At 42.0% G+C, this 72,089-nt stretch overlaps 1 protein-coding gene across 1 annotated transcript; it reads right to left on the bottom strand.

Moving 5' to 3' along the window:
• Positions 1-53,496: 53,496 nt before the first annotated feature.
• Positions 53,497-70,963, bottom strand: PERP (p53 apoptosis effector related to PMP22). The gene is made up of 3 exons (XM_082856104.1): positions 70,653-70,963; positions 59,199-59,339; positions 53,497-54,987 (listed from the first exon to the last, which is right to left on the bottom strand). The coding sequence occupies exons 1-3, from the start codon at positions 70,840-70,842 to the stop codon at positions 54,761-54,763; spliced, it is 558 nt and encodes a 185-aa protein (XP_082712230.1). The 5' UTR covers positions 70,843-70,963; the 3' UTR covers positions 53,497-54,760.
• Positions 70,964-72,089: the final 1,126 nt, after the last annotated feature.

Genomic DNA, 72,089 nt, shown 5'->3' with positions numbered 1-72,089 from the left:
CAAATTCAGGTCGAATCATATAAAAGGATCTAGAAAATATATTCTCTAACGAACCTTTGTGTAATTTGATATTTTAATATTACTTACAGTCTTTTATTACTGCTATATAAAAATATATACATATAAATGTAGAGATCCACAGTCTTGCTTTTGAAAAAATATCCTGTTACTAAGTCCTGCTCAAAACAAAGACAGCCTCACAGGATTTTTCAAAAGACATATCTCCCACAAATTGTCTTGCTCCTCCCCAAGCAAGGATTACTACAAACCAGAAAAAAGAATAAACAGTCTTGAAAATGATGGGGAAAGACCGACACCCATTGGTGGAGGGGATTTCATTTCTTACTTTGTAGTGATGGGTGAGATCATTGTGTACATTGTGGATATTTCCTCTAGAAGAGCCGTCCCCAACCTTTTTGGCACCAGAGACCGGTTTCATGGAGGACAGTCTTTCCACGGACCCAGGATGGGGTGGGGGTGGGGCGGGGGGCTGGCTTCGGGATGATTCAAGCGCTTTACATTTATTGTGCACTTTATTTCTATTATTACTACATCAGCCCCACCTCAGATCATCAGGATTAGACCCCGGGGGTTGGGGACCCCTGCTCTAGAAAATATGGTTTTTATTTAAGGCTCAGGGCCACTGAAAGTCTGATTAGTCACAAAAAAAAGTACATTCTTCACCTGAAAGATGTTTTTAATTGATCATTAGAATTCAAGTGTAAATACAGAAGTTCCCAGAGAACATGAGAAACTGCAGTTTTCTTCCTTCTCTAGACTCTTGTGCTGCTTTTTGACACACACCCCAGCTCCCACTGCAGCCTTGTTCTCAACCTTGCCCTTTTCTCAGTAGGTACAGACAGTGGATCTCCAACTAGAAGGTGTCCAGCCATTTTCAGGGTACCTGTTATAGAGGTAGAAGACTGACCCTGCCCTAGACCTATAGAGAGGGAAGTTCTGGGAGTGGGGCTGGAATCTTCATTTTAAATAAGCCACAGGCTCACCTCTGACCTGTGACTATACCAGCTAGAGCCCCGTTTTCCCTTGTACTCTCCAGTCCTCTGTCAACTCCCCTTGACACAGGAAGGAGTGATTTACAGGGGCACTGCTCAAATTTTATTGCAAATTGACTCACCTGGGAATCTTGTTCAAAATACAGATTTTGGTTCAGTTGGTCTACTTTGCATTTCAAATGAGTTCCCAGCTGATACTGATGCTGCTGGTCTAAGGACCACATTTTGAGTAGCAAGGATTTAACGCAGGAAATCTGTGACCTTTACAGAATGCTCCTCCCCTCCCCCCACTTCATTCCCACTGGGGAAAATGCCCCTACTTGGGCCTCTTTAAATTGTGGGTTTGCTTCTTCAGCAATAAACCCTGAAGGCTGAACAGGCATTTACAGTCCACTACTCTAATCAAATAAAATCCACAGCAAAATTAGCAATCATTTCACAATGTACCGTCAATAATGTCCTGCATGGTAACTAGGCATAACTTCCAACAGGCCACATAATTGCCATAATTAATATTGCCTTAACACAAATGTCATCTTTAGAATTTCTCTTCTCATTTGATCACGTTCCTCCCAATACATAATCACGTTCTCACTCACCCAGTGATGTGAATAAAGCTTAAACTGTAGTATAGATGATTTTACGATGCCATTTTGTGTTGCCGTGGAAAATAGTTTAGGAAAATAGGAAGGCTTCTGAAAGGTAAATCTTTAAAGAAAAGAAAGTAGAGTCAGAAAAAGTTTAAAATCAAGACTTCCCAGATTTATAATCTTTTTTTTTTTTTTTTTTGGCTGCTTTGGGTGTTCATTGCTGCGTGCGGGTTTTCTCTAGCTGTGGCGAGTGGGGGTTACTCTTCATTGAGGTGCGCGGGTTCTAGGCGCACAGGCTTCAGTAGTTGTGGCACACGAACTCAGTAGTTGTGGCTCGTGGGCTTTAGAGCACAGGCTCAGTAATTGTGGCACACGGGCTTAGTTGCTCCACAGCCTGTGGAATCTTCCTGGACCAGGGATCAAACCCATGTGCCCTGCATTGACAGGTGGATTCTTAACCACTATTCCACGAGGAAAGTCCCAGATTTATAATCTTGTCTAGGCTGACTTTCTCTTCATGAGCCCATTGAACGACAAAGCTACATGCATGATAAATGGCTACTTGGAACATCTTCAGAAAGACGGGGAGTAAACAGATTTTGACACCTGCTGCTGACAGAGAGTAGGGAAGAGGACGAGGGTTGGTAAAAAAAAAAAAGTATTGATGGTGAAACACCTATATGAAAAGAAACTTTGTTCAAATATAATTTAGTTTTACATGGATGTTTAAGGTTGGGAGGTGAGAAGGGAGAAAAGTGGTCTCAGAAACAAAGCTTCTAGGTTCTGCCTAGACCTACAGTGGATCAGGGGATGAAAGGATTCAGACACATCACTGCTGGGGAAGGAGACGTTTAAGTAACCAAAAAAAGAAATAAAATAGTAATCTTTATTTGTACTATTTTATTCTCACGATTCTATTTCAGCTACTCTAGCCAGCAGATTAGAGCAAGAAGAAATGAATGATTTATCCATTTAAGGGTAGGAGAATATGCCACTTTAGCATATTGATTATTTTGAGCTAAAGGCAATTGAGAAGAAGTAGGTACAGGGAAGCTCTCTGCCCTCCCCCATTTGCCTAAAAGCAGGACATAAATCTGTGTCCCCGATTGCCCCCAGCCCCTCTTTACCAGGAAGGACAAGTTAATCACCAGAGACAACCCTAGACCCTTATCAGCTCAGACACAATACCTCAGGACCTGCGTAACAAACTTTAACAACACTTACCTTCCATTAGTTCCCCCATAGCTTACCTTCCCCAGATTTGCTGCTCTAGAAGCTCAGAGTCCTTTTCCTTTGTCTTGACCCTTCTCTACAAATTTATTTTTCTTTTGTTTAGCTGCTATATAAGCCCCAAGTTCTAACCACCTCTTTGAATTACTCATCTCTGAGTGCCCCACGTGGATGCACACTGCGCAGGTTCATAAACTCGGATTTGTGGATTTGTTCTTCCCTCGTTAATCTGTCTTTTGTTGTCTGATTTGCAAGGCCCCAACTGGAGAACCTAACATGGGTAGATTTTTTTTCTCCCTTATATAACTGACTGTAGAGAAACTAGGCCCGTGATATTTAACCAATGTAAGATATACTCTTAGAGAGATTCAACGAAGACCATCACACTACAAAATGACGTGCTAAAATACACCAAGAGATAATAGCTCTCACGATGTTTACATTGTGTATGGAGAACAGAAAGGTTGGAGAAAAGAAAATAGGAACAAAAGCCCAGAAACAATAGAGAAATACAATCCTAAATTACTGGTCTTTTGATGGCAGGTGAACAGAATAGAAAGGCCATGTTTGCCCTTCTTGCAGCAGGCTGACTTATTCGGGTGGTTCTTGGACCTCTCTCTGGGTGCAGGTGAGACGGATATGATGAGGTTTATAAGGCACTAGAAACCATTCATTAGAGTTAAGACCTCATATTAGAAATTTCCCTCACTTCTTTAATTTAGTGTCTAGATCTATTCCATTTATTGTCACGGAAACATTCTTTAGAAGTCTCTACTTAATTTTTTTTCCTGAACAGTATATTTTAATTCTTAAATTTATAATTTTCCATTCTCCCTAATCACAAGAAAGTTTTCAGATAAGAAAAACATGTTAAGAGGAATTTCTTGTTAAGTTATTCAGGGTGGCGTTTGAGCAACAACGTTTTGAGAGAAATCAAGTTAGAGCATTTGAAAGTGTTCCTCGCAGCCCATCTCCCCAGAGAGCCCCAAGGTGTGTACGCTTAGCAGGACTGTTCAGCTGCCCCGGTCCCAGGAAGAAATCCTGATAGGACTCCCACCTCGGTCGCGGTTGAGAGCAGCCCTCCAGCATCTTTATGCTTCCTTGGGCCAAGACCAATGATGCCTACTAGCTCTGAGTTTCTCTACAGCCCCTGCACCACTTTTTGAAGCAAGTGGCTCCCAGCTCTGCAAGGGTCCTCTCTGTCACTGGGATCTCCAGGTACCCATGACACCTTGCAAGTTTGCTGAATCAGTGTCTTTCCAGCCAGACATGTACATCACAGAGTGGTGGTAGTTTCATTCGAGTTAATGCTGCAAAAGATGACTAAGGGGTCCTATGGGAGAGGAATGGATTGGGTATTTTGTGGTGTGTCTTTATGGTGCAGGAAAGTCAGTCTGTGTTGCGTTAATACTTCTACTGGGATAGGATGGTAGTGTGCTTAGAAGCACAGATCCTGGAGATGGACCACTGGGGTTTCAATCCAGTTCAGCCATTTACTTACTGTATAATATTAGGAAAGCTACAAACCTCTCCCTATGGCTAGTGTCCTATCTATATCTGAGGTATGTACATACCATACATACTATATATATATATATATATATATATATAAAATTTTAAAAGTCAGTGTGTGGGATAGGGAGGGTGGTAGGGAGATGCAAGAGGGAGGAGATAAGGGGATATATGTATCCTGATGTATGGCTGATTCACTTTGTTATAAAGCAGAAACTAACACACCATTGTAAAGCAATTAAAGTCCAATAAAGATGTTAAAAAATAAAAAAATTAAAATTAAGAAAAGTCATTGTGATGTGTGGCAGCTATAGTGAGACTACCCTAGGATTGGGTGGGACTCGCTTTACTCAAATCAGATTCCGCCAGGGTAGTCAGATCTAGCAAATCACACAGCAGTTATGCCTCCAAAAGAGGACTTAACAACCTCAGGAGGCGGTAATTAAAGTCCCTGATTGCACAACATTATTCAGAGGTTCCCCACCTCCTTTAAGGAATCAGCATGCCTCTGTAGACCCAGCCCTAGAGGCAGCCTGAAAGAGATTTGGCTAGATTTAAAAGAAATCAAGCAGTATGCAAAGAAACTCAGTAACAACTAAAACCGAAACCACGATTCTCCTCTCTCTTCTGTACTTCACTCGGGTCCCCCCGGAGGCAAGCCAAGCTGCACCATGTAAGGAGTCTAACCAAAGGCAGGACTAGAGCCAAAGGAGGACCCCAAGATACCATTTGGTAGGAAGCTACAGGCCACAGGAAGAGCTTGCTTTTGACCGGTCGGTCTTAAGCGCGGCTGCGCATTGGAAACACCTGGGAAGTTTTTTAAAAATACTAACGTGGTGCTGGTGAACCAGCTCTTAAGGGGAGGACGAGGAGGGCAGATCTGTGATTTGTAGTATTTGCCAATTGCTATGGTAGAAATACCACATGGTGGCCGATTTTAAGCCACCAAGCTGATGTCCCTGAACAGAGCTGGGGAGAGAGAAGCACAGGCAGGATGAGCCAGCCCCAGCGCCCCAGTGAGGTGACAGGGCCTCACTGGAGATTCTGTTTTTCAGTGGTCAGGGGTGAAGCCTGGGCGGGAGGGACGTTGCAAATCAACTCCAGGTGATTGTGATGTGCGGCCATGTTTGAGCGCCAGCGACCCCCATCCAGGTAGCTATCTCTCAGGCACTCCTGCCCTCGCAGTTCCATCATCTGCTCTACGACTGTCAGGTCAGTACATTCCTTTTAGAATGATGTTGCCATTTTCGGATAGTGTGTTTTGGGGAAGCTTTTCCTTCCGCTCTCCCGTTCCAAGTTCCTCCCTGGCGGGTGTCGGGGGTGGGCATTGTCTCTAAAAGTAGTTCATTTATTCAAAAACATGTACTAAGTAATGTGTTCAAGGCACATGCTTGGCCCTCAAGAAACAAGGTTGAAAAACACGCTTAACTTCAAGAGGCTTAGAGTCTGGAGGGGGAGGGAAAGGAGTCAGACAGCGGCATCAGGAAGGAGCGCAGAGAAGGGGGATGGGTGCAGACACTGATTATGGACGAATCCAGCAAGCTTTCCCAAACCCCTTGCCGCACCAGTATAGTGACCAGAAAACTAGACGCTCTTTTCCCCGGCCTCCCTGAAGCTATGAGTGGTAATGAGACAGTTCTACCCGTGAGGGATATAAGCCAAAATCAGCTGGGAGCTTCCAAAAAGGCTTTTGCTTTTTCTGTTAAAAAAAAAAAAATATATATATATATATATATATATATATATATATATATATATATATATATGTATGTATGTATGTATATGACTGGTACAGCCTGTCTTATTTCTATCTGGAGCCCAAGGCAGCTGCCAGAAGCTGCTACAATCATTTTGTAACCATGAAGTAAAAGCCAATCATAGATAGAATCATAGACAGACTAGCTCTAACATCTACTGTTAAAGAAATAACAGAAGCTTCCTTTATCTGTATGTATGCTCGTAAGTCAGGTTTTCTCTGACTAGCAGCTGACTGCAGTCTGAACTGCAAATTTGTACAGGTTCACACCCGCTCTGGAAGTTGGGGATGCTTCCTAGAATCCGTAACAATGGAGCTCAGTCTTAGAGGATGGGACAGCTTATTAACGCAGGAAGAATGAGGAGAAAGGGGTCCTAAGCAGAGCCGTGTGAGCTGATACCTCCAGGCACATAAGAGCCTATGGCACATTTTGGCAAACCACAAGTAGCAGAGGATGACAGGACGGCAAGGGCACATCTGAGGACTTGGAGGAGGTGAAGCTGGAGAGGCAAGAAAACGCCAGACCATGCGGCATCTCTCGTAGTAACTGCTGGAATGAAAAACTTATCCTAAAGACAAAGGTTGACTTTTGAAGAATGTTAGGCTGAGAAGGTACATGATCAAATTTGTGTTTTTATAAGATAATACTGCCCTTCAATGCAGGATATTACTTCTAGGAATTTTTTATTCAACTCCTTAATTTATAACGGGGAAAAATCAGAAAAAATCTAAACGTCACCAATAGGACATGGTAGAATAAATTATACCACCCTGGGCTTCCCTGGTGGCGCAGTGGTTAAGAGTCCGCCTGCCGATGCAGGGGACGTGCATTCGTGCCCCGGTCCGGGAAGATCCCACATGCCGCGGAGCAGCTGGGTCCATGAGCCATGGCCGCTGAGCCTGCGCGTCCGGAGCCTGTGCTCCGCAAGGGGAGAGGCCACAACAGTGAGAGGCCCGCGTACAGCAAAAAAAAAAAAAAAAAAAAAAAATTATACCACCCTATGACAGTATCTTTGCAACCATATTTTTAGGGAATGTATTATTTACTAGTGACATTATAACTAAAGGAAAATGCATAATATATAATTATGTACCATGAAAATCTCAATTTTTCAGGAAAAAACATGGAGAAAAAGACTAGAAAAAGAAATAAAATAGTAATTACAGTTCTTGCCAGGTAGTAAAAATATCACAGACTTTTATTTTCTTCTTTTATAATTTTTCCAAATTTTCTAAATAAACATTTTTATAATCGGGGGGAAATACATTATCTAGAACATAAAAATGTCAGCTGGAGGAACCAGACTAGAAGCAGAAAAATCAGTTTGTTGGTATTTACAGTTCATTCAGTTTCTGAGTCTTTGTACATAGCAAGCCAGAGGTGGAAAACAGTATCCTTAGAAATTCTCTGGACCTTGATTCCCTCCCAATCGCCTCCTATGGTCCCCTTCAAGATTTCTTGAATCTCCAGAACCTCTTCCTGTCATCTGCACTCTCAATACTCCTCAGTGATTTTGGACTTTGCTATCTTCTGGAGTTCCAGTTTTTCCACAATACTGGGTGAGCCTCCATTTTCTTTGGGGATAAGAATTCTTATAGTTTTTTAATATCCCCAGGAAGAACAATGTGATCACATGTCTGTGTGGATGCCTTAGAGTTTTTGCTCTGACCACGGCTTTTGCCTAATGCAACCCAGGACAGCCACGATTCATACCATGAGACTCTTAACCTACCAATGGATGGTAGTAATTGGACTATGGTGGACTAGCTTGGGCACCTACTCAAGGGCAGTTCATCAGTGGGCTGGCATTTTGAAACTAAGCCAATCAGGCTCTTCCCTTGGGGACTTGAATTGGGAAGGACAGAGAGTAGCAGGCAGTTGGCAGCAGGAGCTAAAGTTGATGGGACACATAGAGGAAGCCAGGAGGGAAGGCTGCAGTCATGTTAAGTCATGGCCAACCAGTCATGAGATAGCAGAAACTATGAGCTGGCAGAGTCAATGATGTAGGGAAAAGGTATGCAGAGTAGAGAGGAAAGGTGAGTTGCAGTGAGAATTGAACAGAGCTAAACCCTCAGAAAATAGCGTGGAAGAGAGTCAGAGCGAAGGTTCAGACACTCCAGCTGTTGAGGCTCTTAAACGTTGCTGCCTTACCAGATGCTGGCTGATCTGGTGTTTCTTATTTTTTTTACTTTGGTTCATCTCCCTAGGTTCCATGTGTTTCCTTATAATAGTAAACCCACCCTACTGCCCCATCTTCCTTTATACTTAGACTTATGTTATGGAAGTCTCCATTTCTTAAAATCAGAAGGGCTAAATTTGAATTGTGATTGATCCATTTACTTATTTATTGAATTGTGTATCCACTTGTTAAATCTTTCATATATTCTACACAATATTTTAAAATTGTGCCAGTATTCTATGCGCTAGGGACAAGAAGATATGTGATTCGATACTTGTCCTTAATGCTTATTCTGTATATGGCCCTCATGGTGGTGATAGATCATAAATTTGAGAGGTATAGAGGATAGACGGATATGATTGAATATAGGGTGTGGATGAAGGAAAGTATAAGGAAAAGGCAGAAGAGATATTTTAAATTATGTTTCAGGTCTCTGCCTCGGTCATTGAGAGAATGACAGTGCTGTTCTCCAAAATAAGGAATTCTAGAATAATGAACATTGAGTTTAAGGACATCCAGGTCTGGTTATCTAATATGCAGCAGTGGAAAGAGATCACAACTTAAGCATAGAGTTGGATCTATGGCTTTTACAATGAAGAGAAGGCTGAGAACAGAACTCTGGGCAATACTTAAGGGGAGGCAGAGAATGAGGTTTCCAGGAAGGGGGCCACATATGAGTGATCCATTAGTAGAACCAGGAGATGAATATGTCATGGATGCTAAAGAGTGGTAGATCATTTCAAGCAGGAGGACATAATCAACAGTGCAAATGCCACAGACACGTTGAGAAAGATATGGACTGAAAGATGCCCATTATGTTCGTAATATAGAAGTTCCTGGTGACCTAGATGAGAGGGCTTAGTGAGAAAACCGCTAAGAAACTAATGAGCTGAGGGTCAAACAGTAAGCATGAATTATGCATTCGGTTAGCTAGACTCTAACAGGGAAGAGAGAGGCAGAGGAACACCCCAAGAAGAAGATGTGAGGGGATGTAGAGTCAGGAATTAATGGAGCCCATTATGGAGCCCACCCATTGGTCTTTACCCTTTTTAACGTAAGGTGGGAAAGTTTAACTCTCTTGGGTTCCAGCTGAGTATCCACACAGATCTGCTCCTCTGTGTTCTGGGCGCCTCCCAATTCTTCCAAGTCCATTGAGAACGACCGCATGAGGCTGGATGCAGCCTCTTCTGCCCAGGCTCCTCTTCCTTCAAGACTAGAAGAGAACCACCCCCTCTTTCAACTTATACCCTACCTCTTAGGTCTTCCCAGCTGTTCCACGTCTGACTATAGGGGTGTATATGCCATTCTCTTCTAAAGGACTGGAGAAATGAAGTGGGGATTATATAGCGTAGGAGGAAACTGAAAGCTGTGCTCAAAAATGTGGTTTAGGAAGAAGGAAAGCAGGTGTGGCCAGGATTGGGTGTGGGCCTTCCAAGTCAGATCCCCTCTGGGGTTCCCCACGCCTGTTGGCACCTATTCACATGTCTCCCAAAACAAACATTAACTCTCAAAGGATAGACTTACAAAGGGGAATAAAATACATTGTTAACGCTTTCATAAGTTTCCAGAATCCTCTCTGCTTGGATTCAATAAGACACAATGTTATAATCCCTTAGTTACACTAGAGAAATTTTGAGATGAGATACTTAAAAAGAACTCAGACTTGGGTGGGATTCTCCTTAGTTTCTATATGGGGGAAGGGAAGGGAATGCTTAATGCCAAGCTTGGCTCCCCTGCTAGGAGGGACAGGAATGGATGATAAATGGAGTCTAGTTCCTGAGTAAGGAGAAGGGGTGGGACTCTGGGGGCATAGGAGGGCATAGTTCACCTTCTGGAAGAGAAAGTTGAAAGGATTGGGGGCAGGTGCAGATACATTTGTAGATGTGGAACAGGACAAGACAGAGTTCTCATTCATGGTTCTGTTTTCATAGTAAATTATAAGCAAAATCTGCTGGCACTAAGAGTTGAGGAGATGGGAACTACTGCTACTACTAATAGCAAATCCGTATATTGGGAACTGAAGCGGGGCCAGCTCCTTTAATTCACTTTCTTATTGAGCCCTCATCACAGCCTTCTGAAGTATGATTAACCCTTAAATATAAGTTTGCTAATAGAGGGCTTGTTTTGTGTCTTAGCTATTTCCCAGCATTGCTGAAAACTTGGGAAATGCAATATTCCACTGAATACCAATGAAAGTTACATGAAAAGGTGTACAAATAGACGTGCTATTCTACATCTGAAGTAATCTATCGATAGGCAAATTTTGCTTCCCTGGTCATTTCCTAGCATTCCATAGAGACCCTGGCTTCTAGGATTACAATTATATTAATGTCCAAGAAGCCTTCATAAAAATGATTTTTAAGTTGTAAGGATCTTTATAATTTAATCTTCTGGTTCCTGATCATGAGACCAGCTGGGGAGGAACTTGTCAAAGGCCTTCAGGAGTACTAAATTATTGAAATTTATCAGATATCAGGTGTTAGAGAAAGGGAAAAATGTAAAGTCACACCTTTTAGTGTCCTGTCTTTAGACTACCACATCAGAAGACTTGGAATTCTGTTCAACTGAACAGCAACGTATGAGCATTAGGCTTATCTTCAGGGCTTTCATATCAAGATGACTCAGATGAACTCAATGGCCATAAGGAGTTTACAATCAGTCAGAGGAAGAAAAACACCACACAGATAATGGTTTCATAGACTTTGTGGCGGATGCAGCCTAGGGATAGGCCTAAAAGAATGAGTAGGATTTCACAAGGTAAAGATAAGAAGGAAAGAACATCAGACCAAGTGACCAACAAGATACAGATGTCAAAGATTCAGGGTATCTGAGGAAAGACTTAGTAGTCCAGTTTGTACAGAGCAGTGGTTTTTGGAATGTGGTTCCTGGACCATCAACTTCAGCATCACCTGGGAACTTGTTAGAAAGACAGATTCTCAGGTCTCAATATAGAGTCACCATATGACCCGGCAATTCTTCACCTAGATCTATATTCCAAGATCATTGAAAACACAAAAATGTATACAGGAATGTTTATAGCAGCATTATTCATAATAGGCAAAACGTGGAAACAACCTAAATTTCTATCAGTTGACTAATGGATAAATAAAATGTGCTATATCCATACAGTGAAATGTTATTCAGCCATAAAAAGAACTGAAATACTGGTCCATGTTACAACATGGATGAACCTTGAAAACATTGTGTTAAGTGAAAGAAGCCAGTCACAAAGGAGCACATATTATATGATTCCATTTATATGAAATGTCCAGAATAGGCAAATTTACAGAGACAGAAGGTAGGTTGGTGGTTTCCAGAGACTGGGGAAAAGGGGGGAATAATGAGTGGCTGCTAATGGGTTTCTTTTAGGGTAATGAAAATTTTCTAGAATTAGATAGTGTTAAAGGTTGCACAACCTTGTGAATATACTAAAAACCGCTGAATTGTGTACTTTTAAAGGGTGACTATTATAATATGTGCATTATATCTCAAAGAAAAAACATGATCAGGTCTCACTCCAGTCCTATCGAATCATAAACCCTGGGATGGGACTCAGCACCCTGTGTTCTATCCGATGCACATGAGTGTGATTCTGATGCACACTCATGTTTGAGAACCACCTGGCTAGACCAGGGCAGCTCAGTCTGAGCTGGATATTATTCTCACCTGTGGAAATTCAAAAGGTATCCATTTCCTACACCCCAGGCTTAGAGATTCTGATTAACTGGCCAGGGAATCAGTGTTTTTTGAAAGCTACTCATGTGACTCTCCTGTGCATCACAGTTGAGAACCCCTGACCTGGGACCTAACTACTGCTAGGCTTAGGTGGACTAATGAGTGGTGGTGTAGATGATACTAGAGAGAGGGGCTGGGGCCTCCCTGTAGATGGCCTTGGAAAACAACCTTGAGGGAAGCCGATTTTTAGATCTTCATGGGAAGGTTATCCTGGCAAAAGTGGGGGAGGAAGATTGGTATGTGTAGGCACTGAGGGTCATGAAGTCAGTTAGAAAACTTGGAAAGGCAAGAGGGATCAAGGGTCGAGTGCAGAACTGGGCTAGTAGAATTAAAGGAAGGAGTAAGTGAGAAAAACAAGACGACAGATAGACAGGATGTGAAATCTAATGAGATAGAGGGTGGGGAAGGAGGGGCAGGAGGTGAAGTCGTCCTCAGAACTTTAAGTGTGGGTGACTGGATAAAGGTAATGTGTTGAAATACATAAGGAAATCAGATGCTTCTGCTGCTGATCTTGATGTGGAGGAATGAAAAGTAGAGGACTGGGGGAAAGGTCAGAGAGCAAAGTTGTAGATAAAGATAAAGAGCAGATAGTCCATGATGCTCCTACTTCAAAAATAAAACAAGAGGGCTTCCCTGGTGGCGCAGTGGTTGAGAGTCTGCCTGCCGATGCAGGGGACATGGGTTCGTGCCCCGGTCCGGGAAGATACCACATGCTGTGGAGCAGCTGGTCCTGTGAGCCATGGCCGCTGAGCCTGCGCATCCGGAGCCTGTGCTCCGCAGCGGGAGAGGCCACAACAGTGAGAGGCCCGCATACCGCAAAAAAAAAAAACAAACAAGAGCTGCCACTATTCTAGGAACAAATCGTTTTCAGCAACATCTTTCTAAAATTAGCATTGCAAGTATATTTAGTCAGTTATTGGACCTTTTATTAGTCTCCCATTGCTGCCATAACAAATTACCTCCAACTTAGTAGCTTAAAAGCAATGCAACTGTATTATCCTGCAGTTTTGTAGGTTAGATGTCTGACATGGGTCTCACTGGGCTAAAATTAAGGTGCTGGCAGGGCTACACTCCTATCTGTAAGGTCTGAGGGAGAATCCATTTCCTTGTCTTTTCTAGCTTCTAGAGGCCGCCTGTATACCTGGGCTCGTGGGCCCCCTCCCTCCATTTTCAAGGCCAGCAATGGTGAGTCCAGTTTTTTCATATTGTGTCACTCTGACTTCCTCTTCTGCCTCCCTTTTCCACTTTTAAGGACCTTTGTGATTACGTTGGACCCACCCAGATAATCCACAATAATCTCTCCCATTATAAGGTCACTCAATTAGCAACCAAAATTCCAACTACAACCTTCATTCTCATTTGCCATGTAATATAATATATCGTCACAGGTTCTGGCAAGTAGGACATGGTCATCTTTGGGAACCATTATTCCATTTACCACAGAGCCATTTCATATTTTTAGACTCATCATGTTACAAATTCAACTTCTGACTTCCAAGTCTGTTCTAGAATTTTATAATGTACATAAAAACCTTGTTCCTTTTTGCAGAGACTTTACTCTATGGTATTGGGACTAACTACCACAAGCCAGATAACAGTGGGCTATCCATATCTTATAGTTCAACCTAGAGGGATAATGTTACCTTGAGTGTGAATATTTAAAAAAATCGCAAAGGATTCCTTTCTATTATTATAGAAGTCAAGAAGTTTCTTAATCACTTCCACCATTTTACTTCTATTTTGTCCTTTTTTATGAGACGTGTATTCATTTGCTAGGGCTTCAGTAACAAAGTACCACAGACTAGGTGGCTTAAACAACAGAAATTTATTTTCTCACAGCTCTGGAGGCCAGATGTCTGAGATCAAGGTGTGGACAATAGTTGGTCTCTTCTGAGGCCATAGGGAAAGCTGTGCCCAAGTCTCTCTGCTTGGCTGGTAGATGTCTGTCTTATCTCTGTGGCTTCCCATCATCTTCCCTCTGTACATGTCTGTGTCTAAATTCCCTCTTATAAGGACACCAATCATTGGATTAGGGCCTCCCCAATGAACTCATTTTAGCTTAATTGCCTCATTAAAGACCCCCTCTTCAAATACAGTTACATTCTGAGGGACTGGTGGTTAGGTCTTCAACATATGAATTTTTCAGGGAGACAATTCAGCCCATAACATAATAGGATAAACCTATTACAAAGTGAATCTCGTGAGCCAGCTCTGCTGGTTGGTGACTGTGTCAGAGCATCTTTTGGGAAGGATTCTGAAGACATATCTGGGCTCAGTTGCAAAGACCACTAGGATCAACTAGCAATGACTGTGGGGGACGCCAGCTGGTGGAGTGGCAAGTAGCATGCCGTGGATTTGCAAACCCTCTCATTGACTCAGTTACCACACAAGGGATGAGAGATTCTTTTGCTAAGTACAGAGTAGACTATGATCCAGGAAGAATAATGTTGCATGCTGATGTACTGAGCCGTTGGTTACATTGTAAGCAAGAATTCATTGCCCCGCCTCCGCTAGAAGTTTTAAATATTATTATTTGTATACGGTCCCAGACTGACCAGTGCCTAAGTGCTTAAATAATAATTAGAGAAACTGCCTGAGGACTCCAAATCATTAACCAGCCATTAAATATGTATAATAACTGAGTTACTTTGCTGCACACCTGAAAGTAACTATAAATCAACTCTACTCCAATAAAATTTTTTAAGAAACAAGCCATTAATATGAATTATCCATTTGTAAAGGATACCTTTTATTAAAAAACAGAATCATTAGAGAAGGTAGCCATTATATTATTTTGACAACTACATACAGATGAGTTCATTTAACAATAATACACTTGGACATCATCCACAAAAAGGATTGTTTAGAAAACTTTTGGGACCTGATATTGTTTTCCTTGAAAGTGACAAAACATCATTATTCAAGGATTAATATGGTTTTTATAAGATTAACTCCGTGAAAAGAATTGATGGGGCTATAGTCCCTAGAATGGTTCGACATGTTTCTGTATTATCAAAACTCTGCCATTAAAAACCACAGCTTTGGGCTTCCCTGGTGGCGCAGTGGTTGAGAGTCTGCCTGCCGATACAGGGGACGCGGGTTTGTGCCCCGGTCCGGGAAGATCCCACATGCCGCGGAGCGGCTGGGCCCATGAGCCATGGCCGCTGAGCCTGCGCATCCAGAGCCTGTGCTCCGCAACGGGAGAGGCCACAACAGTGAGAGGCCCGCGTACCGAAAAAAAAAAAAACAGCTTTGAACTGGCCATTTACAAGGCAGCCCTGTTTCTATCATTTCTGAGGGTGAGTCTGTAGTTGAATTTAAGAAAATTTGGATTAGAGCCTTGCCCCAATTATCCCAGTCACGCATCTCTATTCTCATGCAGCCAATGGGGCTGAAGATGTGGTGGACAAACAGGTAACGCTGATCCAAATGAGAGTGCTGAGGGAGAGTGGCTGAGACCCGGCGTTATTCAGTAACAGGAGTCAATTCTGTTGGGAGGACTGACGTTTCCAGACTTGCATGAACGGACGCCCAGAGATTTTACAGGATAAACCAGAATGTGTGCTGGATGTACTCTGCACCTTGTTTATTTTTACCACAAAAGTTAGTCTTTCCTGAGAAGTATGGAGTGGGGCCAAGCTGGCTTCCTGCCACTCAGCTTAAGCTTGTGGGGACAGTGTCATGTGGGGCTGGCACTCAAGAAAACCAGTGTGACGTGCCCAGGTCAACCAAGGTGACCTGACAACAGTAGAACCAGGACGTACTAGGGTTAGTAAGGGACAGACAGCACGAGTAGTCACTCCTCTCCGTTCTGAAACAAATGAGGAGAAACCACCTGGTAGTTCTCATTATCATTTTAAGCTCACAAGTATTATATGAGTGTGAATCATGATAAAGAGTCTGAATATATCAATCATTTTTACAATAGCAATACAAAATTATAAACAATATTTAAGCTCACAAGGGTTATATAAGTATGAATCCTTATAAAAGGTGTGACTGTATCAATCATTTTAAAAATATCAGTGCAAAATTATAAAAAATATATAAATATAAAAAATATTCTCTTAATGGGAACCCTCCTACACTGTTTGTGGGAATGTAAATTGGTGCAGCCACTATGGAAAACAGTATGGAAAAACTTAAAACTTAAAAAACTAAAACTAGAGTTGCCATATGATCCAGCAATCCCACTCCTGGGCATATATCAGGAGAAAACTATAATTTGAAGAGATACCTGCACCCAGTGTTCATAGCAGCTCTATTTACAATAGCCAAGACATGGAAGCAACCTAAATGTCCATCAATAGATGAATGGATGAAAAAGATGTGGTATATATACACAATGGAATATGACTCAGCCATAAAAAAAGAATGAAATAATGCCATTTTCAACAACATGGATGGACCTAGAGATTATCATACTGAGTGAATTAAGTCAGAAAGAGAAAGATAAATACCGTATGATATCACTTATATGTGGAATCTAAAATATGACACAAATGAACTTATTTATGAGACTCACAGACATAGAAAACAAACTTATGGTTACCAAAGGGGGAAGGGGGGAGGGGTAAACTAGGAGTTTGGGATTAGCAGATACTAACTACTATACATAAAACAGATAACTAACAAGGTCCTACTGTATAGCACAGGAAAACTAAATTCAATATCCTGTAATAAACCATAATGGAAAAGGATATGAAAAAGAAAAAAAAATATTCTCTTAATGAACTTTCCTAATTCCATTCTCCTTTATAGATTTAACCATTGTTTTCAGTAGTGTGAATATTCTTCCAAATCTATATTTCTGTACAGTTACAGCCAATCTATGTACATAGATACATATGGACAGGAAGATGTAGATATATCTATATTTATATCTATATCTATCTATGTAACATTTTATCTATTATTCAGCAACTTACCTATTTTTCACCTAGCATTTTGACTTGGGGATTTGCCATACATGTACCTCTTCTTTTAAACTGCTACGTAGTATAATAATATAAGATTTTACTTAATCATTTTGCCATTGCCTGCCATATAGACAGTTCCCAATTCTCCGAAACAGAAAGTGCTGCTGTGAATAAACTTGCCTTCCTATGTCTTATTATGGCAAGCGAGAGTTTTCTCTGTGGTAGAATCAAGAAAGAGCAAATGTTGGGAAAAGTATATTCGCTTTTGATTTTAATGAATACTGACAAATTGGCCCCTAAAATACCTTTTCTATTACATTCCCACTAGCAGTATATGAGAGAGCCTTTTGCCCACACACGTTCCCAACATTTCGTATTGCCAGTCTGTTTAATATTTTTTATTTATGGCCCAAAATGTTATATCACTGTTGTTTCATTTGTATTTCTCTCCCCTAGTGTTTATGTACATGCTAATATAAAACAGAAACATACCGTGTGTGTGTGTGTGTGTGTGTGTGTGTGTGAGAGAGAGAGAGAGAGAGAGAGAGAGAGAGCGAAATACAGAGAGAGAGCACAGAACACATGAGGTTTGGAGGCCAGGTCTGGAAGTGGTACCTCACCTTTTTCATCTACATCTCCTTGGCCAGAATTCTGTTGCAAAGCCCCATTACCTATAAGGGGCTGGGAAAGATAGTCTTTCAGTGTGTTTAGAAACACAAATATTGGTGAGCAACAACTTTCTATGCCACAAGGTCACAGTCAAGACACATAAAAAACTCCTCAACCTTTCCCAGACTGCTGCGCAGAACTAAAACCACAGAAAAAAGAGATGCATAGAGGTTCGGTTTAGTTGACTACCAGCACCCTGCAATTTTAGATGTCAGAAAAAAAAAGAAATACAGGGATATTGAGGATAAAAAGCTAGTTCATAGCAGAGTTGCAACAGTAACCCAAGTCTCTTGATTCCTAGTTCAGTGTTCTTTCCAAAACTATGTCTACACAAAAATTACAGTACTGGGCACATGGTATAGAGATTTGATTTAACATGGTGTAGCTCTGGAAGGCAAAATGAGAGTCAAGTGGTTAAAGTGAAAGAGAAGTGGTTTGTGCTCCATCAATAATACGTAGTTGGTACAAGAGGGAATGGGCTGCCTAGTAAACTAATGAATTTCCCATTAATGGAGTATTAAGTGAAAGCTCCACGGCTAGTCCCTGGGATGCTGCTGCAGTAAAGATTTATATCAGGTAAACTCAGGGGTTCTTTTCAACTGTAAAAACTATAATGAAAATATTGTCTATTTTCATTTTTCTTTTGAAGTCTGAATGTAAATATTTTATGGTTATCTTTATAGGAAAATGTTCAACCTAACATATTAAAAAAAAAACACTTTCAGAAACCAAAAAAAGTCTTGAAATGTTTAAATGCCGTAAAAGAACATTAAGTAAGGAGCAAGAAGTATCTCAACTTTTTAACACAGGTTTTGTCAATAAAATGGGGGAAGCAATATTGTCTTCTTCACACGGTTGATATGACAGAGAGGGAAAAGCATTTATACAAGTGTTTTATAAATTAAAAAACATACAAATATTACTTATCTATTGTATTATTGTAACTTCTGAATTATTACAATTTTATACAGTTTTTACTGAAATGGCATGAAACAATTTTTTTGATAGACAACTATAATCTGTTTATTGCCTTTCTATTTATTGTTATGGAAACAAATAGTCCTTGAACAGGAGAGAGACACACAATCTTAATCTAATATGCTGGCCCAGCTTGTGTGTGGGTGTAACAATCCCATTCCTGCTCCCTCATATGCTCTCCCTGTATCCCAGGATCTGGAACCCTGAAAACTACATCTGTAGTTTCTCTTGTCAGCAAGGTTCCATTTTGGTTCTGAGAGGCACCACGTGAGATCTGGGAGGCATGAGAGAAAGAGAGGCCATTATTGCTCCAGCAGCAGTGGTCAGGCATGTCTTGGACAGAGGACAGATATAAAGTTTTGCAGCTTCTCCAAAAGTCTTCCTGCAAATCACCCACTTTGGTGTTGCAGGTACCTGAGATAATCTGTGGGGATTGCCCACAGTTACTGGAATTCCCAATCTCCTGAAAGCTAGCAGTGGCTAAGCTCTTCCAACCCATCACATTGTTTTCTTGGAAGTGAATTTCCTGTATTGTATCCCCTCCTACCTGAAATACCTTGAGTGGTTTTCGTTTTCTTGACTGATCTATGTTGTAGATGATAACCTATAGAAGTATATAAAGGTGCTAAGGGATTATAGCTTTTGGTTGGCAAAAATGGCTTAAGGTAAGGATACACATGAATGCCTGGATAATGGAAAAATTGCTTGACTTGAAGGTGTCAGGAGCTCAGCTGAGCTGGGAGAGAGAGCTGGGCTACCAGGTATGGGAGTAGCCAGCTGAAGGAAGAAGGCACAAAGAATGAAGAGAGGCATGAAAGGGTTAAACCTTTAATCACTTACTGTGACAGTGTTAAGAAAAGGCTAAAACTGGAGCAAGTGCTGACTCCGCCTGTCCTCATTTTTTCCCATGGAATAGTGTGCTGGTTAAGGATGAGGGGGTTAAGCACAGACGTGGGGGGCCTCTCTCTGTTGAAGGACCTCAGAGAAAAAGGCTCTAGCAGTTTAATGGGCTCTGGGGTCAGGGGAAGGTCAAGGGGATAGGTAGAGGGCTAGGAGCAGAAAAGTAATAGGTACTGAGAGTCGGAAAAAAAGCACCTTCAGGGTTTCCCCTTTCTTCCCCCGTAAGGACATTTCAGCAGAGGCATCTGAAAAGGACCAAGGTCTCAGATAGAGAGCCCAGCACCTGGGCTAAGAATGCAAATATATAAAGAGCATGACAGCCAGAGCCTCTGTCCTTGACTGCAACTTCTTTCAAAATCTGCTGTGCACCAAGTCTGGTGTAGGGAGGGCGGTTTTCCTGGTGAGACCTGCTGGGAGAAACCTTTTGTAACTACATTTGTAGTTGGTCAGGCCTGAAAAATTACACATAGTTTTTTGTGGTTTTTTTTAATGTCATTAACTTTTTTTTTTTTAAGATGTTGGAGGTAGGAGTTTATTTATTTATTTATTTTTGCTGTGTTGGGTCTTCGTTTCTGTGCGAGGGCTTTCTGTAGTTGTGGCAAGTGGGGGCCACTCTTCATCGAATTGTGTGCGGGCCTCTCACTATCGCGGCCTCTCCTGTTGCGGAGCACAGGCTCCAGACACGCAGGCTCAGTAGTTGTGGCTCATGGGCCTAGTTGCTCCACGGCATGTGGGATGCTCCCAGACCAGGGCACGAACCCGTGTCCCCTGCATTAGCAGGCAGATTCTCAACCACTGCGCCACCAGGGAAGCCCGTTACACATAGTTTTTAATCAGCAACTGGACTCCTCTGAAGGGCCTCAGAAGGTGCAAGATTGGAAGTTTAGCAAAAAGGTATACAGGTGGACTGATGTGAACGGACACAGACCACAAGGTTTTCTACATCTCATGTAAATGCCCAATAGAGAGCATCCACTGCGGAGCGGCACTTAACCACCAAGGGGAGGAGAGGACTTGTTCTGTGGATGTCATCCAGCCTGTCTCCTAGGCCACCTTTGTTTTTGCAGAATGGGCCCGTGAATGGCGCCTCTGCATTGGCCCAACACTTGTGCTTCTTCACACAAAGCTTGACCCAGCTGCTGCTACTGGTGAATCCCTAACCTTCTGGCAGCAGTAATGGACACTGAACCCTCAATAGAGAGCCATTCCTCAAGGAAGCCATAAAGCCACTTGCTGGCAAGTTGATAACACTGGTCCCTCTACCAGAGAGGAGACAAGGAGTTGTCCTTGTTCAGAGAGGGAATCTGCCGTAGGCCCGTAAGCATCCATGCCCATTCTTTCTGAGTCTGCTAAGAATACAAAGCCCTCATAGCTCTTACCCAGGCCATGTCTCAGGGTTTTGTTTGCAGCAATCTATCATGAGGGATGAGGTAAGGTCTCCCCTCAGGACAAAGAGAAGGCTGGTTTATTGCTTGCTATAGAACAACAGATTCCCTAAGCTGAGTATTCCTCATTTGTGATGCAAATCTACCTGGGCCTTCTGTCACTCTTCTGTGAGACTTGGACACGGGAGGAAATGCTGTACATCATGCTGCTTACTAAGAGTAAAAAGTCTTTGTCTCTGATCTAAGAGTCTTGTGTCTTCTGCCAACATCCATAAAATAGTAGCAGATTAACTTAAAAGTAAGGTAAAATAAATCCCATACCTCACAGTTCCTAGCAGAATTGATACCAAGTCCAGATAAGCGTTTGCCTTCTCTGCTTTCAGTATGTCCACAGTACCATGAACCAAGAGTTGATAGAATACTTGAATTATCAACTTGGTATCCTATAGAACATTGCCTTAGATCGAGGAACTTTTTTTTTCTTTCTTTCTGCTGTATGCGGGCCTCTCACTGTTGTGGCCTCTCCCGTTGCGGAGCACAGGCTCTGGACGCACAGGCTCAGCGGCCATGGCTCATGGCCCAGCCGCTCCGCAGCATGTGGGATCTTCCCGGACCGGGGCACGAACCCGTGTCCCCTGCATCGGCAGGCGGACTCTCAACCACTGCGCCACCAGGGAAACCCCTCCGAGGAACTTTTTTAACAGTGAGGGAGGTACAAAATATGGTACATGAACACAGTACCCACTGTTCTGATCATGTGCCCCATCATTCAGAGGCATTTGTATTTTAAAAAATGGCAGTCTGTTAAAGATTCAGATAAGAAGTCAGCTGAGGGGCAAAACCCTGTGGTTTAGCGGTAATTTCTGCTAGCATGTGATAGCCACATTCAACCAAAGATTGATACAGAGTGCATCCCCAATAGCTATAAGACATTGGTCCTGAAACCCAGTAGCACAAATAAAATTGGGCCTTCTTGCCACCTCTCCCAGTATCCCACTTATAGAATCTATGCTTCCCTTCCTTGAAGCCTTTGACTCTGCTAGGTTAAAAATCTTAGTTCTTTGGGAGAAACCATCAGCCAAAGGATACAGTAAAGGTTCCATTGAACTTGGAATTGTAACTACCACCAGATCACCATCTAGCAGTGGACCAGCAACCATATAAAGGAATTATACTACCACGGAAGTAGCTGATAAGGATTAACGTGAAGTTCTAGGATCTTTTCTACACAATGGGTCAGAGAAGAGTATGTTTAGAATCTAAGAGATATACTGGGGCTCTCTTGGTGACTCCATGCCCAGTGAGAATGATAAATGGGCAATTGCAGGTATTATACCCCCAAATAAAAGCAAGGTAACATCACTTGACAATAAGAACCTGGGTCAACCATCAGTCAAATCACTGAGGCCAATTCAGTGACGGTTGAGTAAAAGGGAATTCTAGAAGGGATGGTGAAGCAACAAGATAATGAAAATCAGTTATGCCCATTGGATTAGCTACAGCTTTAGGAACTATAATGTTTCACTAATCTCTTGCTTTCAATCTTTTCAGACATATAACTGGCTACTACCTTGAAACAGACTCTGTGACCAATTGAACTTACACTTTCTCTCCTGAGGAATAAGTGAGAAAATCTTGTTCTCACAAAAATGGAGTCTCCACATTTTAGTTATGGGTGCTAGACACTTAGAGAGCACAACTGAATTTGAGTGGTGCAACGTGTAAAACGCTCAGGTGCCACATCAGCCTCCCCTGTCTCTGAGGTCTTTGGGCAGAGTTTCCACATCTCCACATACGCCCTGAATTTCAAGCAGCCATTACCCAATAGCAATTGTCTCACGCCAGTGCCACATACTCTTTACCTCCTCCCCTGGCTTTCCTAGTAATGCTAAGGAATCAGGCCCCAAGAGAACTTGTGAGGGTTCATGCAATCACCACCCAGAAATTCAGAATTCATGTCCCATGGGACCAATATGTAGCCAATGGGAAAGGGAGCTGAGCGAATAAATGTTTCTCAATCCATCTCCCACTACGCCCAACCCAACAGTCCATACTGACAATGCCACTCACTCAAGGGGAAATCCCAGATCACCTCCCCCCAAACTCTTCACCACCCAACACAGCCTCAGTAGTTTATCTCTGTCTTTGAGCCCCAAGTAATTATGGAAATTACATCAGAACACAAAGGTACTTAACAGACTCCAGTATTCCCCACACACTAAAGCCCCCCAGGCAAAGCAGGCTCAAGCAAAAGACCTTAGTGTTCAAGTCCTTTCCAGTCGCAGGGAGTGTCCAATAGGCTCTCCCCAAGAAGGGCAATGTGAATCTTCTGTGAGTCTCCCGCAGGATGGGTAGCAAAGTTTATTCGGATTCTTCCTCCTCTGGCTTTGCTTGATCTTATTTTGGGTTTTCTCATGGTACACTGGGTGCTGATGGTTAGAGAGGGATCCTCAGCCAGTGCCCCGGGCTCCCTGAGCCACCAGACAGGTAAAGCCTGTACCCTGGTGAGAGGTGCTTCACAGCATTGGTGCAAGTGACCCAATCCCATCCAGCGGGTCCCGCCCATCAAATGATGCCACAGGTCCCACTCCCTAGGGGCCGTTCCTTGTTTCACCTGGAATGAGTGCCAGGCACTTCTCCTCGTGATTTATCTCACATGGACCAGCCAATGCAGTTCTGGACTCCACTTTTCTCATCAGCCTTCCTCCCTACATGAGCCCTAGAGGATGCCCTCACCCCACCTTTTTTTTCCTCCAGAATGAGAAACACTAAAAAATGCAGATAAGTGAAAATAATGCTTTGGAGAGATGAGAGATGTGATCATAACTTAATTATCATTTTTATTTTTAACAAAGTACTAAAGGCATCAGAAGGCCTTGCCGAGGTTGTCAGTGACCAGCTCACAGCCCAGGGCTCGATAGGAATATGAACTATAAGACTTGCTCCTCAGAAGTCTAGTTGGCAACTGCATCTATAACAGGGATTCACAGGCTGGGGAAATTTCAAAACAAAATTTCAGAGAATGGCAGAGTTTTATTTTGTCGTGAATAGGCATTACAAGCAAACAAGAGACACTGCCATTTATTCTCACCGTTGTATCTTAAATGAACGGAAATTTTAACATCTAAAGATGGGAAGAACGTGATTCAAATAAGGGAGAGCCTTTGACTAAATTAACATCAAGAAAAAAAAATTACTGCCTTGTTCTTTTCCTCATTTCGCTCCAGATAAATGTCAATTGGTCAGAATAGACCTGCAGGAGTCCATGTTCAGACCTTGGGAACCACTCCTCTGTAGCATAACTCAACCAAGAATTTGCACAGAGCTCCCTGTGCAGCGGTAGGAACCCCTACAGTGGGTACAAGGATATTACTAGCTTCTCCGTGACCTGTGCTGGAGGCCTGCCCCAGCCCTCTGACCATGAGCAATGAGATGCTGTCTTTCAGTTAGGATGGAGACTGCAGCCATATGGAATCTGAACGCAGCTGTGCTGTGTAAAGTATGCCGGCAGCTTGGGATACAGATCGTCTTCTGTTGCTAGGCCAAGTAAAATGGATTCTTTTTTATTCTCCCTTAAGCAATCCCTATTTTAAATCTGTTTTTGAAAATCTATAGGACAATGTTGCAAGAAGAAAAATATAATGAAGTATTACCTTATGGCAATGTGTTTTTAGCAACATAGACTATCAAATTACTAAGAGACTTCAATATCACAGGCAACTCTTAAAATTGGGATCCCCTAAAAGTCATCAAGCACAACTCACTGCAGTTCAGGAAACCCTGCCCCACATTGCAGCCCTCACTCCGTGCCACACGGCTTACCTGGCCCCCAGGGCTGCTCTCTGCTTGTGCCCGGCTCTCCCAAATCTTTAATTCTAGCCATTGCCCCTTGCCAGAATTTGAAGTCTCACATGAGAAAAGTATTATCATTTTTGTTTCCACTCAGATTGGAGAAAAAAACAGACCTCACCCTTATACGCTCCAACCAAATCCTATTCCCCCAAATCTTTTCCCTCCAACTTGAGTTGCAAAATGAAATCTCACATGTGTACCTGGATGACAATAGATACAGGATAAGGAGAGGGACTAGAGAGGGACGAAGGGCCCTTGCTCAGCCACCCAAATTGCCTGTTGCCTATGGGATCTTATATATTTTCTTTCCATAGAAAATCTCCAGGAGCTACTTCCATGGGAAAATTAATTTCAAAAGTACAAGAAAAAAGGAAAAAAGCAATGAAGAGCCATGTCAGGTTTTGGCTGGGTGTTTGGAAGGCTCAGGCCGGCCTGGCTGGGATTATGTGAGATGATGTATCAAATATGACGGAAAGGGGCTGTGCAGGGGAAGCAGGGCAGAGCTGGGCTGCAAGGCGGTGGTCACTACAGTACATCTGTCAGATGAACAACTGACTGATCATGCCCTCAGGCAGAGTTATCTGGAAACCTTGTACTTTTTAAAATTTCTGCAATCATTAGCAAGTAGTAGTCTTATTCTAGAGGACAATTCCGAGACCATTTTTCTATTCTTTCTATATCATCACCAAGTGGTGATTTTCTCAGCTGAACGGTTCATTTCCGTTGAGTTTATTGGCTCCTTTTTGTACCTGGTTGTTTTGCAATCTAGTCACTCACCAATATACAATCCAGGAGTCTGAAAAAATGGATTTTGAAAGTAGCTCTTCCTGTAAGTTTCATATTGAAGGAGGAAAGACCGAGCTGGAAAGTGTTTCCTAGAACCCAACTCTGTACTTGGTCTGATATTTGTGAAATAATTAGAAGGTGACCCTTGCTTATGGTGAACTCGTTTTGAATTCCTAAGTGATGTAGACATACTGTGAAGCGAGATTGGGCAGGTTCCTACAGACCATTTACCATTAGGAACAGAGAGTTCCCAGGAGAAGGTGGATGCCCTTGAGAAACATAGCTATGAGCAGTGCTGTTTTGAGAAAGTGGGAAAAAAAGTCTCTCTACAAACTGTCTAAAATGTCCCATTCCCTAAGCTCTCTAGGCTTTGGGCTGTGCTAATACCAGAGAACGGAGAAGCTAAACCAGCACATTCTATGAGAAAGGGCGAAAAACTAGGCTTGATTCTCTGTCAAGTGTAGCAAGGGCTGGAGAAAGGCTTTGTACAGCCCTGACAGGAAGCCCCATTCAGGTGACTTGAAGAAGAACAATTCCCAGGATAGAAACTTATCATGTATTTATGAGCCACTGATTTGAGTCACCTGGAGCAAACCACATCCTCAGGATTTCTTCACATTTCTCAGCTCTCCGACTCAGAGTGAACTAAACTGAAAGATAACTGAGTGTAGTTTTCAAGAGGAAAGAAGTTTCGGTATGAAATTGTTCCTCTGAGGCATCTGTGGCTGGGACCCTGTCGGGGCAGAGGGCCTCTGCCAGACAGCAGGCCACGCCCGGCTTCCCAGCAGGCCCTGCCTCTAAGACACGTATCATTTCAAAACTCTCCGCTACCTCTCTTCCTCAGTGTACCTTTTCAGTGTGGCTGCTTCTTTTGTTTCGCTTGTTCTTTTCTTGCCCATAACGTTAGAACCATATATTTTTTTAAAAACACCCTATGGTAATGGTTTATGATGGATCCCCTTAAAAAGTCTGAGCTCGAGAAAGAACCAGAAGCATCAGGAACAGGGTAAAGAACTGTGTTGTCAAGGACTGCACTAGAGCAAAGTCCAGCTGAGTTGGAAAATCATTTTACAAACTTGTAAGAATGGAGTCCCTCAAGCCTTGCACGCCTACGTCTTTCAAAAGGCAATTTACAAAGAAACGAGATTTGAATTAAAAAAAAAAAATTTTAAAGGACAAGGTGTGCCCTTAAAATCAATATCCCAACATATATTCTAGATTTAATTCTGACTCCAAAATAATTCAGTCATGTGGCAGTCACCTTGCGAGAAGAGATACCATTCCAGAGCTGCACACTGAACGAGGCATTTACACAAAAGGCCAGTGAATATCCTTGCTGACGTGCTGGGGGATGCAGGGCACCATGGGCATTTCAACTCCTCTCAGAGCCAGCACTCAGCCCTGCCTGAGCCACAGCTCTCAGGGATGACCACTCTCTGCCAGTGTTTTTGGGAACTTCAAAACTAGCTGTTGGGCTTCCCTGGTGGTGCAGTGGTTGGGAGTCCGCCTGCCGATGCAGGGGACGCGGGTTCGTGCCCCGGTCTGGGAAGATCCCACATGCCGCGGAGCGGCTGGGCCCGTGAGCCATGGCCGCTGAGCCTGCGCGTCCAGAGCCTGTGCTCCGCAACGGGAGAGGCCACAGCAGTGAGAGGCCCGCATACCGCAAAAAAACAAAAACAAAAAAACTAGCTGTTAGGTCCCCCGAGCTAGATCAAACCAGTTCAGAACACACCCAGATGAGCTGACTCCAGCTTAGACAGTATTGTAACATGGAGGAGAAACAACATAAAGGAAAAAAATGTGCCACTGTTCGTACCTGACTCTGCCCAAGTGCGGTGAGCCCAGTTTCTGTCTCAGAAAGAGCTGGATGCTACTCTTGGCGTGGCTTCCATCTGTAAGTATGGTCTGAGACCCGTAGAAATGCAAAGGAGTGAACAGCTGCCTCTTCCTGTTTCTACTCCCCCATCCACAAACCACCCTTGTGTCCTGAGTGAACCCGAGTCAGCTTCTAGGGTTGCCCATTTGCGTGGTAAGAGTGTAGAAGCCATGAGCCGTCAGCACAGGCCAGGAGAGGTGCTCAGATTCTGGGTACCAAAGAAGCTTCACTGACAATGGAGACTAGAGCCACGTGGGCCCTGAGGCTGTGACGAGCAGCCTCATCCACTGTGGAACTGTCAGCAGTGGCTCTTGACCAGGGATGATTTTACCCCCAGGGGACACGTGGCAAAGTCCGGAGACGTTTTTGGTTGTCACAGCTGGAAGGATGCTCCTGGAATCTAGCAGGTAGAGGCCAGGGATGCTGTTAAACATCCTACAACACACAGGACAGCCTCCCCTCAACAAAGAGTCATCTGGCACAAAATGTCAATAGTGCCAAGGTTGAGAAGCCCTGATCTAGATAGAGTATGTCACCAATCCTACACTGAGGAAAAGCAGGGAGAGGAGATCCACAAAGTGCTCACTGGCTCTTAAGAAAGCCCAGCGTTGGGGCTCCCCTGGCAGTCCAGTGCTTAAGACTCTGCACTTCCACTGCAGGGAGCACAGTTTCGATCCCTGGTCGGGGAGCTAAGATGCTGCATTCCACGTGGCATGGCCAAAAAATAAAAGAGAAAGCAGAGCATTGTCCTGGGTTTCCTCCGAGGAGGTTTGCGAGGAGTAACAGTGCTTCCCAGCAGGAGGGAAGCAGTTGTGGTGGGTCAGGTCTGTCCCGGCTATTTGCTACCTCAATCCTTGTAAATGATTTTACAGAAAAAAAAAAAAAAAAAAAAAAAAACATGAAAAGGAATTCTTGCAGCTCCCCTAGGGAGCAGTTCTGAAAATACCACTTTTTGTTTCAGAGTCAACAGAAAAAGATGACGTCATAGGGCAGGGGTTTTTGTCTGTTTATTGACTGATACACCCCACAACCTTAGAGCAATATTTGGCACATGGAAGGCACTCAAAATACGTTAACTGAGTGAATAACACCCTCAGATCAGCCTAGGATCCTTCTCAGCCTCCCTCCTTATTGGGGAAATAATAACTGACATTTATTAGTTGTTTATTAAGTACCAAGAACTGTTCTAAATGCTTATAATATCCACATTAATTAATCCTCAACCACATTATGAAGTGGGCGCTATTATTATCCCCATTTTACAGAGGAGGACAACCGAGACAAAAGTTGAGTAACTTGTCCAAGGTCACCCAGCTAGTCGAGCCAGTATTCAAACCCACGCTGTCCTGCCTCAGAGCCTGGTAGCTTACAGCTGGGCGGGGCCTATTTCCCCAGGGAAGACCATATGCCGGGGTCCAACGCTGCTGCGTCTCACTCAGCACCAGTGAGAAATAAAACTAAAAGCAGAAAATAAGAATAGTACCTCCTGGCCTAGAATTAAGCCCTGAAATTATGATGAAGATGCAGGTCCAGAAAAGGAAAGAGTTGAAACATCCCCAAGTTCTGGAAGACCTAGAGGAGTCTTTGATGCTGCAAGGTGACAGATGAGTAGGTTAGGATCAGACAGCAGTGCTTTGCCCGGCTCCCTACCCAGCTTCTGCACCTTCATCCTTAACTGTCAGCAGAGTCTCCTCCGGCTCAGTGCCCACCGCCTGTATCCAGCTATGCATCTGAACCTCATCAGACAGAACTGGAGGGGCCCTGCCCCAAGCCACTCAGCCACTTGGATGTCAGCCTTAATGTCAGCTTTCTCCTGACTCTGTGCTCCAAGTAACCCCAAGCTACCTCCCAGTTCCTCTGAGCTAATAACCTTCTTAGCTTCTGCCTGTCCCTTCTCTCCCTCCCAGGATGAGAGCTTTGATCTTGAAGCCCCTTTTGCAGTTACATCCTGTTGGCTTCTGTCAGACCATCAACCTGACCACATCTCTACAGATTGTCTTCGTTCAACTACTATATCCCCACGCTCTGCTCCCCTCCCAGAGCTCTGAGCTGCCTGGCTAGACCTCCCTGACACCATCACCTGCCTGGACTGCCACTTGGCATTAGTTCCATCCTTTTCACATACCATGCTCCACCTGCCGGGACTCCCCACTGCTTGCAGCTGTGTTTGTTCCCAGCCTCTGCCCTGAACCCCTGGGATGGATATGCCCAGTCCCCAGACAGGTGGAGCAACTACCTCCTGAGAGCTGACACCTCAGCTGTGATGCTGCTTAGAATGAAAGCTTGACCCTATGCTGAGATCAGCACCTTTGTCCTCCACCCCACATAGAGCTGTGTCACATCCTCTATGCAGGCTTTCCTAAATTCCCCAGGCCAAGTTGGCCATCTTCCTTGGTAAACTTGGAGTTCCCTGGATAGGTCTCTATGAAGACACCTGTCACTATAATAATATTTAATGTGTAATATATGTAACAGGGTAGAGAATATTCTCTTCCCTTGTAGCAGGCATGAGATTTCTCTTAGGGCCGGAAGCATTTTTGTTGGGAAAATTTTCTTAAGATTGCTTGGCTTTAGTGAGTTCCTGCAAGAAATATCATCTGGTGCTTAGACCTCAGAGAAAAGGTCAAGATCACACCAGACAAGGAGAGCCATCTATTTGATCCTCAGAGCAAGGGGAGAGAATAAAGGAAGGAGAAATATATGGGCAGGGAAAGGAAGTGTCCTAGATCACACTCTAGGATGAGATCCTTTGCCCTGGAAAAGCCAACCAGCCGTACAATAAATAAGTTGTTGTTAGAAAGCAGAAATGAGTTGGGATTTGGCATCCAGGTTTATTTGAAAGGAATCAGAAGCAACATGTATAGACACAGAGACAGAAGAATTGTGGGATTGCAAACCCTTTGGAATTAATTGTATATATAGATATATCCTTTTATGTTTTTATATGTCGGTATAGATAGATAGATAAATAGATAGATAGATAGATAGATATAGTTATCTCTTGGCGAGGCTTAGAACTTCCCAGCCATAAAGTGGAGGTCCAGCCATGCCCATCTAGATGTCAGAGATGTGTGGAGGGTAGGAGGGTGGGCAGCTGACATCTGAGTAGCATGAGCCTCCGCTATTTAGCATAGGACTCCTTGACAACAAAGACCACATTTTTTTTTTTTTTTTTTTTTGCGGTACGCGGGCCTCTCACTGTTGTGGCCTCTCCCGTTGCGGAGCACAGGCTCCGGACGCGCAGGCTCAGCGGCCATGGCTCACGGGCCCAGCCGCTCCGCCGCATGTGGGATCTTCCCGGACCGGGGCACGAACCCGTGATGTCCCCTGCATCGGCAGGCGGACTCTCAACCACTGCGCCACCAGGGAAGCCCAAAGACCACATTTTATTCATCTTTGTTCAGCCTTTCTTTGACACAGTGCCTGCCTGGCACACAGATAGTGCTCAGCAAACATATGGTGAATTGGTAGATGACTGCAGCTATCCCGAGAACAGCTCTACCTTGCTAGGTTTATGCAAGATATCCTTGTATAAACCAGTCTCCCTAAGAAATTGGAAACTATCATCTGAAAAATCTTCACACCTTGTGAGAAATCATCTCAAGAGAGTTACCAAGCCAGGGAATTATGTGTTGCTGCCTTGCTTGTTAGGGCAGAGGGCATGGAGCCCCGGCCAGAGGGGCTGCCATCCTCCAGGGCCTCCAGGGAGTGCGGAGGCCAGCGTTCCTGAGTCAGCTCATGGGAGGGGCTCAGGTAGACGGCCCCAGGTGGAGGTGGGAACGCTGTCAAAACCTGGGTGGGGTAGGGAGGGGAGAAGCAATTTCAGCTTCTGTGTGCATGCTGGTTTAGTTCTCACAATTATTCCTCTAGACTAGAGGCTGGGCGTGAGAGCTGTCTACTCCCTGAGAAATGCAGGGGGCTCCAGATGAGACATTAAAGGTACAAGAGTTGCAAGGTGACCAACCTGACACAATAACTTACACTTAAAAAAACCAAAACCAAACAAAAAAAAATCGCTTGCACTTGGCCCTGCTCTGATGCATCCCTGCTTTGATGCACCCCATTCCTTTACCCGGCTTCTGAGGGCCTCCTCGGCCTGACCCCACTTGGCTAGCCAACAGATTCCCAACATCAAAGACACGCCTTCAGAAGTTGACCTCCCTCACCAATCGGGAGGCCATGTAGGTTGGTCCCAAGTAATAAAATTTCCATGAACCGTATGAGCAGGGACTCTGAGAGACAAGACCCTGATCTTCTAACTGAGTGAGCCACCCATTTGTTGCTGAGGTTGTTAGTCGCTTACCCTGTCTTCTAACCAAAGACGAGGTAGCCTCTATTTAAAAAGCCAGTTGATCTGATCTCTCACCAGCTGATTTCTGTGTGCCGTTTCCACGAATGAGTATTTACATACTTTCTAAGCCATGTCACCATCGTGTAAGAAGCTCAAGCAATACTTACACATGTTATGTCCTAGAACACGTTATTTTCCTGGAAACAATGACAATAAGCGCTACTTACTCCCTCTAATGAGAATGTGCCAGCCTGTCTATCACCCAGGAGGAGGAATGACAGGAGGTCTTGAGATGCCCTGAAGGAGGCTCTAGGACTCATCAACTGAGTTCAAAGAGAGAACAGTCGCTCATGGTGGTGTTTCCTTTAGCCAGAGGCTGATATCATGGCTATTTAGGCTGCAATGGGGTAATATTCAAAAATTAATCACTGGAGTCATATAAGAATATTTGCACTGTCTCACCTGAAGAGAACACCTATGTTCATAAAGCACCTGGGATCCTCACAGCTCTGTGGTGGGTCTCTCAAGATTGAACACTGCCTTGTCAACCAATCCCCCCACAGTCACCACTAAATATTAATAACTTTGCCCTTTCAGCCCTTACTCTTAGCAGTAAGACTCTGTCCTTAGGTCTTCCACGTGTTGACTGGTTTAATCCTCACAACCTTATGATGTATGCACACTTAGTACCCCCCTTTGACACACAAGGACACTGAGGCTCGCCCAGGTTAAGTAATTTGCCCAGGGGTGTCGTTAATAAATTGTAGGACCTGGATTTGAACTCAGGAAGCCTGACTCCAAGACCTATGTACCAAAATGTTATGTTACTCCAAAAAAAAAAAAAAAACTGAGAGAAATGGAAGAATGATATGTGAATGGCATAGAAAACCAACATGAGTTAAACTATCTGAACTGGGGGGAAAAAACAGAACAAAAAAGAAATCAGAGGAACAAAACTATCCTTTTATCAACTCTGTAGTTCTCTCCATTTAAATCTGATGCTGACCTCACTCCCATGGGGAGATGGAGACCATAGTTAAAACACAAGTAGAAACCAAAATAACTTGCTTTGGGGTTTCAGTGTGAGGATAGAATTTTTGAGGGTAATTTGATTATCTGGGCTTTTCCTTCAAATGTTGAGTTTAGACCCTAACCCCCAACAAAACATGACTCCATTCAGTTGAGGTGACTGGCTGGGGCAAAGCTTGTAGCATTTTTCCATCACTGAATCACCATCAAGAAGCATCCTGAGAAGCACCAGCTGTGCACCAGGTTGGCATTCAGAGCTATTCCTTCTTTCTGCTGCGGGGGCCAGAGCCCTCCTGTGCCCAAGTCACTGAGCTCAGTAGGCACCGAGGCAGAGCTCACAGAATAATAGCAACTAAATTAAAACAGCAGAGACTTGTAGTCAGATGCTGGCCAAAACAGCATTAAGCAATTCTCCATACATCAATCACACATTAGTAAGAACTGCTCCATACAGATTCTATTCGTATTTTCCCTAACCTTACAGCAAAATATCTGCCCACAAATGCCCAATACTAATTGTTCTTCCATGTCGAAAGCCATTTCCTTTGTGCAATGTCCCTCATGTCATTTGACAAAGGTATTTTGCCAGAAGCACTTTGGGTCTTCTTTCTGAGCATAATGTTAGTCATTATCTTTGAAGCTGGTTTTAGAAGCTTATCACAAATAGTGTAACTCATACTATTTTTGCTCTAAGAAGCTCGTTTGGTGTCAATCTTCAGGTAGAGAAGAGGGCCTCGGACAGGAAGCTGAAACTAAGAATGATGTATTCAGGAATTGAGAGGGAAGGGTCAGTCTCCCGTTTAGTTTAGACCAGTAGTTAATTACCATACTTCAGAGTCGCCTGAAGAACTAAAGAAATTAAAAATAACTCCTCAGCCCCACCCAGGTTTTGATTTTAGGGTCTATTTCTATAAAATAGTTTGCCAAATAAATGTTTGTTACAAGATGGAAAAAAAGTATTCACCCCCCTCCCTGTCCCAGGTCAGGGAGGCAGGTACCTGGGAAATTATTTTAAAGTTTTCTAGCTCATTTCCATGATCAGCATAGACCAGAGCTCTATTGTAAAAATAATATATTCCAGAAAGCCCTCTGTGCTGCAGTTATTTTCCATTAGTTCTAGACCTACTATCAAAATTTAATTTTTCCAAGGATTAATGTTTATAAAAGATGAACCACTATCATGGAGCATGTATTAATGAGAGTTTAAGATTGTAAAATTGACTTTTTTACTTCCTACCTATATTTTCTCTCAAAATGAAACAGAAGAGTACCACCTAGGAGAAACTCCGCACACTGACCAGAGCCTCAGAGCCATCGCCTTCCTGGTTATCCCAACAGGTAAGGGACTGATAAATTTGACACGTGCCATAAATAAGAAAGCAAGATGAAAGTAGCTTAAACGTTCTCAGAGGCATCATAATATGCTGCTCCCCCATTCACCGCTTTCCCTCAGAAGCCAGAAATTTTGTGGGGAATGGCAAGGTAGAATACATCACAGACAAGCAAATGTCAAGTGCAGAATTTCCTCTTCTTTGTCTGTTCTACTATTTCCTCAGTGGTGATGTTGGTCTCACATCAGACTCAGGAGACACAGGCAGTGCTCAATACCTTCAAAAAAACACTTGACCAAAATGTGATTTCCCTTACTCCATGGGGAGATACTAAATAAAGAAATGCATTTTATTAGTTTATTTGATTATTGAATTTTAGTGATAATATGTGTTTCATTAATCCAGTTTCTGATACCTGTTAAGATATTTGGTTCGGATTACTTTAATTCAGAAAAAGAGGTTTCTAGAACAGTGTTTCTGCATCATCCCTCCAGCCTCCATCATGAAGTTAACCCTACAGTGGACATCTCTTAATTGGATCAAAAATCAAGGACTGAATTCCTAAGAGCTTGGGTAATAAGATGGCATCAGTGCCATATGTACTCAGACTGGGAGCTCAAAAGCAAAGGTATAATCCTAGAGTCTTTCCTCCTCATTCCACAAGAAAGGGCATGTTTTCAAACCAGAGGTAGGTTTGTTTTATAAACCAGGTTATGTAGGCCCATAGGCCCATCTGTGTTTATTTTCCATGTGTTATCCCCTAGTGTAGGTAAAGCCTTATTTGAGTGTTCCAGCCTGTCTCACCAATGCTTCCCAGACTTGAGGGAAGAGTCATAGGTCCACATTACCCTGATGGATCAGAGAGGAAGGACTCCTTTAGAGGCAAGGTCTGTGGTAATTTGAAGCTTGAGGGGGAGAGCAAATTTCAGGATACAGAACAAAATTAGTATGGCCCAACTCTACCTCCCTATCAGGAAATGCTTCTTTCAAGGAAACAAACCAATTAAGAGGTTTGACATTTTTTCTCCTTATTAAGTAAAGTTGCATAACCTACAGAGGTAAATAACCCCGTCTTACAGAAGAAATTACTGAGGCCAAGGTACGTTGAGTTTCTTTGCCCAAAACAGCAGAGCTGCAAGTGGTGTTGTAAGAAGTGAGAATCATACCACTTAGTGTTTCACATCACCGATTTCCAAACTTTGGGGAATATAGCACACTTCTTTAAATCTTTTTAAAGTTGTTGTAAAATACATAATGAAAAATTGCCGTCTTAACGATTTTTAAGTATACAGTTCAATAGTGTTCATATATTCACATTGTTGTGCAACAGATCTCCAAAAATTTTCCACCTTGCAAAACTAAAACTCTTTACTCATTAAATAACTCCCCATTTTCCCATCCTCCCATCCCCTGGCAACCCCCATTCTATTTTCTGTTTCTATGAATTTGACTACATTAGATGCCTCATACAAGTGGAATTGTACAGTATTTGTCTTTATTTAAATGGCTTATTTCACTTAGCATGATGTCTTTAAGATTCTTCCCTGTTGTAACATGTGACAGGATTTCCTTCCTTTTTAAGGCTGAATAATATTCTAGTGGGTGTATATATTATGTTTTGTTTATCTAGTCATCTGTCGATGGACACTAGAATTGCTTCCAGCTCTTGGCTATTGTGAATAATGCTGCAATTAATGTGGAAATGCGAATATCTCTCCAAAATCCTGCTTTTAATTCTTTTCGGTATATACCCATAAGTGGAATCGCTAAACTGTATGTAATTCTATTTTGAACTTTCAGAAGAACTGTTTTCCTCAGTGGCTGCACTATTTTAAATTCCCACCAACAATGCAAAAGAGTCCCAATTTCTCTACATCCTTGTCAACACTTGCCATGTTCCATTTTTTGGATAGTTGCCATCCTAATGGGTATGAGATGACATTTCTTTTTTTTTTTTAACATCTTTATTCGAGTATAATTGCTTTACATTGTTGTGTTAGTTGCTGCTGTATAACAAAGTGAATCAGCTATACGCATACACATATCCCCATATCTCCTCCCTCTTGCGTCTCCTTCCCACCCTCCCTGTCCCACCCTTCTAGGTGGTCACAAAGCACCAAGCTGATCTCCCTGTGCTATGTGGCTGCTTCCCACTAGCTTTCTATTTTACATTTGGTAGTGTATATAAGTCCATGCCACTCTCTCACTTCTTCTCAGCTTACCCTTCCCCCTCCCCGTGTCCTCAAGTCCATTCTCTACATCTGCATCTTTATTCCTGTCCTGCCCCTAGGTTCTTCAGAACCTTTTTTTTTTTCAGATTCCATATATATGTGTTAGCATACGGTATTTGTTTTTCTCTTTCTGACTTACTTCACTCTGTATGACAGTCTCTAGTTCATCTACCTCACTACAAATAACTCAATTCCATTTCTTTTTATGGCTGAGTAATATTCCATTGTATATATGTGCCACATCTTCTTTATCTATTGAGATGACATTTCATTGTGGTTTGACTTGCATTTCCTTAATGGTAAGTGATGTTGAGCATCTTTTAACAAGCTTTTTTGGTCATTTACCTATCATCTTAGGAGAAATGTCTATCAAGTCCTTTGTCAATTTTTTAACTGATTTATTTGGGTTTTTTGTTGATTTGTAGCTGTTTATATATTCTGGATATTAACACCTTATCAGATATATGGTTTGCAAATATTTTCTACCATTCTGTGGGTTGCCTTTTCACTCTTTTGACTGTGACCTTTGATGCACAGAAGTTTGTGGGGTTTTTGTGTTTTTTTAGTTTTTTTTTTTTTTTTTTGTATTTTTTAAAGAAGATGTTGGGGGTAGGAGTTTGTTTATTTATTTATTTATTTATTTATTTATTTATGCTGTGTTGGGTCTTCGTTTCTGTGCGAGGGCTTTCTCTAGTTGTGGCAAGCGGGGCCATTCTTCATTGCGGTGCGCGGGCCTCTCACTATTGCGGCCCCTCTTGTTGCGGAGCACAGGCTCCAGACGCGCAGGCTCAGTAGTTGTGGCTCATGGGCCTAGTTGCTCCGCGGCATGTGGCATCCTCCCAGATCAGGGCTCGAACCCGTGTCCCCTGCATTAGCAGGCAGATTCTCAACCACTGCGTCACCGGGGAAGGCCTGCACAGAAGTTTTGAAGTTTGATGTAGTCCCGTTTATCTATATTTGTTTTTCTTGCCTTTGCTTTTGGGGTCATATCCAGAAATTATTGCCAAATCCAATGTCATGAAGCTTTTCCTCTATGTTTTCTTCTAGGAGCTGTGTAGTTTTAGGTCTTACATTTAGGTTTTTAATCTAGTTTGTATTAATTTTTGTATATGGTATAAGCTAAGGGATCAATTTCATTCTTCTGCCTATGAATATCCAGTTTTCTCTGTACCATTTGTTGGAGTGGTCTTGGCACCCTTGTTGAAAGTGCTCACTGCCTCAGCAAGTCTCCCTTCAAAACTTAGGATTAAAGCTCACACATGTTTTAGCAAATGAGATCTTTCTCTGATGTAAAGTGCGTTGTTACTCCTTTACCTCTTTGGTATGTCCAATGTCATTAATTATAGCAAAAAAAAAAAACCACACACACACACAGCAACTTACACATTAATCAAAATTTGGTTGCAAGCCAATGACAGGATTGTGGTCCATCAATGCGCCTCAGCATACCAGTTGAGCACCGCAATGCTATAGTGTAGTCTCTCAGGGAAGGTATTTCTTGGAACCCTAAGCATATTTTGTCCATCCTTACTAAGCTGAATAATTACATGAATTTAATCAGAAAGATTAAATTTTCTGACTACTGTGGAAAACATAAACTATTATGTATTTATTTTTGTATTTTTAAAATTAAAATATAGTTGACATACAATATTAAGTTAGTTTCAGATGTACCACGTAGTGATTTGACATTTGCATGCATTATGAAATGATCACTAGGATGTGTAGCAATCATCTGTCTACATACAAAGTTATTACAGTATTGTTGACCATATTCCCTATGCTTTATATTACATGCCTGCAGCTTATTTATTTTATAAATGGAAGTTTGTAGATTTTAATCCCCTTCACCTATTTCAACCCCTCCTCTTCCCCTCCCTGTAACCATCCATTTATTCTCTGTATCTATGAGTCTGGTTTTGTTTCGTTTATTTGTTTTGTGTTTTAGATTCCACATATAGTGAGATCATACAGTATTTGTCTTTCTCTGTCTGACTTATTTCGCTTAGTGTAATACTCTGTAGATCCATCCATGTTGTTATAATTGGTAAGATTTCTTTTTTATGGTTGAGTAATATTCCACTGTGTATATATACCACACCTTCTTCATCCATTTGACATTTATATTGCTTCCATATCTTGGGTATTGTAAATAATGCTGCAGTGAACATTGGTGTGCATATGTCTTTGAATTAGCGTTATTTCCTTCAGGTAAATACCCAGAAGTGAAATTACTGGATCTGAGCAGTGTAAGTAACCCTCTTGAGTAAGTTAAGTATTTTCAACTTAAGATTTCTGATTTTGACAGTCTAGTGGGTGTGAAATAGCATATCATTGTTTAGTTATCATTTATCTAAAAATTAATGAAGTTAACTATCTTTTCTATGTTTCTGCCATTCAGATTCTCAATTACCTATTCATGTTCTTTGCCTATTTTTCTTATGTATTTTCTTTTTCTAATTCATTTATAGAAATTTTTTAATCATTACATACTAATTATTTTATACAAACATACGCGTGTGCATGTGTGTGTATATATATATGCTTTTTAATGACTGTATGACAAAGAGGAAATTTTAATGACACCTAGAATTGCTAGCACCATAAAGACCTTAGAAGTGATAAGGCAGTATATTTCAAAACTATAGGATGAAGGGAAGCACTTATCAAGCATTTATTTTATGGCAGGTACTGGAATACCTCATTTTATCATTTTAGCAAACCTGTGAGAGTGACATATTTTTCCCTTTTGTGTTTGTGTAAGTAAACTGAAAGTCGGTGAAGTCAAACCCATTGCTTGGGCCATGCCAGTAACCAGTGAAAAAGGTAGGACCCTTCAACAACAGGGATTTGAACTGTGTGGGTCCACTTATAGGGGGACTTGTTTCAATAGTAAATACTACAGTACTACACAATCTGACATTGGTTGAATCCGGGTTGCAGAACTACAGATACAGAGGAACGTGGTTACAAAGGGCTGAGTATAAATTATACACAGATTTTTGACTGAGGAGGGTGGGTGCCCCTAACCACCATCTACCCTGCGGTGCAAGAGTTACCTGCATTTGATAACAAAGTCTGTGCTTTTTTACAGCACCACACTAGCTCTCGTTAAAATATAACCTACCAGTTCCACCCCCAAGAACCTATTCTCAAAGAAAGAAATCTAGTGGATAAATGCAAATGCACAAAAATATTTATTATAGCATGTATTGATAGTAGCAAAGGTATTGTATAAAAACCTAAGTCCCCAACATTAGGGAGTAATTTACTAACACCCCTGATAATGCAGGCAACAGAAAAATTAACAACCATGGCTTCTCAAGGAATTCCCTGCTATAGCTGTTGCTGGGTAACCAAAAAACAGTCCTTTAGTGAATGAAGACAATCCACAAGGATGACAAATGACGCAGTAGTTGATTGAAGTGACTTTTTGTGGGACCACAGAGGCAAATGCTCTAAGGGATTCATTCATGCATTTGTTCAGGAGGCACTAATGAACACCTGTATGCACCAGACCTGCACCTGTATGCACCACGAAATAAAAAACAAATAAGACATGCACAGCGCCCTTGGGGAGCTGGCAGATTACCACATGCAACAGATACGTAATGCAGAAAAATCAAGTTACACACGGTGGGTGAGTGAGGCAAGCGTGCCTCACAAACAAATGTAGCTCTTGTACTTTCCATAACTGATCTCAGCTTGCATTTTGGTAATGGCAGGAAAGTGAGGGAAGGTGAAATTAAACTTGGCCTGTTCTAGTTTAATAGTCTCTCTTAGGGGAACTTAATCCTCTACAGGCAAATACTTAGTTATCCAAAGTTCACACTTCTTTGTTTCATCCTTTCCTCAAGGGTCTCCCATCCATCTTCCCCTTCCCAGGAAGACAACAGGGCGCAGGGAGCATTTACCTGCTTGTGGGGAGGAGTGGTCTTCATAATTGCTGAATCATAGTCTCCCTAATTGATCCCCATTTGCTTCTCTCTCCCTTAACAAAGGCCCATCCTTGGAGTGGTCGTCTGTTTCCTTGGTTCTAGCAAGGCTTGGGTGCAGTTTCTCAGGGACCTTAGCCATCAGTTGCTGCTGACATGGCCCTCCTTGTCCTTAGCTTGTGCTGTAAATACCTGTACCCTTAACTGGCAATGTGGTAGAGAGGCTGAAAGCATGGGACAGCCTGAGGTTGAGTCCCAACGCTGCCACTTACTAGCTCTGTGATTCTAGGCAAGTTACTTAACTTCTGTATGCCTTGATTCCTTCATCCGTAAAACGGGGACAAGAAAAAACATTGTCTACCTTGTTGAGTGGTCAGCACTGCCTGGTAACCTTGTGGGGTGTGGTGGAGAGGATTTGGGTCCCTTCCATGCCACCTGGCAAGCTAAGAGAGATGGCTTCCTTCTGAAGTTTTCAGTGGAAAGTGAGGCACGTGATAGCCCCCGACACACACACACAGATCCTCACTCTGAGCTTCGCTCTCTACTTCTCTGTAATTTCTATCCCTCCTGATGCCTCTTCTCAACCCAGATCTTTATCCTAAGAGGGTAAGTAGGACTTTTAAACCTGACTACTTGCCTCTGTCTACCCTCTACTTCCACCCATAATTCCTCTTTTCTAGCAAAAGGCTTTCTTGTTCTGTTTAGTGGGAACTTAACATAAATCGCATACTAAGTTCTCTCTGTCTAAGGCTTAAAGTAGAACTTTGTAATGAGACCTCCCTGCTTTGCTCTTGATATGTAAGGGGAATTCTTAGAATATAGAAATTCCTTTTTTCTTCCAGTTAGGCTGATGTCACAACTCAGGAGACTCAAGAAAGTCAGCTCTGAGATTCAGAGCTGACCAGTCACCTCTTTATTTTGGTGTTTTATATCCTCTCTGTGAAGAGGTGAATGCTATACACAGCCCTCTTTATTTCTCTGCGATTTCTACCCCTCCTTGATTCCTATCCTCAACCCAAGGAAAAGCCCCAGTAAAACAAGGTTTATGGGAGAAAACAATGCTAGAAAAATTTTCAAAACATCTACACTATCTACAAAGAGCAGGAGCTCTAATTTCTTGAACACTTGGTATGTGTCAGACACTGTGCTGGCTCATTTATTTGTTTGTTTGTTTGTTTATTTATTTATGGCTGAGTTGGGTCTTTGTTGCTGCACGTGGACTTTCTCCAGTTGCGCCGAGCAAGGGCTACACTTGGTTGCAGTGCACGGGCTGCTCATTGCGGAGCACGGGGTCTAAGCATGCAAGCTTCAGTAGTTGTGGCTCGTGGGCTGTAGAACACAGGCTCAGTAGTTGTGGCGCACGGGCTTAGTTGCTCTGCAGCATGTGGGATCTTCCCAGACCAGGGCTCGAACCCGTGTCCCCTGCACTGGCAGGTGGATTCTTAACCACTGTGCCACCAGGGAAGCCCTGGACTCTTTTCATATATTCTTTCAATTAATCATCACAAACATTATAATCATCCCCAACTTACAGATAAATAAACTGAGTCTTAAAGATATTAAAGATTTGTTGAATGACACACAGCAAATAATGAGCAAAGATGTCTGACATCACAATCACTGTGCTGTTTTGCTTCATAGATAAGCAATGAGATGGAGTAAGAGTGATGTGGTGAGCCTACATGGTCCAGGGCTTGGCTGCTAGCTCGTGTCAGGGCTTCACGGAAAGGGGGATACAATTCTGGATAATATGAAAGAAGAATTTGGATCTTTTGGGAGAATCCAAAAGGGAGAGGATAGGGAAGCATAAATGGTTAAGATGACTGAATGCTCTTCGCTGTGACCACATCCCCAGCTCTCCCCCGAATCATCAGGGAAGGTCATGAACATCAATGAAATTCTTGGTGCTCTTCAAGGCTTTGTAGAAACATTAAAAACTGTTTAGTTCTGCACCCAGGTGGGTGTGGGGATAAAATAGGAGTCAGGTTGCTATGGAGGAGGAGGGGAAGTAGAAAGAATTACGTCCAAGGGAGTTTGATGAAACCTGGGGGAGGATTACTTTGAGCTTTCTCCAGCCTTCGAATGTGTCTTCTTTAAAACGGCCTTTTATAGTCTCAGCTAAGGTAGCAGCTCACAGACCTTTCAGAGCTGGGGTCAGGTCCTTGTATCTTCACTCCCAGTGTTTAATTTGAGGGAACTTACGCCCCCTGTAATAGGAATTTTAGGGTCGGCAGAATTCGAGGTCTACGTCTTTGTGGGGTTGTGCTTCGACCAGGGGACTTAAGTGTTACACTGAACCTGAAGCTACTGCCAAGGGTTATTTTGGGCTCCTCGTGTAGGTGGACCAACAGGCCAATAATCAGTTATTGTACTGGTGTTAATTGACCTTGATCATCACAGAAGGGAACAGCTGCTGTTACAAAATATCGATTAAAGCCTCAGCAAAGGCTGAAGCTATGGGGACTGTAATTCATTTCACTCATCTTCCCGTTTATAAGTCTACTTAGAGACCATGGCCTTCAACTACCTTGAGGCGTCAGTATCAGAGCTGCTCAGTGTGGGGCAGGGGTACTCTGAGCAAAGCCAGGAGTGGGGGACTGTAACAGGCAATGTCCGACCATGTCTCCTTGGCACTCATCTGGCCCCGCAGCTACAGGACAGTGGCCTTGCACACTGACAGCTTCCCAGCCCAAATGTCTGTCTCTCCGCCCCTTGGCCTGAGACCTTTGCCTGGCGCCATGGGTATTTGCTTAGCCTGCACACAGGAGAGTTCAAACGTGCTGGGATTTAAACCCCAGAGCAAATATCAACAATAAAGGACAGCAGCCGTTGGATAAATAGCCCAGCCGCCCTGTCCTGCAGTAGAACTACATTGAGGTGCATTCTTCACAGCTCCTCAGCGATCTTGAGCCCCACGTCAGTGATGTGACTATAAACACATGCTTGATTGTCGCTTATCCTAAGCTCTTCTACTCTGCTCATTCCTTCATTGGTGCTTCCTGAGATCACCTCCCAAATAAACTGCTTACCCCCAGTCCTTGTCTCGGGAATCCAAACTAGGGCAGTGACAAAGGGTTCTGTTGTCAAAAGCTCCTCTCGGGCTTCCCTGGTGGCGCAGTGGTTGAGAGTCCGCCTGCCGATGCAGCGGACACGGGTTCGTGCCCTGGTCCGGGAAGATCCCACATGCCATGGAGTGGCTGGGCCCGTGAGCCATGGCCACTGAGCCTGCGCGTCCGGAGCCTGTGCTCCGCAACGGCAGGGCCCACAGTGGTGAGAGGCCCGCGTACCGCAAAAAAAAAAAAAAAAAAAAAAAAAAAAAAAGTTCCTCTTGATGACTTAGAATTCATTTTAGCACCTTAATAGTTCTGAAATTTGTATTGTAATAAAAAACAAAAAATAAGACAAAGTTCTTTACACTGCATTTACCACTGTATTTCTCTAGCATATTTGTGTATGGTTGAAAGAATGGACTTTGGAATCAAACCAACCTGGTTTGAATGACGGCTCCATTATTTACTTTGGAGTCACTCACCTCTCCTAAGCCTTTGGATCCCAAACTCTAAAATTGAGGTAATAAAGTAACTGCCTAAATGGATTGTTGTTAAGGTAAAAATAAATGCCTGGTACATAGTAAGAAAGTGATAAAACGTAGATGTTACCACAGTTACGTGACTATAGCATCTTTTTTAGTAACAGCTATTAACATCTGGAACACAAGTATTTTTTGGAGCTTTTTGTATATATTTCTCTAGGGAAAATCAACCTCTCATCTTGTGCTTAGAATATTAAATCATGATTCTATGTGGTGACTTGTCTTCTACGAAAGTTTTAAAAGCATTTGTAGAACTCAAAAGAAAAAAAGCATTTGTATCAGTTAATTCCTGCAAAGGAGAAGCCTGTGTTGAACATGTAAGCTTGGCATGGAATATAAGCCTTGGAAGCTTCTTTGAGGATTCTCATTTTGTCCACGTTTCCAAACTTCTTTGTTCAGTGAAAAAGGTGTTTCAGGAGAAAGCGCTGTGTTTTTTTTTAATTTAATTTTTATTTTATATTACACTATAGTTGATAAACAATGTGTTAGTTTCAGGTGTACAGCAAAGTGATTCAGTTATACACATACATATAACCATTCTTTTTCAGATTCTTTTCCCATATAGGCTATTACAGAATATTGAGTATACTTCCCTGTGCTATACAGTAGGTCCTTGTTGATTATCTATTTTATATATAGTAGTGTCTGTATGTTAATCCCAAACTCCTAATTTGAAAGTTTTGTGTTTTAACGTGTAGAAGTTGTCTACACCGGGTCTGCCAGTCCTAACTCATGCTGTGATGACTCACCGCCCAGGTTGAGGAAGAGATTGGGCTGCTCTGTTACCAAAACATAGGGCCGCAAACAGTGCTTTCCTCGTGGATGACCTGTGAAAAGAAAAACTACAGAAGACAGGCTGCCTTGGGCTTAACATCACCCCATTCTTCGTTCATTTCCTAAAGCAGCCCTAAGATTACACAGCTATAAATTCTGAAAAGTTTTCTAATCTCAGAACAAAAACCTGTCAAGTAAAAGAACATGAACAACTAGGCATGTTTTATACACAAATCCCTTAGTACCAAACAGGCTGAATTGAGACAACTCCAGTGGAAGCCTAAAGGCAGGCTGTCTGCTTGAAATGACTTTCCCTTAACAACTCACCTTTGCCGTGGGACAAGGACAGTGCCAATCTACGCAAGTGTGAAAGTCGCGGCTCTTCCAATGATTCTCAGAGAATCCCACCAGGACAATTAGGCTAGGAATTAGCCAGTCAGAGCCAGAAGCTTATTGTTAATCTGCTCAGTCAGGAGGTGCAGAAGTAGCATTCTGAGCTGAGGAACTTCAATGCAGCATTTCTTTCTTTTCTTTTTGTTTATTTTAATATGGCATAGTTTCCCTTGAGGTCCCTGTGTTTGCGGCACATGTGGATAGAAAAAGACAGATCATTTGACTCAGTTTCAACTTAACTGGTGATGTTTCCAGATGTTGAATTTACCCTTTAGTGTGTTCACCTGGTACTAAGTCCCTGATGCCTCTGTGTTTCTGAGCCTTATAGAAGTTATTGATACATCTGGGGAGGGAGGTGTGCAGAGGGGATGGAAAAAGGCATGGCTGACTTCTTAAAACTATTCTGGTAGTAATTTTCATCCATACCAGAGCTCCTCTTTGGAGTGAGGGCTATTCCACTGTGGCGTTGGGATGCCCTGATCCCACAGCCAGGGCTGCCCCTGGTGGGGCTGTGCAGCTGTGTCCTGCACGAGGGCACCCAGCCCAGATTGCTCCTGCTGGGAGGCTGCATCTGTTCTTTTCCTAAGTTGTAACAGCCCTACTGGGAAGATCCCTCCAGAGTGAGGGCCGGGAGGCTGATTTACAAAAGCGGTTTGTGTTTGTTTGGTGTCAGCCGGGAATTCATTTTATCACACTGATGTCTCTAGTCTTGAGACCCAATTTCTGACCTGCTAGACATCTTCAGAAGAGGAAATTATTCCAATGGTAAATTCTGTCAACATGAAATTAATCATGGCAAATGCCGGCCTCCTATACACGCTTCAGTTTATTAACCTTCTACATCTGCACTGAAACCAGTTTTTCTTTTTGTTGTTGTTACTAGAAAAGTGTTAGGTATTGAGATGTTGCTTGACCAGGAATTGAGTGAGGTGTAATTTGAAAATATGAATTTTCACAGAAGCATTTCAATTTAAAAATAGCCGCTGAAGAGAAAGCATAGAACAGGGAAACAGAGGATTCGCACGTGAAACTTGGTTTCAAAGTCTCACTCAGCAATTTACTTTTAATGATTAAGTTCAGAGTTTCCAAGTGAGTACCCTCTTGAAAGTAACTTATTCAAAACCAGTTGATACTAGCAGGTTAGTTCCCTTGAATCTTTGTACGGGAAAAACTAGCTGAGCAAACCATTATACAACTGTCTATTATGATTATTTGATGACTTATTATCACTAAGGCAATCTTAAGCCATTTAAATCAACAGGATTCCATTTCTTCACCAGAGAACTATCTTTAAACACACAGACACACAGACACAGACACACACACACACACACACTTCTGAGTTTTCCTTTATTTCTGCAGCTGGAGAGAGTACGTTGTTAAAATTTACAGCAAAACCCAGAATAGTACAAGTGGAACATCATTAGTGGGACAGAATCTGAACCTCTTTTGATTTCCCTTTTTGGCTTTCTCTTTCCCACACTTCAGGTGTGTTATACTCATGTCTGCCACACCCCGAAACCACACCCAGATACTTACCAGAATTGAGAAATCCAGGAACAATGCACTGGAAGAATGACAGGGCAAGCCAAGCTCACTGAAGAAGAATCTCCAAAAGCCAAGGGCTCTGATCATCCAGCAGTGGGTCCCAAGCCCGGTCTGTCTTCAGGAATTTTAAAATCTGAAACCACTCTACAGAGATAAGATAAAGCCATCTTTTGCCCCCCAAGAAACCTGTTTTTAAAGCTCTGTTGCAAAAATAACTGTTGCAGAAAGATCAAGGAAAAGAGAAGAGATTTCAAAAGAGAGAGCTGGCGCTGAATCTCTTCACCCCAGCTTCCTAGCAACCTGCTCCTGCCCGTGGCAGAACCATTGGCCACAGTTTCAATTACATCCTTACTGCATAATTGTAGAAATATTCTCGTTCAAAGTCATCGCTTTTTCAGACCAATTTAGATGTCAAAATTGTTTGAATTCCTATCATGGTTTTACTGGTAATACTTTGTAAATTTATTTATTTTATTTTTGGCTGCATTTGGTCTTTGTTGCCGCGCACGGGCTTTTCTCTAGTTGCGGCGAGCGGGAGTTACTCTTCATTGCGGTGCGCTGGAAGGGAATGAAGTCTTAGGACTATTAAAAACGTTTATTTGTATCTTCTACCTAAATTAAATCAAGGAGTTGGAGTTTACATAATTGCCTCTAAGGAAACAATGTCTTCCCCAAATGGGACAAGCTTCACTCACGTCATTCTATTTTATTTGAAAGTTTGTGGACTGAAGGTGGAGGGTTAAGTAATTAATAGATTTGTGATTTAAAACATTTTTATGGTTAAAAAATTATATATTTTTATATATATTTTAATCTATATTTCAGATTAAACATTTGTACAAAAATTTAAGGTAGGGCTTCCCTGGTGGTGCAGTGGTTAAGAATCTGCCTGCCAATGCAGGGGACATGGGTTCGAGCCCTGGTCCAGGAAGATCCCACATGCCACGGAGCAACTAAGCCCATGCGCCGTAACTACTGAGCCTGCGCTCTAGAGCCCGTGAGCCACAACTACTGAAGCCCGTGCACCTAGAGCCCGTGCTCTGCAACGAGAAGCCACTGCAATGAGAAGCCCACGTACCGCAACGAAGAGTAGCCCCCCTCGCCGCAACTAGAGAAAGCCCGCATGCAGCAACAAAGACCCAACGCAACCAAAAATAAATTAAAAAAAAAAATTAAGGTAAAACTGGGGGTTATGTATTCACTTTCCTCTCCTGACAGTACTTGGGTGATGATGTAGGAAAGTGAAAAGGAGCCCTTCTTCCATGCATTTCTTTTTCTGATCAGGAATATTCAGTGTCACAAAAGCCAAAAGGATGAGATATGGTGTATCTATACTGATATACTCTATGTTCTATGTGAATATCATGTGTTCACTGTGTTTTCTTCTGTAATACATATTTCAAAATATCCTTTATACAACAATGAAGATGCACAGCATTCTATACTGTATAGTGTATGGATGACTATTGTTTTTTAAAACTTATACTTCAGTTAGGACCAGTAATCTGTAGTATCAAAAGCAGCACATTTTAGAAAGTCTAAAAATTAGTGCTTAGGAAAGAAGATGAAAGGGTTTTTCTTTACAATGCCCACTCCATCAAGACTGGCCCCTCTAGGAAAGTCTTATCTTGAGAGTCAAAATAGGCCCTCTTTTGTATGCTAATTTTACTATTACTTGTTAATATGTTTGTCTTTGTATCTAAAACTGTGCTGATAATATCCGTCTTATAATTTGTTCATAGGACTTGAGAATTTAAGAGGCTAAAACTATCAGTAATATAATAAGTTCCTAAAAAAGAAAAAAAAAAGACTGGCCCCTCTAATATCAGCCACACCCCTGGGATGGTTTGGAAAATGGCTCCTACCTGTGATGTTCATGAAGTCATGACTCAGGAAGTAAGGGTCCAAGCACAGAGAAGTGCCCAAAAGAAGATAGTCGAACCATGAAAACCCAACACAGTGTGAACTGTGTTTCTCACACACGGTGCAGTGAGATACAGAGATCCTAGAAGATTTTTTTAATTCCCTTTTTCTCTTTCCCATTAATTTCCTTCATCTTCCTCTCTCACCCCCAATTCTCTCTGAAGAACCAGCCCTCACCCAGGCCTAGTCCTTTACACTCCGGCCCTCCATGCTTCTCCATTATACAATAAAATGCCCCCAGAACACACAGGCAAGGCAGAACCCTCCCTGGAGTATGGAGAATTAGAAGGGGTTGAGAGACCCATACAGACACGATGGAAGGAGAGGGAAGCCTGGAATCCTCATATGGTATCAATACCTACTGGACTATGCCTTACTGCATCAAACAGTACCGCGGGCTTCCCTGGTGGCGCAGTGGTTGAGAGTCCAGCTGCCGATGTAGGGGACACGGGTTCGTGCCCTGGTCTGGGAAGATCCCACATGCCGCGGAGCGGCTGGGCCCGTGAGCCATGGCCGCTGAGCCTGCGCGTCCGGAGCCTGTGCTCCACAACGGGAGAGGTCACAACAGTGAGAGGCCCGCGGACTGCAAAAAAAAAAAAAAAAACAACTGTACCGCAACACGATGTGTTTTGTATATATAATTACCGTTGTTATTTACTAGCTGTCTGACCTTGAGAAAATTACTTCACATTCCTGTGCTTCCATTTCTTCTCTGAACAATTAAGATCATTAAGTTCATATCAGAGGGTCTAGGCCAGGTTTACATGGGTTAGTACATGGGAAGCACTTAGAGCATGCTACTTAGGAAGCATGACCATCATCTTTGGATTCTTCCACTCTGTAAGTTTCAGGTGGCAGCCTGGTGGGGGCATGGGAGGCCAGGCCAACTGGTGAACTCCTCATGAGGCAGACCTCTAACTAATCCCCCTGATTTACACCCTCCTCCTTTCCCAGACCTACTTTTCCCTGCCAGCGTCAAGCTTGGCACTTATCAAGCAGCACAGCTGTTACTTGCCTGACGGCCAGCTTGAGTTTATGCTGGGTGGCAGCTCCAGTGCTATGTTGACAATGTCACTCATTTTTCGTCTTCCAGAAATTTGACAGAATCTGTGGTCAGCTGATAACATCCCTCTTTGGTTATGATTTATTTCCTCTGGCACTTGTTTACTATTCTACACTTTTTTCTGTCCTGGTCAGAAGTGATTATTAAATAGAGTCCATTCCGCCATCTTGAATCAGAAGCTCCGTGGAATATAAAGATTTTCTTCTAGGCTTCAGGGCTCCTTATGCTCATGATAGAGTCTATATACACTTATTTAGTAGATCTTCCAATGAAAGGAATATTCTTTAATTTTCAATTAAAGAAAAAAATTCCATCACAGTATTAAAAAGATGTTAGTCATTGTCTCTAGTTATGAAAATCAACTTGAAAAAACACACCAAAAAACAGCATTACTTTACCATTTTTCCTTTGCCCAACAATATTTGAGTAAATTAATAAATGAGCAGCTGCACATACAAACACACTGAATCAGAGAATTCTGAAGGAAAAGGATCACTGCAATCATTTTACAGATGAGGTTATGAAACACATGGGGTGGTAAACCGCTCAAGCTATAGACTCCTGCATAGCTAGCAAGAGCCAACAATGGGATGAGACTCAAATATGCCCTTTTCAGGTCTTCCTAGGAAAACAAAAGACGTCGATTCAGCATTTGTGTTTATTATATTAATAGGACTGTCATCAGGCGTTTGTAGCAAAAATCAACCTAATGAGGTTATTATGACTATATTTTTCCATTGTTTTGATTCTCTTAAGGAAGGAAAGCCTATCAAACTTTAATGTCAGCCCTGCAACGTATGGTTTTGAAGCTAAAAGTAATTGCACTCCACAGTTACTTTGTGTGAGACCCCAAAGTCCTAGACACATTACCTCTTTGTTACATTCAGTGGCAAATGGCACTTGGCATACCTGACTACTTACAGTGGGAGCGTGAGATAATTGTTTGGGAACCTAGAACTGCTTGTTTAAAGGTTGGGGACTCAATATAATTACAGAGCTAGAAACCAGCTTGGTTTAATCATGGGAAATCTCATGCAATGCATTGTTAGTCCTCAGATGGCTTCTCAGTCAAATTCTCCATTACTTTCCTGAATTCCCTGGAATTCTCCTGCTCTGTTTATGACAGAAAGGTTTCTGTCCTAATGAACATGAACTAACAAGGAATGGAGGATCTCTATGCTGGAACAAGGCTGAAAGAAGCGGAACATTTTAACCAAAGTAATGATGCTTCCTCTGTCTTTGTCACAAACATTCCAGCAGAAATGTTTCTGTTAGTACAGACCATGGATTCCAGGAAGCTGTATTTTTCCTAAATGTGCATCATTAGGATCTAGTGTGTTACCTATTTAGGAGGGGAAGAAGAGAGTTGGAAGGGAAAAAAATCCAAAGACAAAAGTGCTTGCTTTAGAGGACCTGTATCTGAGAGTCATTTTCATGTCTAATGGGAGACCCAGTTTCTGAATCTCTAGATATCCATTATCTTCTTGAATTAGCTATGCAATTATTTTAAAAGATGGCATTTTAAACATTGTTAATGATCACTTCAAACCCTGTTTTTTTTTTTTTTTGTTTTAATTTTGGTGTAAACAGTCACCCAGACCAGATCCTTGTGGATTTATGATGAGAAATGTTCACCTCAAATTTTGAAATGCACAGAAGAAAAAGTCACCACCTGGCCAACAGAAGCACTAAGAAGAAATATCCTTTCTCCCACCATGCTACTCTGCAACCCTTCTTCACATTTATATACACCAGAGGAGAATTCACCTACGAGCCATCGTGGAAAAAAAAACCGATCAACCGGCAAATGGAAGATGGACAAGAGGAAAAGAAGTAAAAAGACTGCTTGCAGTCCCATGACCTGAATGGAAGAAGATCCCATCTCAAGCGGGAAGCTGTGCCACGGAAGATAGGAGAACCACCAACTAAACCACACTGATGTTCCCGGGTGTCCTGACCTACCAGAAAGCTCTTGGTCCATTCCCTCTGGTGACAGCACTGCATAAATACTATTTGATATCTGTGTCCTGGGTATTGGTCACTGAGGAAGAAGTTCAGGGAGCAGACTACTAGAAACCATTAAAGTTCATTCAAAAACTGTTTTTTTAATGCTCACCTAAAATGAGCAGGACCCTTAAAACTTGAAAATGATAAAAGCAACTTTTCATTTTATCCAATGTTCTTACTACCCCACTACTGGGCATAGACCCTGAGAAAAGCAATCTACAGATTCAATGCAATCCCTATGAAACTACCAATGACATTTTTCACAGAACTAAAACAAAAAATTTCACAATTTGTATGGAAACATAAAAGACCCCGATAGCCAAAGCAATCTTGAGACAGAAAAACAGAGCTGGAGGAATCAGGCTCCCAGACTTAAGACTACTACAAAGCTATAGTAATTAAGACAGTATGGTACTGGCACAAAAACAGAAATATAGATCAGTGGAACAGGATAGAAAGCCCAGAGATAAACCCACACACATATGGTCACCTTATCTTTGATAAAGGAGGCAAGAATATACAATGGAGAAAAGACAGCCTCTTCAATAAGTGGTGCTGGGAAAACTAGACAGCTACATGTAAAGGAATGAAATTAGAACACTCCCTAACACCATACACAAAAATAAACTCAAAATGGATTAAAGACCTAGATGTAAGGCCAGACACTATAAAACTTAGAGGAAAACATAGGCAGAACACTCTATGACATAAATCACAGCAAGATCCTTTTTGACCCACCTCCTAGAGTAATGGAAATAAAAACAAAAATAAACAAATGGGACCTAATGAAACTTAAATGCTTTTGCACAGCAAAGGAAACCATAAACAAGACGAAAAGACAGCCCTCAGAATGGGAGAAAATATTTGCAAATGAAGCAACTGACAAAGGATTAATCTCCAAAATTTACAAGCAGCTCACGCTGCTCAGTATCAAAAAAACAAACAACCCGATCCAAAAATGGGCAGAAGACCTAAATAGACATCTCTCCAAAGAAGATATACAGATGGCCAACAAACACATGAAAGAATGTTCAACATCACTAATCATTAGAGAAATGCAAATTAAAACTACAGTGAGGTATCACCTCACACCAGTCAGAATGGCCATCATCAAAGAATCTGTAAACAATAAATGCTGGGGAGGGTGTGGAGAAAAGGGAACCCTCCTGCACTATTGGTGGGAATGTAAACTGATACAGCCACTATGGAGAACAGTATGGAGGTTCCTTAAAAAACTAAAAATAGAACTACCATATGACCCAGCAATCCCACTACTGGGCATAGACCCTGAGAAAACCATAATTCAAAAAGAGTCATGTACCACAATGTTCACTGCAGCTCTATTTACAATAGCCAGGACATGGAAGCAACCTAAGTGTCCACTGACAGATGAATGGATAAAGAAGATGTGGCACATATATACAATGGAATATTACTCAGCCATAAAAAAAAAGGAAATTGAGTTATTTGTAGTGAGGTGGATGGACCTAGAGTGTGTCATACAGAGTGAAGTAAGTCAGAAAGAGAAAAACAAATACCGTATGCTAACACATATATATAGAATCTAAGGGGGAAAAAATGGTTCTGAAGAGCCTAGGGGTAGGACAGGAATAAGGACGCAGATGTAGAGAATGGACTTGAGGACACGGGAGGGGGAAGGGTAAGCTGGGACGAAGTGAGAGAGTGGCATGGACATATATACACTATCAAATGTAAAATAGATAGCTAGTGGGAAGCAGCCACATAGCACAGGGAGAGCAGCTTGGTGCTTTGTGACCACCTAGAGGGGTGGGAAAAGGAGGGTGGGAGGGAGATGCAAGAGGGAGGGGATATGGAGATATATGTATATGTACAGCTGATTCACTTTGTTATACAGCAGAAACCAACATAACATTGTAAAGCAATTATACTCCAATAAAGATGTTAAAAAAGAAATCCCCTTCCTCATTGGGGGGGGGCTGAGAAGCAAAACCAAAAAAACTGCAAACTAGATACAAGATTAGAACACCTGGTTTATTGGGAAAAATTCATAATGAAAACTGCAACTGCTTATTTTTACAACTTATAAGATAATAATTTGATACATAAAATGAATTGGTTTTCATTACATAAGTACAAATATTAAAAAAAAATCCATGTGATATATCATATTTGCCATTCAGAGAAATCCCACATCCCTGAATTCTCCTGTTGCATGTTTTACCTCAGATATTTTTAATCTGTTTACCAAGGGAAACCAGGTTTTTAACCGTATTTGAGTTTTTGATTACAGCTGCAATCTATCAGAAGCTGTGTCTACACGATTAGAGCCTGGTCAAGCCTAAGGCGAAAAATTCAAGCCATTTCTTCTCTTTAGGCTGTTTTCATGTTACTTTTGTGATGGGAATGGCCCTCTTAATGGTTTACTAAACAACCTAATCCCACCTAGAGGTTACGAAGAATTAGACCAATCCACCTTTTAATCCAGTCTACCCTAGTCTAGAACATATAGACACCAAACAGCGCAGAATTATTAGTAGCACTTTACCACACCCCAACCCTACAAACCACTTTAAAAGAGAAAATTTCATCTTAAGATTTCACTACTTAAGGAGGTCTTACTACTGCAACAGGCTTTGGCTATGAAAGAATACTTTCCTAGATGCCATATCAAGTTAACGGGAAGCTTAGCCCCAAATCAGTTATTCATGATGTTAATTAGAAATCCTCACAAATGATATGCATTTAGGAAATGATATGGCTTCTTTAAATAGCTGAAGGTTTGAAAAAATATTTATTTTTTGCATTTCTTTTAGAATATTTGGTCACTGGCAATTTTTACCAATATCTTCCTCTTCTCCTTAGTCCTTAATAGACCCCGTTCATTCCATCTGGGAAAAACAGAAACCTGATCAGATTACTCAAATCTCTGAAGCCTTCTCATTTTTACCTTATAAATTACGTAAGTTTCCTTCTCATATTCTTTTACAAATGCAATATAAATGGTATGGCTAGATGTAAGGAAACACTGGCATATTAGTAATTAGGTAATTAGTTAAAAGAAGTAAGTCTTGTTTAACTCTACAAATCACAGATAAAAGATGAATATGAAACTCTAAAACTATTTAAGAAATATCCTCTCCCAAAGTATTGTAGCATTTTGACTATAGTTTAATGATATGAACACTGCCCCAAACATAGGTTCAGAGTATTCCGGGGGAAACAGTTTCTTTCTCTGGAGTCCATCTCAGCAGCAGTGATGTTCTTCTGCTCATTCCTCACCTTAGGGAGATGTGTAGAAGTACCTCGGCTTGGCATTGCCCAGCAGGTCATCTGCATAGTTGGGGAGGCAACAGAAGAAGAAGGCACAGCCAATCAGGATAATCGTGGCCGCCCACCCAAAGCCGTAGGCCCAGTTATAGATGTAGATGCCACCAGGGCTGTTAGCCATGTTAAAGGTCTCGTTGTACTTCACAGGGTAAATTACCAGGGCGATGATCTGGAACACAGCTAAAAGGAAGGAAAAAAAAATACAAAGTATGAATGTATGAATGAATGAATGCATGGTAACAACAGATTATTTCCTCTTCCACAACATTTTTGCCTTAAAATAAGTATTAAATCCACCTAAATAATGCTGATAAAAGGGGCTGGGGGAGTCTAGTTAATCATAAGCCAAAACAGATGACTGAATATTGTGTGTCAGAGATACGTGGCTGAGTAGAATACTGAGTATATGAAATACAGAAAATTAGAGATTCATGTACCTATGTAAGCATTATATATACTAAAGTAAAACGTGCTGAATTGTGGTGTGCAACAGGAAGCAAGAGGGTAGAGGAGAGCCTACTTTTTCATCTTTGCTTTTCCTGTGCCAAACATAAGTTAATATTATCACTGTTAGCAAAATAAAACATATGTACATATACATATGTCTGTGTGTATGCACACACAGACACAGATAGAGGAATATTCATTCAATAAATAAATGACTAAATAAAACAATGAATCAATGATGCGAATGATCAATGGAGAATCAGGAGAAAAGCCTGCAGAGGAAGGGGGAATCTGAAGAATAAATAGAAATGAAGAGATGGAGGAGTGGAAGAAGAGCATTCCAGCCTCTGGGGAAATAGAAGCAAAAGAGGGGAATAACCACAGTGCTTTAAAAAGTGAAAGGGGGGGCTTCCCTGGTGGCGCAGTGGTTGAGAGTCCGCCTGCTGATGCAGGGGACACGGGTTCGTGCCCCGGTCCGAGAAGATCCCACATGCCGCGGAGCGGCTGGCCCGTGAGCCATGGCCGCTGAGCCTGCGCGTCCGGAGCCTGTGCTCCGCAACGGGAGAGGCCACAACAGTGAGAGGCCCGCGTACCGCAAAAAAAAAAAAAAAAAAAAAAAAAAACAAGTGAAAGGGAAGATACGGGAAGGAAAACATATGTCAAAAAAATTTCTAAACTCTTTGATATGAGTCACATTGTTACAATTATTATTAATCATGTATTAACAATTTACATTGCTTAAAAATAAAAGGAATTTATTAGATCTACTTTGTAGTCTTTTTCAATGAACATGCATAATTCTATAAAGCTCTAATGAGTATACACATGCTATGCTATGCTATGCAATTTTTACCTAGTATTTAGTATATGCATTGCCATGACTTTGGGTATAAGCAGATTTTAGCTCTGTGACACTCAGACGCTACTCTTCACAAAGAGGGATCAGCTGGCTGAACTCCCAGGAGTACGTCAGGGAGTGAACAGTCCTCGCCACCACCTTTCTTTCACCTTAATTTTTTTCTACTAGCTCCACAGATATACCCTTAACTAGTTTTCTTTTTTTTTTTTAATTACTAGAAAGGCTGTAGATGTTTCCACATCTTGATTTGTTGCTTCTATTTCCCAACTTAAAATGTTCTTCTTTGGCAACTTATGAAAGGCAATCTTAGTGCAGATCTTAAATATTTCTCTGGTTCCTGTCTACTTTATTTATTTATTTTTAAATATTTATTTATTTATTTATTTTGGCTGCACCAGGTCTTAGTTGCGGCATGCAGGATCTTTTTTTTGTTTTTTTTCAGTTGTGGCATGCAGACTCTTAGTTGTGGCATATGGTCTTCTTAGTTGCAACATGCGAATTCTTAGTTGCGGCACGCATGTGGGATCTAGTTCCCCCACCAAGGATCAAGCTCGGGCCCCCTGCACGGGGAGTTCAGAGTCTTACCCACTGGACCACGAGGGAAGTCCCACTTTCTGTCTAGTTTAAACAAACTCTCACTAGTTAAGTTTGTCATTTTCTGCAAATCATTGTGTATGACACAAAAGGAACACTTCTCTGCATTTTTCTCTAATATGCCTAATGATAAATGTTAAACATTGTTATTTACCCATTTTGGTTCATCACATAAAGTTCTTGTAATGGTTTGGATCAATTTTTACAAAATCTAAATTGTATTGGTGTTCAGTTATTCTGATTTTAACCCAATAATATACATCACATTAAAAAGAATTGTTATGAAATATATCTTAAAAATCAAGTAGGGCTTATTCAACATTATTACCACTAAAAATGTATTGAGATCTCTAGGCTTTTTATTTTTCTATTAAACATTTCCCATTCCACTTGTCCAACTTTGAAGAAGAGGAGAATTAAATTGTAAGATGAGAACACGGGGTTAAGCAGGACAGTTCAGCTGTTTATCTATCGAAACTCACCAGAACGAGTTTTTTTTACAATAACTCCTGCAAGCCTGTTAGCTAGAGATGGCGATTACTAGATCTTAAATGTTTTAATGTTAAGGTGGACAGAAGAGTTTTACTACAATTTCTTTTAATTTTGGTAAAATATACTCAACATAATATTTATCATTTTAGCCATTTGCTAAGTGTTCGATTCAGTGGCATAAATACATTCACAATGTTGTGTAATCATCACCACTATCCACACCTAAAACATTTTCAACATCCACAACATGTACCCATTACCCCCTCCCCTCGGCTGCTGGTAACCTCCAATCGACTTTCTGTCTCTGTGAATTTGCCTATTCCAGGTACTTCATACAAGTGAAATCATAAAATATTCGTCCTTCTGTATCTACCTTATTTCTTTCAGCATAACGTTTTCAAGGTCCGTCCATGTTGTAGCTCACATCAAAATTTCATTCCTTTTTATGGCTGAATGATATTCCATTGTAGGTATAGACTACCTTTTGTTTATATATTTATCTGCTGCTGAACACTTGGGTTGTTTCCACCTTTCGGCTATTGTGAATAATGCTGCTATGAACATGGACGTACAAGTACCTATTCAAATCCCTGCTTTTGGTTCTTTTGGATATATACCTAGAAGTGGAATTGATGGGTCATAAAGGATTCTTCAATGAACGTTAATGTCATAGTGTTATTTCTAATGGTGATTTATATAGGCATCTACCTAGTCTTCTAAGACATGTGATAGGAAGCTACATCAAATTGTTTCTTTGATAAGGTCTTGTAAATTTGAACTATAAAACACCAAATAAAAGTGGAGGGGGGATTCAACAAGATTCTTCATATGTTTTGTGATTCCTAGCCATTTCTGATTCTAAAATATTATTCCAAAAGCAAAGTTTGAAACATGAGGAACACTCGAGTAAACTTTATTTTGAATCAAGAGACATGTTTAAATGTACAGGGGACGGTTAGACCTGCACTGGCTGGTTCTCGGAGGCTACCTCCTTCCTCCCAGCCAGGGCCTTTTTGCTCCTCACTTATCCTGCCCTAGATCCTGCCATCACCTTCTTTGTACTCAGGGAACCCTGCGCACAGCAGTCCCACTCAGGCTCAGGCTTGATCCTATGGACCCCTCTAGTTACAAGGCTTCTGACTTGTTTCCAAAACCATATGCTCACTTTGTATTTATACCCCAGGTCTGTGGCTGGACTTCGGCATTTGTTCCATGAGCCTAAGTTAGTAGCTTGAGAAATGGACTATGGCCGCCTCACTTTGCCCTTATCAGCATCCTCTTCTTCTTTCCCCTCCTCAGGGAATCCAGATTTGCATCTAAATCCAGCTCTGTGGCTGGGGTCCTGCTCCTTTGGCAGACTTCCCTACTGCCAGGTGCCCACCTAAAATTTCAAATAATTCTTGCCTCTAGATTCTTGCTAGTTCTGATATTCCCTTAATAAATGTTCTCTCCAAGCCCCACCCAGCTGCATAACTAAGTTTCCCATCCCCCGACCCTGGCTCTAAACTGCAAAGAGGCAATTCCAGATCTGGCCCCTCCCAGATCCCCCATCCCACTGCAGAAAACCTTCTGTGACCCACCACATCCTAGGACTGCAGAACGCCTTCAACAAGTGCAATGGTTCAGGGACATTCCAGTCCCCTCAGGCATGGGGCTCATGGGAGGCCAGCCTGGGACCACTATGGAGACACTGCACTTCCAGCCCTGGTCCCTCGGGGCAGGGGTGTCAAGGGCATGGGGTCATCTACGAGAGATACCAGCAGGTAGAGTGACAACCTTCCTCACTTGGATGGGGGACATGGAACGCTGTCTCAGGCAGAGGATAAAAGGGATCCAGCTCTTAAAATACATCTCTCCTCTGTTACTTCTGCCTTTGGTGACACATTTTCCGAGAACAGATCAGGAACTGTATTGTCAGAGATCTTCTTTGTGGCGTGGACATTATTATATTGATGTCCCCTGCAGAGAGGAAGAAAGGATTGCTGGCACACAGTCTTACCAGCCAGGGCCAGGAGGCTTCCAATCATTCTCAGGAAGACAAGCATTTGGGATCCGCAGAGGGCAAAGAAAGAGAGGATGAAAGAGATCACCAGGATGATGAAGCCACAGAGGAGCATGGCGGCAGCTGCCTTTCCCCACCCTATAAGAAAGAAACAGCAATTAGTAAGACAGACAAGCCAAATTTAAAAGTTACTTATCAAAGCATCAATGGGTTTTTTTTTTCTTTCTACTAATTGTATTTGGGTGGAAGAACAGATTTTCTTGAGACAATACTTAAGCATCTCCATATTTTAAGGGAAGAATAGGCAATTCATAGGTAGGACATTAACATACTGATATGCAGTAATGCCTTATCCCCTCAGTTTTGGGGCAAATGTTTATACCTCCGAAATGAAAAGTAAACTACATCAAACTGTATCTCATTTAATAAACTGGCATATAAACAGGTATATTTAAAAGAGTCACTCAAGTTCTACTATAACATGACCACAATAAACAACATTTTTACTATGGAACAATCCAAATTACAATCTCTTCAGGAACTGTTTCAAATACCTTTAAAAGGATCTTTTTTCCATATTAAGGTTTGGTCCCATGCAAAAATAATTACTGAAAACTCATAGTACGTATGACCAGACAGAGATATAAAATAAAACAATTTAATTGTAAAGTAGCTAGCTGTGCTTTTTATAACAAGTTTAGGTGCAGACAACATTTCTAAATTTTAACTTGTGAAGTATTCAGAATTTATTGCACAATAATTCTCAGTTATTGACATGGGCCCTAGAAACAATAAGGATGAGGTGGAAATTGAGTTCTAGGTTTGAAGATCTACATGGGCAGCTCTAGCCCCGGGTCATTCTGCTCTGCCCCTGTGGGAAGAGGAGAGTCATGACTCCCAAGCTAAGGATTCCAGCCCATCATTCTTATCGTTCAAACTGCACTGATTTGTAAAATCTCTTCCCACACAACCTTCTCTCTAGAGGTAGTAACTGACATGTAGGAAGTAATCGCTCTGTGCCAGGCACTGGGCTGAGAACCCGCCGTGCCTTAGCAACCTGAATCCTCACAATAACTTTTTAAGGTTCACACTCTGTTATCATTTCTATTTTAGAAGTGAGATTATACTAAGCCTTGGAGAGTCCAGATAACCTGCCCAGAGCCACACAGCTGGCAGCCAAGTTTGATTTCCAGACTGTCTGAATCCAGAACAGGACTCTTTTTTCTTAAGATACAAGTTACATACTAGAAAATCCATCCATTTAAAGCGTACAATTCTGTAGTTTTCACTCCATTCACAGGGTTGTGCAACCATCACCGCTTTCAATTCCAAAATTTTCATCACCCCAAAGAGAAACCCCATGTCCGTTAGCAGTGCCCTTCTCCTCCCCGCTTCCTTCACCTTCTGATCTACTTTCTGTCTCTATAAATTTGCTTATTCTGGACATTTCATATAAACGGAATTATATACTATGTGGCCTTTGTGACTGTCTTACGCTTTCACTTAGCATAATGTCTTCAAGGTTCACCCATGTTGGAACAGCATGGATTAGGACTGCTTTTCTGTTTGTTTTTTGCTTTTTGTTTGTTTTTTTTTTTTGCGGTACGCGGGCCTCTCACTGTTGTGGCCTCTCCCGTTGCAGAGCACAGGCTCCGGACGCGCAGGCTCAGCAGCCATGGCTCACGGGCCCAGCCGTTCTGCGGCATGTGGGATCTTCCCGGACCGGGGCACGAACCCGTGTCCCCTGCATCGGCAGGCGGACTCTCAACCACCGCGCCACCAGGGAAGCCCTGCATTCCTTTTTATGACCAATAATTATTCTATTGTATGGATAGCCCACACTATGTTTACCCACTCATTCATTAATGGATGAACATGCACCCTTAACCTATTTTTCTTTATTGCATTTGAAAAGGAGAGCTGCGTGTACCTCGGCACTGGTTTTACTCCAGCTTTAACCGAGCTTGGCTGGCAAACAAATCCTGACTTAATTTGGGGTCATTGGACTGGTCAGTGTTAGACAAAGTTAAGGACTAGCAGAAAGAACGAGGGCTTGGGAGCCAGCTTGCCCTCGTGTATACCCTGCCTCTGTTACCTATTAGCCACTGTCAGTCTGCTCCTCTGTTAACCAAGGCTAAAATGCCTTCTTTCAAGATTACGGTGAGGATGAGAGCTCTTGTGTGAAAAGTCATGGAGCTATTAATTCTCCAGCCCTCTCTGTTCAAAAATGTCCTCATGTATTCCGATGACTTTCTCCAGTACCTCAAGTTTTCACTTTATTCAACGTTCTCAAGGTTCTACACTGTCACATGAAGACTTTTCCTCAGTTCTCCACTGCATGTTTACATCTTCAACTGTTAGAGACAAACCTGGGCTGAGCTCCTCTGTTCCCTTCTCTAGCCTCCACACTCCCTCCAAATCTTCATCTAGATTCAGGGATGACTGGGGTATAATAGGTAATTAAGGAAACGACACATGCTCAATGTTTTTTACATGCTCAAATACCATGTTTTCACACAGATTACCCCTTAGTGGCACTGGTCAGGATGGCGTCATGACAGTACCTGAGTGGGCCTAGTTATATGTTTATAATTTTTATTACTTTCCTCCACGTCTTGCTCTCTTCCCGTGAGATCAGTAAGACCAAGGTAAAATAGAAATGTTTTATTTTAAAATAGACATGGATAAAGCCAAAATGTGAGATTAAGTCTCTTTTCTCACTTTTGCCTTGTCCTTCGAGTAAGGTAACTTTCCAGAGGAAACGGACCATGCTTTGGAAAGAACATTAATTAATCAGACCATCTCGAAGTCTAGCCCATAAACCACTGACTCAAAATCATCAGTGGTGCTTATAAAAAGTATGGATTCCGGGCTTCCCTGGTGGCACAGTGGTTGAGGGTCCGCCTGCCGATGCAGGGGACGCGGGGTCGTACCCCGGTCCGGGAAGATCCCACGTGCCGCGGAGCGGCTGGGCCCGTGAGCCATGGCCGCTGAGCCTGCGCGTCCAGAGTCTGTCGTCCGCAAAGGGAGAGGCCACAACAGTGAGAGGCCCGCGTACCGCAAAAAAAAAAAAAAAAAAAAAAAAGTATGGATTCCTACGCATCCCTCCAGACATACTGAATCAGAGTTGGAAAGGAATCTGCATTTTACTGGTATTTCTTACATTTATACTAAAGTTTGAGACCAACTAAGAGAGATGATTAATCTTCTTATAAAAATAGCTGGAGCATGTAACTTTCAGTATGTAACCCACTGTCAGTTACAGTCTCATGTCTGTAGATTTTAGCATGGCTACTGCCAATCATTAAATTCAATTAAATAAAATCATTAAATTCCAATAAGCAGACACTGAGTTTTCCTTTTAAGGTGACTTCACATGTTTGAAACTGTTCAATGAAAAGGCAACACAGCTATATAAGCCATACAGAGGAATGCAAACAGGAAGATCAGTTGTATAGCAGAATGTGAGTTTTCAATAAAAACAGGAGAAGCATCCTAACAGGGAACATATTTAGTAATCAAACTTTGACAATCACAGATTAAGGTTTTTAAAGTATAGCTAAATAAATTATGTATGATGTTGCTATAAAGAGTAACATCAATCATTTTGCCTGTTTATTTGAGGAAGATTAATACAAAGTTAGATTATTGCTATTACTGCTTCCGCTGACATTACTGCTGAGGTGTAATTTACATTTAGTTTCAGGTACTTGAAAGGAATTAAATAAAAGAAATAGTAAGCCAATTCACCTAACCTAAAACCAACAGGTGAATGTAAATATGAACAGATCATTTTAAGAAATTTTCCTATGTTATGTTAAATCAACTCAATTAGCATCTTATTTAAAATGCTGAGTCTAAAGAAAATCAAAATGGAAAGTTAAGAAACAGTCTGTCTGGAGAAAGGCTGCCTTGGAAGTAGAACGTGTAAAACCTGGTCCTTGAGAGTGGAAACACCCACACTGATTCACTTAACTATCATTTAAGATGTGGCACATATATACAATGGAATATTACTCAGCCATAAAAAGAAATGAAATTGAGCTATTTGTAATGAGGTGGACAGACCTAGAGTCTGTCATACAGAGTGAAGAAAGTCAGAAAGAGAAAGACAAATACCATATGGTAACACATATATATGGAATTTAAGAAAAAAATAATGTCATGAAGAACCTAGGGGTAAGACAGGAATAAAGATACGGACCTACTAGAGAATGGACTTGAGGATATGGGGAGGGGGAGGGGTAAACTGTGACAAAGAGAGAGAGGGGCATGGATATATATACACTACCAAACGTAAGGTAGATAGCTAGTGGGAAGCGGCCGCATAGCACAGGGAGATCAGCTCGGTGCTTTGTGACTGCCTGGAGGGGTGGGATAGGGAGGGTGGGAGGGAGGGAGACGCAAGAGGGAAGAGATATGGGAACATATGTATATGTATAACTGATTCACTTTGTTATAAAGCAGAAACTAACACACCATTGTAAAGCAATTATACTCCAAAAAAGATGTAAAAAAAAAAATTACAATGAGGTATCAACTAAAAATAAAAAAAAAAAAAGATACAAATCTTGACATGGTTTTGAAGGTCCTGACTGATGGATAACAAGGAAGGCAATCTGCTGCCTCATGTCAATGACTATTTTGTTGTAAGATGATGAGATGGATCCTACCAGGTCTGAGCAGGGTCCTTCCAGCCCAATATTCTGCCTGAGAAGGGAACCAACAGCCATGTAGACTAACAACATGGCAATTCTCCATGACATACATTTTGAAAACTTAAGATAAATCTGTAGGCTAAGTGCCTTTGGTCTCCCTTAATCACCCAGAATGAGTCTAATATCTATAAATTTACCCAACCCTTTGGGAACTATATATTTTTATATTATACCTTGGTCTAAATTGTACCCTATTTACCAGCCTCAATGGAAAAACATCAATTTGTAAAACTTATCTTGAAGCTACTTCTTTCATGATTCAACATCAACAGATGGTCCTCAGGTCTTTGAAGACAGTCCATCTTCATCTATTCTGAAGACAAGTCTGTCCTTCATTAATATTTTATACACTAAATTTCTGCCTTTCCTAATCCGCATTTTACTGGTATTTCTTACATCCATACTAAAATCTGAGAACAGCTAAGATAGATGATTAATCTCCTTATAAAAACAGATTGCAGCACTGCCAAAAAGGAGCGTGTAACTTTCAGTATGTGACCTACGGTCAATTATAGTCTCATTTCTATAGATTTTTTTCATGGTTACTGCCAATCATTAAATTCAATTAAATACTATCATTAAATTCAAATAAGCAGAATGTGTGTGTGTGTGTATGTGTGTGTGTGTGCGCGCGCGCGCGTAGGGGATTGGGGAAGGATTGTCATTGTCAATTATCTTTCTCTGAATTGAGACCACAAAAGCATGCTGCACTCCAGGTAAACAGAGTTTCTGCGCAGGAATGTTGTTTTTGTTTTGTTTCCTTAAGGGAAGATAAATTTGGTGTTTCATCTATATATATAATTTATTCTGTCCTAAGTTTATTTTCTAAGTACCACTTGAAGAAATTTATGTTATCAAAGAAACCAGCAACATTATAAATCCAGTTTTAGATAAGATTCATTGAAGATCCAGTTAGGTAATGAATGGCTTATCCGATTTTGCTATTGCTTGCAAAGATTCAACATTAAGTCAACGACATGGAAACCATTCACTGGTTACTAATGAAATTCTGAGTTTTTTCTAAAAAATGTTTTTAAGTTTTTTGTAGGAGGGATAATGCTATACGTTTTTCCAGAGATTATATACTAAAACATGATGTTACAAGGCAAATACAGCTGGGAAAAGACCAGTAAGATCGACTGAGAAGCAAAGAGCAATAAAAGTAAAACTAAATAAATACCTTGACTATTAAGCTAGAAACCGTAAATCAAAGTTAAGTTTATGAAAAGAAAAAATAAATAAACTTTTATTTTAAGACAAGGCGAGCACTACTGCTATATCGTGGGTGACATTTTGGAGACTGTCATTACTTTTTCAACCCAAATTAGTATTTCTTTTAATGGATTTGCTGCATTCTTCAGTAGCTTTACATGTGGGCACCAAACATTGACCAAAACAGTCTGTGGCCTAGCCCCTTACTCAGTGCCCTGCAGATTCCAAATTGTCACCCAACTAGAGTAGAGGATGGTTCCTTTCCAGAACAAAGGATTCATCTATGAACCATACAGAAAGCCCTACCCATTAATAGAAGATTTTGTCAGATTCCTTCCTATTGTTTCTATAAAGTTCTTTATGTCATACACAAGCAGAACTGAAAACTGGACAAGACCATAATTGAAAAAATAAAAAAGATGCTATCTTGTGACCACCTAGAGGGGTGGGATAGGGAGGATGGGAGGGAGATGCAAGAGGGAGGAGATATGGGGCTATATGTATATGTATAGCTGATTCACTTTGTTATAAAGCAGAAACTAACACACCATTGTAAAGCAATTATACTCCAATAAAATATATATATATATATATATATATATATATATATCTCCTCCAGGTTCAAAAAAAAAAGATGCTATCTACAAATAAATATAAACATGGGTAGATGATATATTCAAAAAGACTGTTGCATAGTCAATGAGGAGATCTGCAGTAATACAGGCCAGTGCTTCTGAAACTTAAAAGTGCTTACGAATCACCTGGGGACCTTGTTAAAATACAGATTCCGATTCAGTAGGTGGGGCCTGAGATGCTGAGTATCCAGTAACCTCCCAGATAATACTGATGCTGCTGGTCCGTAACACACGAGTAGCAAAAATCTGGAGGATGACTCAGGAAAGCCTCCAAAAAAATCGACACAGGAAGAATGATTCTGCAGAAGGTTTGGAAGGCAGGAAAGGAATGGCTTAAAGGAAGAATGATGCCGGGGTCTCTGGGGAGAAATTCCACGGTAGGTGTGAGATTCTTTACATGCTCTACATTTTCCCCTGAAACTGAGCCAGATGATAACCCTTTCCCATTGGTTTTTATGGAACTTTACCCCTTTATGGCCTTCTTTTAAAGTCTGAGTGGGGAAACCATCCTACACGGGAAGATGGGAAAATACAGGAAATTCTGTGTGAACTCAGACGAAATAACTAGCAGCAAATTTGGAATCTACCCTCAAATGTTTGAAAATCTGTCCGTTGGAAGAAGGCTGAAAAGAAGAATTTACAGAGAAGCACATTTCACCTCTTGTCAGTGTAAGAGAGGTACTTTTAAACAAATAGCATCGTGGAGAAAATTAAGTTGCTGAACAACGGGAAGAAGTTCAGATCAGCCATGGGCGATGCTGATAGGTGGGCTTTGGAGAAAGCTTGAGTAGGCGCACTATTCATCCCTCCTAGATCTAATAGTGTAGGAGTCTCTGGCCATTTACAAGGAGAAAAGACAAATCAGGAATTGAGGCTCTCTGGTAGTGCTAAGCGCAGCAAATGTGGAGTAAACTGGTCAAGATCACTGGTTCCTAGATGTCTAGATTTTATAAATCAACATATATATATATTTTTAATTATGAAAATCAATTGAGAGTGTCCAACTTTTTGTTTTACTATGTACGAATGTGAACACATGCCCGCAAAGATTAATCTATCTACTAATGCCTAATTTCATAAAATAAGAACATTTGAATACGTGACCCTGCCCCTCTGCAAAAAAGCCACAAGAACATAATCTCAAAATGAAATCCTTTAAGTTGAATTTAGGCTGATGTAAAACTATTAACTTCATACTTACTGATATTTTTCTCATTTCTCGTACATTTAAGAACCATAGGGCTAGATGATCTAAAAATATTTCCTGTATTAACCTGATTCTTTGACTTATCCAAGGCTGATTTCATGTAAAAAACATTCAATGTGGTATCTTTGGTAAAAATGAGGCTCTGCACTTCTGAGTTCAGATCCAAGGCAAAGGCTCTCCAATGCTGCCACACTGACTCCCCGCCGTCATTCTTGGAGCGTAAATTCATCTCAGCTGTCCCTGTAATTTATGCATAAACTTATCTTCGTTAGTCTCTACCCTGACAAGTCAGAGCTTGCTTAGGACTTGAAATCTACATCTCTGATGCTGAAAATATCCTCCTGATGTACTCTTTCTTAAAACTGTAAAAGAAGGTGCCAGGAGTGCAAAAATACTATCTGTGAACATGGATTCAAATTTAATTTAGCATCTTCTTTTATTTATTTATTTTTGGCTGCGTTGGGTCTTCGTTGCTGTGCGCAGGCTTTCTCTCTAGTTGCAGTACGCAGGCTTCTCATTGCCGTGGCTTCTCTTGCTGTGGAGCACGGGCTCTAGGCACGCAGGCTTCTGTAGTTGTGGCCCACGGGCTTAGTTGCTCCGCGGCATGTGGGATCTTCCCAGACCAGGGCTCGAACCCGTGTCCCCTGCATTGGCAGGCGGATTCTTAACCACTGTGCCACCAGGGAAGTCCTAACTTTGCATTTTCTTTATACATGAAATTTGAATGATCATTTCAATGTTTAAATCTAGAGTTTTCTTTTCCAATTTTGAGGACTAGAAACCATGACTTTTTTAAAAATTCAAACAAGAATTTGTATTTATTTAGTTGTTACTATTATATAAAAGAAAATATTCAGTGTTTAATTTGATTCATTGATGAGGAAAAATGAGGTGATATGGTAATCTGAAATTCTTTTAAAAAAGTTAATGACAGTGAAGAATATAACATTCTGCTTTTTACATAATTCTATGGAACTATTTACCTTTATGAAAAAAGTCTCTATTATTTTATTATTGCTGATACCTGCCAGCAAAATGAACATATTGTTACAAATGCCAGCAAATAAAAGAGATAGTGAAGCACTTTGTAATAAACAGGTATACTTTCTTAATACTGTAGTTTACAGTGGTAAATCACAAGGTTTATTTTCTAGCACATAGCAAGAATTTTTTAAAAAGTGATTATACATACTTAATTCTCCATATTGAGATATCATTTTAACTAGAGCCATCAACCTTATTCCTTGTTGTGTTTGTACATACGTGGGAGTGTGTGGAAACTGCTTACTGTATTTTAGATAAAATATGACCTCACGTGAACATATTGTTTTTGGCAAGGCCTAACTGCAGCTATCTGAAAATCTCAAAAGTTCAGAGACGCCTAGATAATCAACCTACGGGATAGGAATACACAATTTCTACACCTGTGAGGCAAAACTAGCCAACAGTCCATGGCAGGAGACAGAGTGGAAGTATAATAATCACTCCAACTCATCTTTGACTTCAATAGCCTGGGATGGACCTCTCCTGGTGAAATCATAGCTGTTTTCTTCTTCCCAAGGTCACCTAGTGACAGTGGGCGCTAGATTCATGATCTGATTCTAGGGCTTGAGCAAAAGCCACGTCTAACACATCCTTAGCACTTGACTATCTTTGCAAAGGTCACCAGAATAACCAAATTGGAATGTGAAAGCCACCGACCGCTTATGAAAATCATTCTAGCTGCATCACAGAGGCAGTACTAGATTCCTCAAGGCTCACTTGGAAAACCGAACTTTTCTAAAGACCAATTTCTATATCAAATTGAAACATCAACTGTACACTGACTGGATCTGTCTTTTCTCTACGATTAAAAAAAGTTAATGCTTTAGACGCCTGTCTAATTAAAAAATTAGAAAAATTAGAAAACAGGAACAAAACCTGCTTACTCCCTTCTATATCAAAGCACTCTATCAGCCTGAGGTTAGAAGAGCCACACCCTAGGAAGGTGAGTTCATCCTGCAAATCAAGAAAAATAAAAACTGCATTGTGTATTTTTCACAAGAGGGCTGTGGTCACAGCCAGAGCTGTGCAGGCCAGATCATGTCCCAGCAATAGTGCTGATCTAGGCTCTGCCTGCACCCTTCTCCCCACGGCACACTAACCTCCGTAATTCATATGCGCAGGATCGCTGAATATTCTTTGGGTCTGTATTAGTCTTTGCAGTGAGATACGATTATCAAAGTCTGCTTAAAAACACACCTGTTTTAAGCAAGTCTATTAAATCCCCTACAAGATACTGAACTCTGTTGCATTTTAACCAGAAGATAGAGACATATTATTTCAAAGAAATTAATTCCCTTGGAAAACCTAAAAGACTTGGGGTAATAGAAACCCTGGCAGGTGTGCTCTTTGCGCTTTAAGAGAGGAAAAACACAGACTTTAAGGAAAGTAGGAATTCCATTTAGTCTTTACATTTTATTACCTGCTAAGGAGAACCATGCCTCCTTTGGGGAGTAAATTTTGGGGGAGAACTTCCAAATAATTCCACAGTAGATACAATAAAGCACCAAGCCCCTGATACAGGGTCCCAGAAATAAACAGAGTTTGGTTTGAAGCCCTGGGCCACTTTGGAGGTGCGGGGCAAGTCAAAGGTCCTAGCAGAGAATGGGGAAAAAAAACAGGGTAGCCTTCTTTCTCAGTTTTAAACTATTAAACTCAGTTGGTAAGGCTCCATTCAGTAGTAGTTGACTTTAAGCTTCTGATTATTCTCATACTTAAACCCTCCTCTCCCGAACCCCTCACACAATGCTAATCACGATAGACCCCGGCTGTTCTTCCCATCTACGAGAAAGCAGGGGGTGGTACCGGCCCAGAGCAAGCTCCTCTCCAGGCCCGCGTAATAGTAACAGGTAGTCCCTGAGGCTTCCTCCATGCTGGAAGAATAAAATACTCTATCTGCAGTATATTAAATTGTCAACTCTGCTTCATTTCGCTGGTGTAGAAGATGTGTTTGCTTTTTAGATTTCAAATCAGATTAAAATAAAGTTTTCTAAACAGCAATGCCAGGCCTAAGCCCAAAAGACACTCCCTCTAACAAGAATTAGCCTGCAGCATTAAACACTGCAGTATCTACTGAAATCTTCCCCGCTGAAACTTTGATTTAAAGCCCTTTTTTAAAGGAAGAAGAGCTGCTTTCACTTAGTTCAAGTTAAACGAATAATACAGCAACATTAGGGAAGGTACGCATTTTAAATACTTACATTTTAAAATATAAGGCATATTTCATATTTTAAGATATAAAATAGGTGGCGGAATGGGAAGAAATTTCAGTAGGTCTCCAAGAAAATATACCTTGTTCATTACATTTACTCAGCAAACCCTTTTCAAATGGCTGAAATCATCTTTTGCTGTACCGACAGACCCTACGAATAAACGTAGCTTGAACTAGGGCCATTTTCTTCCAGTGTCGAGCCTGATTTTGGACACGGAAAGCTGCTACTGCTTTATTTTGCTCGGGTCGGATGTATGAACCTAGGCTCTAAAGAGAGATTTGTTGAATCACCCATTACCCCCGACCCTGTTCAGTCCCTTCTCGACCCTGTTTAGTCCATTCTCATAGGGCGACTTCCGCACTCCCAGGGCGCCGGCGCTCGCCCAGCAGCCGCCCGGAGGACTTCACGGAGGCGGCGGCACTCACCAAATTTCATGAGGCTGTCGCATTTGCCGTCGAGGGTACACCGCGACCACAGCGAGGAGTACTCTTCGGTACCGCTCAACTGTAGCCATCCGTGGCCGGCCAACGCGATGATGTCGAAAATGATGGCGCTGAACAGGAGCAGGGGCAGGATCCACCTGCAGCGCTCGCAGGCCAGGCCGCAGGCCAGCATCTCGACGGCGGTGGCGGAGAGGAGAGGAGCGCGTGGGGCTCGGACGCCGGCGGAGAGTGACCCTAGAGAGCCGGCAGCGCGACAAAAGGGAGGAGGCCTCGGGGAGGCGGCTCCTGGAGGACGCGGCTCGGGGCAGGCCTCGGGGGCGAGGCGCCCGCCCCACCTAGATTCCGGTGACTCAGAGCGCAACGCCCTGACCTGCCCGGCTGGCCCAGGCGCGCGCGGGGGAGGAGGGGCCGGGCTCGGGTTACACTGGGCGTGTGTGAGCTTACTCTGCCCGGAGAGACCTGGAGCCGCGGGGTCCCACTGCCTCGTTTCCCTCTCACTTGGTCCTCTCGCATCCAGTGCTTTTCTTCTCAGTGCTTCAACGTGTACACATTTTAATCTGCGCATCACCAATTAAATATTTAACCCCTGAAGTCGGATCACGGTCTGATTTTCAACAATACGATATTTAAGTTTCGAGCCATTTGAGATGAGTGTTCGCATTGGACAGGGGTCATTGCCGCACTCTAAGCGCTTGTACCGAACCCAGGAGCCGGTCCCTGACCCTCGCCGGCAGGGCTGGGCGATTCCTGCTGGGGTCCACCTCTGTACCTTGTACCATGGCTGCTTCAGACTCCTCACTGCTTACATCCCCACCTTCCCCACTCGGGTGCCAACTCTTTGACAGAAAGACCATGTTTTATTAATCTGTGTATCCCTGGTGTCCAGCACTGTGTCTGGGTCTCAAGGGGGACGCTATAAACATTTTATGCGTGAACACACTGAAATTAACAAATGCTCATTTCCGTCCTAGAAGCGCTCCACCCGGCTTCTCCAGATAAATTCAGGTCCTCTTTGCCACAGTCCACTCCCTACCACAAATCTCTTACCTATTTAGACCCCGCTGCATCTACCCTTTTCATTTCCTGTTTTGAGGTTTCTCCAAATAAAAATCATATGTCATGTCAGCATGCAACCAGCACCTAAAGCCCCACCTCCTGTGTCCTGGCCCTGCTTCTGTCACCACCATGACTCCTCAGGTGTGGATGGGAGGGGGACTGAGGAGAAACAAGTTCTCAATGTCCGCACCGCCATGGCCTTGGGCAAAGCGTGAAGAATATCCGATGAGGGTCATATCTTACCTTGTACTTCCAAAGATTTATTCTGAATCACTTTTCCTTTTTATTTAATTGAAGATTTACAATATTCTGTTAGTTTCAGGTGTACAGCATAGTGAGTCAGTATTTTTATAGATTATATTC

Source organism: Leucopleurus acutus (assembly GCF_964270905.1).
Source record: "Leucopleurus acutus genome assembly, chromosome: 15".
NCBI classification, from domain to species: domain Eukaryota; kingdom Metazoa; phylum Chordata; class Mammalia; order Artiodactyla; family Delphinidae; genus Leucopleurus; species Leucopleurus acutus.
Note: the sequence above shows the minus strand (reverse complement) of the source record. Positions and strands in the feature narration are given on the sequence as shown.

Excerpts from the sequence above, each read along its gene's own strand:
- PERP (XM_082856104.1), bottom strand. The coding sequence starts at position 70,842 with ATGCTGGCCTGCGGCCTGGCCTGCGAGCGCTGCAGGTGGATCCTGCCC. Across the intron at positions 59,340-70,652 it reads CGACAGCCTCATGAAATTTG|GGTGGGGAAAGGCAGCTGCC; the intron begins GTGAGTGCCGCC and ends TCTTTCTTATAG. Across the intron at positions 54,988-59,198 it reads AAGCCTCCTGGCCCTGGCTG|CTGTGTTCCAGATCATCGCC; the intron begins GTAAGACTGTGT and ends CCTTCCTTTTAG.